Source organism: Lepeophtheirus salmonis, chromosome 6 (genome assembly GCF_016086655.4).
Source record: "Lepeophtheirus salmonis chromosome 6, UVic_Lsal_1.4, whole genome shotgun sequence".
NCBI classification, from domain to species: domain Eukaryota; kingdom Metazoa; phylum Arthropoda; class Copepoda; order Siphonostomatoida; family Caligidae; genus Lepeophtheirus; species Lepeophtheirus salmonis.
The window spans coordinates 55993144-56052879 of NC_052136.2; the positions used below are offsets into that span (position 1 = coordinate 55993144).

Genomic DNA, 59736 nt, shown 5'->3' on the forward strand with positions numbered 1-59736 from the left:
CTTAATGACTTTAAAATCACTTATTTGAGACTAAAGATATGTTTTGTTTTTTTAACTTTTTAAGTATTTACACTTAAAATACAACTCTGAAAAGGTGAAACATTGAGACAGTATTCATTACCGAACAAAATCCTATAAAAATTCTTCAAAAACTCTTTGCCAATGCTTTTTCTCTTCATTAAGTTATTCTCAATGAAATATAAACCCTTATCCAAAATTAACATTAACACCTATCGTGATCATATGAAACACGGCATTTATGTATGTACTTAAATCAATGACAGATAAAATTCATTATCTTAATTTGAAAATAAATATGAAGTACTATCATAGCTAATTTTAGCTATTTTGGTGATGTCATGAAGAGCACTAGTGAAAGACGTATGTGCAATGCGGTGTGACTTATAAGTGGATTCCTTACCGCCTTCTGACATGTTTGCATCCATTCTGAATTCATCACTGAGCCCTGAGTGTTTCAAGCTATGGCGTTTTCTCATAGGAGCGGGTCACGAAGTTCGCATGGCTGGAGGAGCTGTTCGAGACTTTCTAGCTGGTTTGAAACCCTCTGACATAGACTTTGCAAGCACTGCAACTCCTGAAGAAACGATAAAGGTCCTTGAAGAGCACAAAGTGCAAATTATCAATCCGTTTGGGGGAATGAGACATGGCACAGTCACAGCAAGGATAGATTACAAGCAAAAGTTTGAGATTACAACTCTTCGAACAGATACGGACACAGACGGTCGTAGAGCCACGGTTGAGTTTACGAAAGATTGGAAATTAGATGCTTATCGGAGGGACTTGACCATTAATTCCATGTATATTGATATTGATGGAAATCTTTATGACTATTTCAATGGGCAGGAGGATCTTATCCATAAACGAGTTCAATTTGTTGGAGATGCAGGGAAACGTATTCGGGAAGACTATTTACGCATACTTCGTTATTTTCGCATCTACGGCAAAGTAGCATCTAACCCTGAAAGACACGACCAAAAGACAATTAATGAAATAATAAAAAATGCGTCAGGACTTCAACAAATATCAGGAGAAAGGATTTGGATGGAGTGGAAAAAGATTTTATCTGGTTCATTTGGATCTGATTTGACACTTAAAATGATTGAGTGTCAGTTAGGGTCCTATATTGGTCTTCCTCAAAATCCCAATATAAAAGGCTTCCGCTCCGCTTGGAATAACACTGTTAAAGATAATATATCCACTCTTGAACACCCAATATCTCTACTAGCTACACTTTTATATAGTGAGGATGATGTTTTGCATCTTCACTCTCGATTAAAGATGTCAAGAATTGAGAGGGATTTGTGTTTATTCTTCACAAATCATATTTCGAAAATTGATCCTATTTCTCTTTCATCTATTCAATGGCTATATCTTTCTAATCCTATGAAAATCAAGACAGAACAAGTTAAAAGTTATATTAATGCGTATCTTTTAGCACAAGGATTGAAAGATCTCAATGATGAATTTGATAAATGGAAGCCTCCTACTTTTCCAATAAATCGTTATGACTTAATTAGTGCCAAGTGTCCCAAAGGTCAACTCATTAGTATCATAACAGACAAACTAAAAGTTATATGGAGAGACTCTAATTATACCATGGGAAGAAAAGAACTTTTAAATGAAATCCCAAACATACTTGACGTACTCCCTTCTCAATCTCTGCCCAGCAAAACAAAAAACAAAAAGGTTTAGTAAGTCAGTCCTTGTTATTCACCATTTTTTATTAATATAGTTATGTAATTAACTCCAAACTTAATACAACTATCTTAAACTTTATAAATAAATAATGAAATTTGAAGAAAAAAAGTACTAGGATAAGTTATACATCGTCGGATACATACATCGAAGAGGTGGTTACCATCATGTACTATTCTTTATTCTTCCAAGAGTATCTGTGATGAATTTCATCATTTTATAAATAATAGAGTCTTTAGTAGTTAATATCGATTTTTACCTACTAAATCTTTTTTTTTTTCGAAAAATTAAAATGTCTTACTATAGACCAGCGGTTCCCAACCTTTCTGTTGCTGTGACCCCTTGAAAAAATTTGTCAAGTTGTAATGACCCCAATGATGAAAGGTAATTGTGTTGATTCTCCGTCAGTGCATTTTTGGCGATAATGACTCCCATATTTTGCTGTTGGTACTTCTTCCAAGATCAAGCATGTTTTTTTTACACCATAAGCTTTGCAAGGTAAGGAGGTTTAGTGTCAAAATGGCATTTCATTTAGTTGGGTTTAATCGATTTGGATGACATAATTTCGTTGCAAATGACAAATTGTGGCTTTTGCATTCCTGCTGGATTATGAAAGTAAATCCATACTTAAACAATGCCTCTCTGTATTTTTTTTTTTTTTTTTTTTTCATAATACCTTTCTCTCGATAAATCATGGGCAATCGGAAATTTTACAAAATAAATTTAGGTCTAGTTGAGTATTATGATTAGATCTAAATTGATTTTAACACGAGAATTCAAAACGAGAACATTTGGTATCAAGCAAAAAAAATTAAAAGACCTTAGGCCACCCGAGTTTGGGTCGCAGCCCAAAGGTTGGGAACCACTTCTCTAGACTTTATGTTGCATTATTCACAAATCTTGACTAAACTACATAAAAGACATTTGGAATAATCTTCTATTGCATTACTATAATATTGACTTTTTTTTTTTTTTGTTCAGTTGTAGGGTGGGGTCTAATGTGTGTATTTTTGAGTTTGGAGGCTTGTCTCAAGAAATGTGGTGAATGTTTCATGTTTCCACGTTAGTATTTCATGTCTTAGCTATCAATTTCACCAAGGCAGCGTTAATATATATTTAAAAAATAATCTAGAAAATTTCAATTAAAGAAAAAAAGTCAAGTACACTTTTTGCTCTCAATTGTGGGGTCAAATGGGTGTACTTGACTTTTTCGTGCTTAATAAAAAAAAATAGTCATAATAATACACTTTTAAAAAATTTATAATTTATTTTCATCTAAAGACTCTAACCCCTACATTTTGATACGAAAGTTAATTATGTTTAAGCTTATTTTTTTCTTTCTATGGGAGTTAAAAAAAGAAAGCTTTTACAATATGAAGATTTTACATTAAAAAAAATGCTATATCTTTATTCGAAGAAACAAGTAAAATAAGGATGTGTTTGTAATAAGCTGAAAAAGGAAATTGGAAACAATTTTTGAAGCTGATCACATATATTGTTGACATAGACACTTATAAATTCATTTGACTTAAGTTTTAACCCTAATAGGCACTACGTTAGAAAAAGTGGTTATTATTATTTATTTATTTTGGAGGGGAGGGGGGGCTAGCATAATTTAGATTGGAAAAAATCTTTATAGTTCCTGATACTTTATGATTTAATATATTGAATTAGTTTATGTAAAAAATTCTACCTAATTTTGTATTTTTTTTATTTTCAGGAACTTGAAGTTGAGTGATTTTTTTCGTTAATATGTTTAATAGGAGATATTGCTCCAAAAAAACATATAATCAATAATATAAATTGATTAAGCGTATACAGCTTCTTAGTTGTTCATATGGGCTACATATAAGCATTTAAAAAAATTGAAAGTACAAAGTTACGGACCGACAACTAAAATACAGCAATTTGTCAACCCCCCCATTTTATTTTTATTTATACAAAACCATAAATAAAAAGATCAAATTTATATGGCATATCTATGATTCAGTGCCATATTTCGAAATGAAAGAACTATATAGATAAAAATCAAAGCAAATAAAAAATTGATACAAACGTTTCAACATTTGAAAAATTTATTAATTATTATTTTATCTTGATAACATTTTTACTAATATAACCACCAAAAAATAAAATAGAATGAACCATCTTACCAATATCTTTTTTTATTTTTTCTTCAAGTGGTTTATATCACAGCTGAAGATATAAAATAATTCTGAAAAACTTTCTTTTGGTATATTTTTTTATGAATAATGTTCAAGCATCTAAGCAAAAAAGGGCTGGTAAGCATAAATATACTCGTATATATATTTAAAAGCAACATATAGTTTTCAAGAAGAATTTGCACGAAATATGATTAGCAAAAAACATAGAAAGAAATATGGCGTATATTTAATCAAAAATGTTTAGTAATACGTCACTGTATATGACTTTTCTTTTAATCTGATACCCAGAGAAATCTTTTATTAAAATTACCTGTAGAACGGTTGTGTAGTATCTTCAGGGAGACAATGGGTATTCCCGCCCATTTTCAAAGAAGAAAAAAACAATGGATGTACAGTCTTGAATGATTTTAGTTAAAACCAGTTCCCCGTTCGGGAGTTCATATCAAAGGAAATTGGGGAGATTTTGATTTGACTTCATACAAATCTGATTTTGGTACACATTATTTAATTTATTTTTATCAATTTTCGAATATTAATATTTGAACAATGATTGTTTCCCTAACAATTAGATGGAAAGAGCGTTCAAACTGGTAATCGGGTCCCCTTAGGATCCATTTCTGGAGGTGGTTCGTCATTTAACTGGAAGTAAAATTATAGATAGAAAGGTCACATGGATCAGTGATTCCAAACCTTATTATTACTCCGAAGTTTTCTTTGCAGAGTAGGTAGTTTTAGCCAAATATTTGTGTCTGATATTTCTTTTTAATAAAAAAATACCTTTATGACTTTTTTTAGAAAATAAATTTATTGATGACCTTGATAATATCGCATATTTCTTGTACACCACTGAGCCCAGTTTATGAATCACTGAAATATATAGTGATGATCCATTCATTAATGAATTCCTTTTTTACGTATAGCAACTAACTCTGGAGGAGATCCATCACACAACGGTCAACTATTTTTTGGGACTAAGTATCTGGTATATGCATAGAACGTTGGATAACAACAAACAAAAAATATATTTTTAGTTCGATATCTAACAATGGTCATACTTGACAACTAATCGCTGATCATGAATCTGTAATTAGTTTCTTCGTTTGAAGCCTTTGAATGGAGTAAAGGGTACAAAACCCGGTACAAAATTTATTAGGCTCTAGAATCTGACTGGTCATTTTGGAGTTGTAATAATCTAAGAATATGTGCCAAATCATTTTGTTTCAGTCCTTGTTAGTGAATGCTTTACTTGAGGAAAAAGGCTGACATGTGAGAGACATTAAATCCCGAATTAGTAATGTTAGCAAGATCACCGTTTAAAGAGAAAAAAAAAACCGATTTTTATGGAAATCAAACATGACAAGTCTTAATATGAATAAATTTTATCTTGGATTTGTGTGTTGCATTATTTTTAACAAGTACATAAGTCATAACAGATCTATTCATTCATTTATCCATAGAATTCTAGAGACCTGGAATAATCACGCCGAATTTGTATTCCTAGAAAAGGAGTGATTGGTTTGAATAAAGGATAAAAAGAGTCAACCTCATTTTTTACTCTATTCATTCAAGAGGGGAAATAATGAAAAATAAACTCAGCTGCATTGGTGAATATTCCATGTGTCTAGAACTCAATAACATATTATAGTAGACTAGGATCTACCCGTCATATAGATATTATTTCGAATTATTTCATTATGAACATACTAAAACAAGCTCGTTAATCCTCTTCCTAATTCTATTTTTTAATTCATATTTCATGTATATTTGTCCTAGGACAAATAAAGGAGGATAAATAATTCTACTAGTAGAGATTACAATTCTATTCTCTCCTAGGACAATATACAATTTTACTAAGTGAGATAGTAGTATTGAATATTTGAAGAGATTGCGTGTTTTCAGAATATGACGCCAAGTGATGCCCTCTATGGTATTGTATATTGCAATGTTGTACAAAAATTATTCTTTCATTGCCGATGTTTTTTCTTTTTTTTGTGAAAATTATGCTGGGTGTTGGGATTCCTTTAGTGAATCAGTTCACTAAAAAGATTTGTTCACTTCTAAGATACCATTTGTTAGAATGATTCAATCTGATTTAAAAAACCTGTATAAAATCAATGTAATAAAAATTCTATAGATGAATTTGTAACGAAAAAATAGTTAAGTATTAAATATAAATTTAAATATTATTGATTACTACATTAGGTATGTTGGATGAAACTGCATTGAATCCAAATTAGTATTTAGAAATACAAGCTGGCTGACTTTAGTTGGACTTAGTTCAATATTCCTTATATGATATAACATATTTAACTTGCCTTCTAGTTAACCCAATATTAATTTAAGGGTTCATTTTAGTTAATAAATTATCTTTAGTTAAGAAAACGTCCATAACCGGTGGGCCAGGATGCATTTTTGTATATTATATGGGATTTATGATGCTCAAGGAAGCGGCTGTGGAAGAATTTTTTCATTTAATAGTTTGAGTAGACTCAAGTGAACTGCTATCTGAATTTACGAAATACGAATAATCTGTAAAGGATTCAGTTATTTTATTAAATAAGTTATTTTGGTGAATCAGTTCTTTTGTTCAAACAGTTCAGTTGAATGATATATTCTAGAAATCTATTATTATTGTAATAATAATAAAAAAGTCCCAGCATTATCCTATGAATGATGATAATTGTTGTAACTTGTAGGATTCAATCCAAAGTTGAGCTTGAAGCAAGGGAGAATAAAGGGTCCTGGAGAAGGGATTGAGGGACCCGAGCAATTAACTTAAATGTTTACGTAGATTTGAATTGTGGAAAGAGAAAAGAGGATTATTAAATTGATGATTGTCGATGATGAGAAGGAGTAGGAGCGAGTAGTAATACAAATAGACAATGAAGAAGAGCAATAATGACGGGATTTACTTATATTTCGCAAGGTATTAATAGTATCAACGGATTCCATTTCTACTCACTATTAAAGATTTATCATGACGTCATTTCTAATCTATAAGCACCATAAATGATTTTGTATCCGTCTCCCATCCAACACTAATCATCACTCCTCTAAATTGCAGACTGGCCACTCCCAAGCCTCCACCACAGCCCTACACAAAACTACCAACTAGTGTAGAAACATAAATTGTATTATGTCATTAAAAATCCTTCTACAAAGTGGGAATAAAATGTCCGGGAATGAATTTTACGGGAAATGATGCTTTCACTGGGAATGAAATTACAAAGAATGAAAAGAAATGGTATGAATTTACTGGGAATGAAATTACCGGTCACTGTACCATAAACTGTATGACTTGTCGCCATATTTTCGAAAACACGCAACCTCTTCAAATATTCAATCCTACTATCTCCCTCAGTAAAATTGTACTTTGTCCTAGGAGAGAATAGGATTGTAATCTCTAATAGTAGAATTATTTATCTTCCTAGGAAAGGACGGGCATACATCTACTTTAATATTATATTATAGTAGATTATTTATTTATATTATATTAGATATATGTACAACAAACACAGCTCACAAGTATTCACTTCCTGGTAAACATACAAAAAAAAAAAATTGTCCGAGTACATGTTTGAACAAATAAAAGTTTGTGGGTGCAAGAATGATTTTACCATACCGTGAGGTAGCACAAGCGGTTTTAGCATAATTAAAAGACTACCACTCCGAAAATTTGTCTAGACCCGGGCTTCCGCACGATTAGCTATAAGTTGGTTTTTTTGGTGGGGAGGGAGGGGGCTTGGTTTTTGGAATTCTCTTGATAAATAAATATAAAAATGAAATTTTTTGAAAAAAAATTCAAAATCCATAGATATTCAAAGAAAATTAAATTTTTTCGAAAAATCAAAAATGAAATTAGAAATATTAAATTTTTTCAAAAAAAAAATTCAAAAATTTAAAGCTTTTTATAAAAAATTTAATTAAATAGGGGAAAACTTCAAAATCCTATTGACAAAAAATTAGATTTTTGGAAAAAAGTTTCAAATATTAAATTTTTTGCTATGTTGCATAATTTGCCCGAATGACGAAAAAAAATGTAAAGTAAAAAAAAAACCCTTTAGTTAGGGGGAAGGGCTACAGCCCTTCCAACCCACCCCCTGCGGACGTCCCTGAGACGTAGTTTTTACATATTTATTAAAATATAATAAATTTCGGAAGCCTAGTGTTTGATGATTGCATAATATTTTATGGCAAATTCAAAATGATGCCACAAATTAGACTGCTGAGCAAAATCTCAACTTTTTTATCCTTGCATTGAGATGGAATGTTCCTAGGGGAGTTCTAATTTAATTTATGAATTTTTTTTCTGGAATTTTGGAATTTTTCAAAAAACTTTATATTTTAAATTTAATTTTAGAAATTTTTGCGAAAAAATTTTCATTTTTGTGAACAAGTCTTGATTTTTGAAATTTTTTCCCAACATATTACAAATTTTGGGAAAAAGCTATAGATTTTTGGGATTTTCTCCTAAAATTTCATATTTGAAATTTTATTTAAGGAATTTTTTTCTAGATTTTTGAAAATTAAAACAAATAAATTATATCTGAAATTTAATTTTTGAAATTTTTGTTCCAAAAATTTAATTTTTCAATTGTTTTTTTAAAGCAAATTTTAATTTTATCAATTTCTTTTTTTAATCGGGCCAACCCCCAAAAAAAAAATATATTTATATATAATCCTGCGGACGCCCCTGGTCCCTAATGATTTGTACATCGATAAAGATTAAAAAGATTTTTATTACCCAACATTTCTTGTTATGTTGCCTGCAAGTGTTGTTTTTTTTCATCTGTTTTTACAGCCTCCACATGGGTTAGTATTATTTTTATGACCTACAACAATTCTAAACAATGCTATTTTTAAGTTGCCCTTTGCTATAAGATAGAGGATGAGTAGTTGGAGAAGAATGATTTCCAGATTTAAAACCTCCTAAAACAGTTTTAGGGTATGCAAGTTTGACAATTTACCAATCTTGTGATTCAAGTAAAGATTCGAAAAGATAGACAGGACTGCTAGAGTCACATAGGTTCTCAACTTCACCATTACTTTCCTCATCATTAAAATTCTGAATAGCCAAATTCTTATAATAGTTTATCGAGTACAACACATATTAAAATTTTAACAAATATACTATTTTCACGATGTAACTACTATTTAAACAAAAAAGATTATGAATGTTACAAAGTTAATACCCTAATCCTGAAATGCTGTAAGAGGAATGGGGATTATGTTTAAACTTAAATTTCAAGGGATATGCCCGAAATTTGTTGCTAGTGGAATGAAAATCAGATCTGAACATTCGAATTTATGTTTTATGAACCCCCTCATTTTTTGACATTCTCTCAGGTGTGCTTTTAACGCTCACCGCAATTGAGACAATATTAACACCCTTTAATATTATTAATATTTTGGACACGGCATTATCACGATATATCTTCCTTTCAGCTGTTTTCATCAGTTGATTCGTGTAAGATTTAAAGCAGCTGACTCTAAGTATTATAACTTAAAAACAATGTTATAAGAACATTTATAATATTTGTCAAAATTGATATTATGTAAGTACAACTTATCATTCTAATATCCATGTATAAATCTAGGATCTTCGTCTCGATCTCGTGTCATTTCATGCTCAGTCATTGATTCTTTAATTGATAAAAGTATCAATTTAAAGTATATAACAAATTATGTCTAAATAATATTTTAGAGTTGTCATGATGAAAAGTATTGGAGGTAGCCACCATATTATTATTATTTTTCTAAACTTCCTTTCCCCTTTGGACGGTCAAATGCTAGCATAAAAATTTTCTCTCTATTTTATTGCCAGCTATCGATTTTTCTATTTTTCTCTCCCTTATCAGTGTTCTGAACGATGATCGGTTTAATTTGAATTTATTCTTCAGTTGTGAATTATTTAAAAAAAATTAATAACTGGAATAATTAAATAGTTGGGAAGAGTTGGCTAACTACAGGGTCTTTCAGGTAAATCCGGACTACCTTTAAATATATCTTGATCAATAAGAGGAGTAAGTAAAGGTTTAAAATTTTATTTACAAGCTTTAATATCACAAAAGAAAAAACCATTGAATGTTTTTGCCATTTTCGCCAATTATTCGATTGATACAAGGCCTAAAAAATTTGCAGGCCTTGTTCTCGTTCGCGGGAGAGACTTTGTTTTTGTGGTTGATGATAGATGCCTTCAAGGAGTCGATGCTGTTGTGTGAATTACCAGAGATCTTTCTTTTAACTCCACCTAGAAGAAGTAATCCATGGGATTCATATAGGGAGTGAGGGTGTCAAAATGACATCTTCTCTTCTTTAAACAAGTTTTGGGTCATGTAGGCCGTGTAAAAGGAGGCCATTACTTGCTGCAACAGGAAATCGACACAATTAACCTCAGCTTTCATCCAAGGTATCACTTGGTAAGACAGGAGTTCACTAAAGCATTAGCTCCGAGCGTCGCTCAATAAGCTTGAGCGTGAGCTCGCTTATTTTTTTTGAATAACGAGCGAGAGCGCACTCGCCTTTTTAGAAGAGCGAAAAAATCGCTTGAATTTTCTCAGATTTATTTGCAAATTTCTATTATTTCTTCAGTTTTCTACATCTTATGAGATAACAGAGACCTCCTTCGTGTGTATGGAACTTACGTTGGAAGATAAATCTTTCTTTTTTGTAAAACGAAATTTCCCAACTGAAATATGTTTTTTTATGTTGTAAATTGACAAAAGATCTCAAAATCTCACGCAAGTCTTAGTTAAAAACTTGAGCACCCTGTGTTTAATCTCAAACTAATTATCAGGCTTAATTGGAGAAAACTGCACGATACCTCGTAATTACATGTCCCCAAAGACCGTGGTTCCCAAGATTTTGTGTCCAATAAAATGTACAATATAATACGAGTCCAAGTCAAGGCGTGAGTTTTTGGGTAAGTGAGTTAATGAGTTTCAAGTCTGGAATCTTATTAGAATCTGAACCTTGTCGATTTGATGTCGAATTCTAGTCGAGTTATGAGTCTTTCATATTTATTCTTAGTCAAATCTGAAGACCAAATAAATTGAATTATATTTTCTTCACTTCACTTCTAAATCTATGTATTGAATGTAACTAAGGAAAACAGCAAACACTTTCAATAGGTTGCGTGGCCCATTCAAGTTCTGAAGTAAAAGCTCCGCTCATTTTTCATTGAGCAAGAGCGGGAGCAATCTCATTAGTTTTAAAAGGAGCGGGAGCGCGCTCACAAAATTAGTAACTGAGCGGGAGAGCGCTCACAAAATTACTAAATTAGTGGGTGCGCGTTCAGGACTTTTTGAGTGGACTAACGCTCTGGAGTTCACAGTACCTGTCGACATCCACTCTCTCCTTCGGCTCAAAGAAGATGGGGAGGGGGCATGAGATAGCCGTTGCTCCTAATGACCCAAGCGTTATGAGACTGCCTTGAAACTTGGTTTTAACGACGTGGAAGACATTAAGTCTCTCTTTGGCCTACCATCTGTCGTTCTGGGTGTTGTAAGATCTGTCGATAGTCCATTGTTTCTCATCCGAATAAAAGATGATTCTGTTACAATTTTCTTCTGTGGCAGGATGTACTTAAAAATGGTTAGGATTTACCTGAAAACCCCTGCAATAGTGGCTGATTTCGCCTCTTTCTACTGTTTACTATTGGAGCAAGATTTTCTAAATACAATAAAGGTAACAACTTGTAGAAAGTTCGCAAAGGATAAAACAATAATTCATAAGCAACAAAAAAGTGTATTCCCTATCATGTTGTGAGCTGTTGATTTTTCTGAGTCTTTTTTCCTTAGCAGTGCTCCAAACGTTAATTGGTTGAATTCAAATTAGCACTTTTTAAACTTTAAACATTCCTCAGTAAATATTAAATATTAATTACATGGGTGCATTAATTAGCCTCCTTTTCCACTGGTTTCTGATCTTTTCCCTTTTTCTTTTTGGAAGAATGGTTGCGAAATACGATATGGGTTACGACGTATTAATAAATACAAAGTTTGGTGTGTAGATAACTCATTTTTGAGATTGCGCTTTATTTTAGAACTACCTTATCTAAGGAATAACAATGTAGCAACGAGCGTGTGTAGCTAAGCTCAGTTTGTCATAATAAAAAAGAAAACAGGAGTACATATCTATATTGTTAAAGCAATGTTCATTGACACCTAATAACCCTAAGAACTCCCATAGGGGCGTCCACAGGTGGTTGGCTGGGGGGCTGTATTAATGAATTTTTTGCTTTTTAATAAAAAATTTAATATTAGAAATTTTAATTAAAATTTTCTTCTTTTTTTCCAAAAAATTAAAATTTTCATTTTCTGTTATAACTATGGATTTTAAAGTTTGTCTCAAAAATAAATATTTGAATTTTTTTTAAAGTTTTAGATTTGAAACAAAATTTTTGAAAAGAAATTTAATTTTTAGTTAATAGCTATTAATTTTTGAATAGCTGTGGATTTCTGATTTTTTTTCCAAAATTTTAATATTTGAAATTTAATTTTTGATTTTTTTTTTCAAAAAGTTCAATTTTTGAGAATAGTTTGGGATTTTCAAAATTTTGTGTGAATATCTGATATTTTTTTCCAAAAAAATTAATTTTTCGTGAATGTGAATTTTTGAGAATGGCTTTAGATTTCTGATTTTTTTTTTCCCAACAACCAAGCACTCCACAAAAAAAATAAAACTAATCCTTCGGACACCACTGTCCCGGTTGCTCTCGCTAGTATTAAATATTTTTTAAATGTCATTTCATTAACTCTAACAAATGAATTAATGATACAATCAAATTTGAAAGGCCGTCATTACCATAGAGATAAAATATATAAAGTTCTTACGCTGAGTAAAAGCAAGGTAATTTTTTTGAAGCAGAAAGTTAGTTGATCAAAAAAATGAAAAATAGTTATTTTTACATCAATCACTCCAAATCTTTTATAAAATCATCTATTATTTCAATAAAAACTGAAGATTTCCATGAAAAAAAGTATAATCAAATGTAAAATACAACGAGGATATAACATTTGAAGATATTTGAAGCACCCTTCTATGTTGTTAACATAACTAATTATTACTTCTACAATTTAAAAGTTTTGATCAACTATGACGACGTCAACTTATTTTTCACATCATCACTTTATATTTTTTTTATCTCTATTGCCATAGAGATCAAAGATAGCACTACTCTATCTCGGGGAGAGGGGCAATATGTAGAACAACTAGGTCAATAATTGGTATTTGGTGAAATTTAGTGTTTTTGGGGGTTTTATTAAATCTCGAAATGGAGCGTACTTACTCCAAGAGAGCATAAAATGCGCACATAAAAAGATCGAAACTCAAGCTAATACATTGTTAGTAATAATGCTATTGACATCACAAATAAGAAACAGATAATATGTATGAACACTCCTAGGAATGTGGAATGATGTGGTTGGTAATACTCAATTCTGATCCACTGAATATTCTTTTTTCATGTTATTATTCCTGGGAATAACCTGAGTAAAGTCAAAGGAGGATCTTCTTCGATCGTAAAATGTACTAGGAGTTTCTTCAAACATGGATAGAGATCTGTTCAAACTGATTCCGTCTAGATAAGATAATAACGTTATTGATAGGTTCAAAATATTTTATAAATTAATTAAATAGGAACTTACCATTACATACATCCAAAAAGTGATTATCATTGAAGGGTTGATGATGAAAGTTGTCGCTTGTTATATGAATGGTTGGTGGGGGTAGATAGCTGTCTTCGCTTCTCGGAGCTAAAGGAAGTATGGGGATGTTAGATTTCGACTGATGTTTGCTGCTACTCGTCGCTGTCCATACGTTTTGATTTTTGTGTGGATTTGAGTTTTTTGCCCGAGGACTTCAAAAGAATAATTTTTGGGGATGTTATTTGAGAAGCGTTGATAAAGATTATTTAATTATATATTTATAACAATAAAACCCGTACATATTTTTACATTTATTGTAACAATATCTTAATATGGTACATTTAAATTTAAACGCCCATATACATAGGAGAGCGGTGAAATTATTACTTGGCTCTTAAGACATATACGAGTATTTGTACATATTTAATACTCTACACCAAATTTCAAATTTGAAGTTTATAGGTTGAGATTTAGTTTATTGTATTTTTAATTTAATTTAATTTTTTAGGGGGGAACCAGGGCTGCTGGTTTGAGCGTGAACAGGGCTTGCTGGCAAAGATAAATGTGTTATATGAGGGGCACCATTTTTATTTTTTTAAATTTGTATATTCTTCTGCTTCAGAAATAATTACTTATAACTACAAAAAAAAAAGGACAAAAATGACATTTTCTTTGGAAGTCTAATAGATTCCGCATTTAGGATTAGAATGATAAAAATCATAGTTTGCCGTAAAGTGAATCCATCTCTATATAAATTGTTGCTTTTTGTAGGGCACAAAAGCATAAATTTGGGTTATTGAAGTCATTTGTCAAGTTTCTCAAGGTAAAATCAACATTAAAAAAACACCCCTCAATATTTCATCTGCCCCAACCTAACAGACAAATAATTATCATATCTTGAGGAGTAAATAGTTAATGTGTAGAGAGACATGGCTGTCAAATAATATCCACAAAAGATTAGTTATTCTACTTTACATGATGGATTACCCTTGACGGCAGTCCAATGAGTTTGCTGGAATGGAAATGTTTTTCTCTTCCAAGTAGAGCAATCCACTTTCCCTCTTTTGAAAGTATACAATGCAAGTGCAAATTATAAATATCGATAAGAGAATGCCAGTCATAATGACAACAACACAAGCCACTTGAATTAGTACAATAACATCATCCAAGTTGTCTTGATCAAAAGAAGTAAGATCCATAAATCACCACCAGTACTATATATGCAAATATACAAGTTGTGACTGATTTACTCCAACAACTTTTCCTATGAGTCAAGGATACCCTTAGAAAATAATTAGACAGTGACTACCAGCATCTCTTTTGAAACTTTTATTCATAATTATGGAAGGCTTTTATTGATGTAGTATGTAGACAAATAATTAAACAAGACATGAATAGAAACATAAATATAATATTTAGTATAGTCCTATCTGTCCTTATACAAATCTTTCAATTGTTCATAGTAATCAATAATATATTTTGTATCATAGCGTTCTTTTCTATTAGATGAGGTAAAATAACGATGCGCTTGCAAGCACCTTTGACCCAGGTTTAATCTAGCATTCGTCTTTTTAAAAGTATATTGCAAACTAATCAATGATGCACTGGGAAAATGATTCTTCCGGATTTCTCTCCAATTTATATCAGAGATACACGAGTATTTCTTGGGGTTATTCATTATATATTCGATAACTCTAATCCTGTCATGTTCTGTCCAACATATTCCCTTTTCATGATTAACAAGTAGAGTTAAAAGTGATAGCAATTGGTTTCGTAGAGTATGAATCTTAAATCCAGTTTCCTTGGCTATTTGCGGAAAATCAAATTTGGTCTTCTCCGCTTCAATTGCATTTTTGATAGGATAGTTTTTAAAAACATATCGTAATAAAGACAATACATCGCTTGTTGACCACATATAATTTGATTCTTTCACATTTTTGGAGTTCATTAAAGATCTTAATTGACCTCCCGTGATAACATCCTGAAATTTACATATGTCTATGGCCCTTTTATATCTTAGAATCCCTTTCAATTTATTCACGTTTGTTTTTAATAATTCCAATTCCGTTTCAGTAAGACGTTTACTACTTGCAACCGTGAAAGAGGCAATCCATCTAAAAATTTCATAACTGAGTCTCCTGTCAAGAATGCCTTGTCCAGCAAAACAAGCAAGGTAATATCTTGCTTTTACATTCCTAGAATTACCGATCATAAGTTCCTTCATTAACTTTCTAACGTCTTCAGGTGATAATTTCAGATTGATCATAAGTTTTTTGAGATTTTGGCGAACAATAAACATTTCTTCTTTATCAAGTCGACCAGTTCTTAAAAGTGGAAATCTTAAGGTAACAAGTTGCATTGCTTGGGGGGAAAGTCGTAAATTAATAGGACAAAATACATTCAATGGAGATATTCTCAATAGTTTATATTCCTCCAAAATCCAACCAATAACCCTCTTGCTAACATCCATGTCTCCCAAGAATTTTAGCTCCCCATATACTTTGTATAAAGACGAGTTAGAGGAGGGCTCAACAAATGAAAAATTATCATTATTTATTTGACACTCATCATCATTTAGGATATCTTCCCAAAAATCATTTCCAGGAATAGATTTACCTTGAAGTAGAAGTTCCCAGTTTTTTTGACCACCAACATTTAAGTCAATATCATCTTGATTCACACTTGATTCAAATGGAAGGAAATTAGAAACGGTTGCGACCTCTTCTTGAGGAGGAGGAATATGATCAAAATAATGATCAAGGTCCTTTCCGTTATCACATCGAAGAAAAACTGGATTTTTACTACTTTTGACAACTTTTCTAGCCTTTTTACTCACTCCCATTACTAGTTCGCTACATCCTAATGGGTTGTCCTGTGAGTCATCTTGTATCGTTCTATCAGTTTCACTCATTTGATGGACGTTTGAACTATTCAATATATTTAAATTACTAACACTTTTAGATTTGAATGATGACAAATTCATTGATTCAGCATGCGTTCTTAAAATTTCGTTCTGAATTGACTTAGTCCTTTTAAATACTAAATATGGAGTTGAATCAAGTTCCCTTTTTCTTTTTTTAGACTTATGACTTATTATGCCAATAGAGGAAGTTTCCTTTAATACTGGAATATTTTTTCTCGAGCGACACTTACTTTTAGATATTTTCGAGCCCAAATAAATTATTTCCTTCTCAATTTTGGACTTATTCTTCGCAGAAGAAATATTAATGGATGTTTGAGATACTTCTGATTTAGAATTATCAATATCCGAGTTACTAGAATCAGAGGTTGTAATTATGGCTTTAGATATTACTTTAGAAATCGGAACATTGATTTTCTTCTTGCAAGATGAAACAAACCCGTCAATAAATTTTCGCTTCAAAGGATTAAAGATGGGGTTCGAAGTATCCTTTATGTTTTTACAACTCTTTCCCGCAAGCAATAACTTTTCTTTCGACGATGCATCAGATAATTTTAACAATGAATTATTCTTTTTAGTAGACATAGTACGTTTTAGACCACCAGAGCTTGAATAATTCAATTCATTATTACCATTTTTGTTCTTTATGTGAGCACTTATAGAGTTAGAAGGCAATATTTTTTTCTTCTGATTCTTATTTTCAATAAAGCTAATACAATCTGGGCTGTCCGTATCTGATAAACTCGATTCACTAGAACTAATTTGCTTTCTTTCGGATATCTTCTTAGATTTTATTGCTACCACACTCTTCTTTGAAGGCGATATTTGAGTCGCTGATTTATTGCTTTCCGAAGATGCTAAATTATCATTTCTATCTGAATCCGACAAACTCAATTCACTGGAGCTACTTATATATTTTTTTGATTTGTTTTTAGACATCAAAGGTTCTTTTTTGGAAGTTGTTCCCAGCAGAGTAACACTAGGATCTCCTTCACCATCTGAACCAGATGTGCTGAATTCACTAGAACTAATTTGCTTTCGCTCAGATATCTTCAAAGACTTAATTGGTATTACGCTCTTCTTTGAAGAAGATATTTTAATCACTGGACTAATGTGTTGTGAAGATTTTATTCTTTTTTCTCTATCTAAATCCGACAAACTCGATTCACTACTTTGATTTTCTTTAGAACTTTTTGGAGGGTTTGAAGTTAATACTTCTTTTTTCTTTGAAGATTCAAAACCCTTTTTCTGTGAGTTTTTCTGCTGAGCAACACCAATGTTCTCATCTGAACTCAATTCATCAGAACTAATTTGCTTTCTCTCGGATATTTTGTTAGATTTTGAAAGGTGCACATTCTTCTTTGTAGAAGAAGAAGAAGTTTTAGTTCCTGATGCATTGTTTTTTGAAAATGTAAATTCATCTTCACTATCTGAGTCTGATAAACTTGATTCTCCGTAGCGAGTATAATTTTCTTTGGGCTTTTTTTGAGACTTCGAAAGTGATACATTTTTATTAGAAGCAATGGAACATATCTTCTTTCCATTCTTAGACTTAGTAATATTTTCTAAATCCCATAAACTCGATTCATTGGAGCTACATTGCATACTTTGAGATTTATTTTGCGATTTTAATGTTGATTTTTTTCCTTTAAGCTCTTCTTGGTGGCAATGCTAATATACTCCTCATACTCCGAATCTGATGAAATCAAATTTATAAAATTTATTTTATTAATGTCGGATAACTTTTTAGATTTAATAGGTGATATACTCTTCTTCGAAACTAATTTTCTAGTCGCTGAATTCATATGTTTTGAAGGTTTAATAATTTTTTCACTATTCGAATCTGACCAACTTGATTCACTGGAGGAATTTTGAAACTCTCTACAACTTTTTTGAGACTTCAAAGGTAATATTATTTTTTGGGGGGATTTTTTCAGCTGAGCAACGCTAATATCTTCTTCGCCATCTAAACCCGATTCACTAGAACTTATTTTATTTTCCTTGGATAACTCTTTAGATTTCAATGGTGAGGTATTCTTCTTTGAAGATGATATTATAGTAGATGAATTTGTGTCTTTGGAAAGTTTAATAATTTTTTCACTATCCGAATCTGACATACTCGATTCACTGGAGCTAGAATGATCTTCTTTGGGTTTTTCTTGAGACTTTGAAGGTGATAATTTTGAATTTGAAGATGTAGTTACTTTGTTTTTTAAATTTTTCCGCAGAGTAGGACTAATATTTCCTTCATCATCTGAACTCGATTCACTAGAACTAACTTTCTTTCTCTGGGATAATTTTTTAGATTTTGAAGGAGGCAAACTCTTGTTTGAAGAAGAAGAATACATTTTAGTTCCTAATGTATTTTTTTTAGTAAATGTTAATTCATCACGACAATCTGAGTCTGACAAACTTGATTCACTGGAGCTAGAATTATCTTCTTTGGGATTTTTTTTAGGCATTGAAGGTGATACTTTTGAATTTGAAGATGTAATTACTTTGTTTTTTAAATTTTTCCGCAGAGTTGGACTAATATTTCCATCATCATCTGAACTCGATTCACTAGAACTAACTTTCTTTCTCTGGGATAACTTTTTAGATTTTGAAGGAGGCAAACTCTTGTTTGAAGAAGAAGAATACATTTTAGTTCCTAATGTATTTTTTTTTGCAGATGTAAATTCATCACGACAATCTGAGTCTGACAAACTTGATTCACTGGAGCTAGAATTATCTTCTTTGGGTTTTTTTTTTAGGCATTGAAGGTGATACTTTTGAATTTGAAGATGTAATTACTTTGTTTTTTAAATTTTTCCGCAGAGTTGGACTAATATTTCCATCATCATCTGAACTCGATTCACTAGAACTAACTTTCTTTCTCTGGGATAATTTTTTAGATTTTGAAGGAGACACACTCTTGTTTGAAGAAGAAGAATACATTTTAGTTCCTAATGTATTTTTTTTAGCAGATGTAAATTCATCAGGACAATCTGAGTCTGACAAACTTGATTCACTGGAGCTAGAATTATCTTCTTTGGGATTTTTTTTAGGCAATGTAGGTGATACTTTTGAATTTGAAGATGTAATTACTTTGTGTTTTAAATTTTTCCGCAGAGTTGGACTAATATTTCCTTCATCATCTGAACTCAATTCACTAGAACTAACTTTCTTTCTCTGGGATAATTTTTTAGATTTTGAAGGAGACACACTCTTGTTTGAAGAAGAAGAATACATTTTAGTTCCTAATGTATTTTTTTTTGCAGATGTAAATTCATCAGGACAATCTGAGTCTGACAAACTTGATTCACTGGAGCTAGAATTATCTTCTTTGGGATTTTTTCAGGCATTGAAAGTGATACTTTTGAATTTGAAGATTTAATTAATTTGTCTTCTATTTTTTTTTGTAAAGTAAGACTATTATCTTCTTCGCCATCTGAATTCAATGTTATAATGCTACTACGATGTTTTTTGGTTTTATTTTTAGACATTGAAGGGGATACTTTTGAATTTGAAGAACTTATTAATTTATCCTTTATTTTTTTTTGTTGAGTAACACTGATATCTTCTTCGCCATCTGAATTCAATGTTATAATACTACTATTGGATATTTTTTTAGATTTCGAACCGATAAATAAGAGATTCTCAGTTGTAGCTGGTGATATATTTATCTCTAAGGAAGATAAAGAATGTTCCATAACATGTTTGTTTTTAATGCTATCATTACATCTTATATTTGGCTCACAAATTAATATTTTTTTAGAAGTAGGGTTAGATTGAGTCTTGCAATTATTTTTATTTCTTAAAACGTAGTTGCTATCTTGTTCATTTAAATCCTGGTTTTCAATTTCACTAATAAATTTTGATGAATAGATTTCTATGTTACAAGATGGATATCTTTCATTTTTTGAATAAGTAATTGCACTGCAGTCGGTCAATACTTCATCATATTTTCTAGTCTTATAATTTGAATAGGAGTCTTTATTCTTATTTTCCCCAATTTCTTCTTCTTCTTTCTGAAAGGAACATATATTATTAATAGACTCGTATTTCTTGTTGTAATATACATCAATTGTTTTGAAAATATTTTTTTGATGCAAATTAAATATTTTCTTGGCTTTTTCATTTATGAAAATATTTTCAATAAACTTTGAAATATTTTCCATATTGGTTTTGTCTGTCAGTAAGTTTCGACGAATTGAAACTATATATGGAAGTTTAAGTTCAAGATAAGGTGATAGGAGGAATAGAGATGAATATGGTAAACCTACATGACTTCTTAACGATTTTAAAAGTTCATTCGACAAAATACCACATTTGGTCACTCTTTTGGACAATATTATATGAGAAAATGAGTCATTTTCTGTATTTGAAAACCTATCTCCTGATTTATCAACATTACAATAATTATTGTACTTCTGTAAAGATAGTGTATTAATATTCCTTTTTGCAAGTGCATTTTCTTTGGAATTGAATCTTGATTTGACATATAATAAATTACTTTTCGTTCTTTTAAAATCTGATAATTCAACATCATGAGGTACTTTTTCATCACCACAGCTTGACACAGATAGTTGAGAAGTACAGAGGCCTTTGGATCGTTTATGAATTTGCTTAAACTTATTTAAAGTATGCACGTCAAAAATGAAGGAGCTCTTTGATTGAACAGATGTATCGTTAGCTACGACCAAATCTGTTACAGAGTTATTTTGTGTACAATTTGTTTTCGTTTTGATGACTTCAATTGAATTGAGACATGAATTACTGTTTTGAAGTATATTCAATGAATAATTATGATCACTTAATTTATTTTTATATAGAATATCTTGAGCATAATTGTGATCAATTAAGTGAAAGCAAGGGTAGCTGTTTAGACTATATTCTTGTTCTGGATTAGAAATAATAGTTTTATTTTGGGATTGAATTTCTCCAGTGGGATGACTAGAATCATAGATTGGAGGAGAGTAAGAAATACTTTTCGGATGATTGTTTTCATTCATTTGAGTCACATCTTGTAATAAATTGAAGCACTTTTCACGACTAAAAACTTCTCCAATGGCAATACCGGTTTCATTCTTTTTGTTTCTAAGTACTTCTATTTTCTCCATGTGTAATTTAGAATTCAGATGGATGAAAAACGAAATCACAACTAGTTCTTCGTTTTCTATGATGTTAAATACAGTTTTTTGTCTTATTTGAGATTTATACTTTGGTGTCAAAGTCTGAAATAGATCCTCTAGGATCACTGAAGGCATTCCAAACTTGTGGTTCCAAGTAGAATTCAAAATTTTATCTGAATCAGTTTGAGTCTGATTCAATATATATAAATCTTCTGATTTTACAAGGGAGTCGTCGTAAGGGAGTTCTTGAGCTTTTTCTTCATGAGTGGAAGAGTTGCTTCTGCTTTCAAGATTCCATTGTGGCTCAGACGTTTGGGAATCCAACTCCTCTTTAATCATGTCCTCTTCTCCCTCTGCATCCTCTGAAATGTAATCCACCTCAATCTCATATTCTTTGGAAGCCTCTGCATCGCTCCAATTCAAGGAGTTGGAGTTGTGCGACGCTGAGAAGCGAGATCTTAAATTGTAGAGTGTCCTGGAGCGACTTTGTCTCAAAGATGCAGAGCTTTTACGAGGTCGAAGCTCATAAGAGACTACTTCACCACCCATCATCTCTTAGAAACACTTTAGAACACAACATTCGCTATCACTTAGATTAGGAAGTATTCATTCATTCAGGAACGCAAGAACCAATAAACTTGTCATGAGTCATAAATCCATTGGATCCTCCATCTATTTAGATTCAATATAGTCTTCCTCTTATAGATTATACTTGATAGCATTATATTATATTAATATCTATTCAAAAGATTGTTAGAATTTTACGAACCTAGGAGTAAGCCACGGCTGACACTTGTGCTAGAATATGTAATAATAACAGAGACTAAAGTCTAAAATACTTGGCCGGAGCAGATATGCGACATTCAAACTTCTTCCTTGGAGTTACACTTACATCACTCAACAGGGGCATCCCTCCATAATAACTTCATAACCAATCAACTCACAGATTCCGCATTCAAATTTTCACTTTCTTACTGACGTCACAAGGCTCTTCTTCTTATTATGAAAACATTAGATAAATATTCCCTTTAGGTAGGGAAGACCCAAACAATATTCACAAGTTCTATAATTCAGCAAATGGAGCAATTGATAATATGAAGTTATCAATATAACTTAAGCTTAATGTATTTTATGCCTATATAAATATTACAAATATTCATTAAAGATTCCATGCCCCAATCATCCATGAAGGATAAATAATTTGTACTCCTTCATTCATTGTATTGCTTAAATTTTATTAAATCGGCGATTTTATTAATGTATTAATGTCATATTTTATTGAAATCGTAGCTATACATATGTAATTTCGTTCTACGATTACAAATTTTAAAAAAATTCTAAAATAGCTAGGATATAACGGAATTAAAAATGTATAGCTAGGCTGTACATAAAATTTATATTAATGATAAATGGGGATATAAGTCATTCAGCTGCACAAAGCAAATACCTAATGTAAATAAATTATGAAATATTAATGTGGGTAGCTAGTAGCTAAAATATCGGTTTGTTAAGCTTCCACGGTCTTCCCTACACTTATAAAAATTTGGCTATACTTTTTAGCACACCATTTGTCCCCATATCTTGAGTATTATTGTATCATGTAACAATTATTAACAAAAGTGATAATATATAAGGGATCTAAATTTAACAGAGTTGGAATTGCAATTATTCTATTTGTCCAGGAGCTGAATGTTTAAATGGCAGCCATGATCAACTAGGGATTACGCCTATGACGTAAATCCGAAAAACATAACAAAACAATGATCACTAGTGTAGGTGGCAGTACAAGAGAAGAAAAAAGACAAACAAACTTTAAAAAAAAAAGAGGAGGAAAAAAGCTGGCCTGTGAAAACCTAGATGATGAAAAATGGCGTCTTGGGTTTTAGTGAGCCTGCCAAATCAGCCTTTCTCCATTGGAATACAAGATGAAATGAGGAGGAAAAAGAAAATAATGTAAAGCAGGCGGAGAGCTAGAATTGGAAGTAAAAGAAGAAGGAGAGTGAGGACTTACTACTACTGGGCACGGAGCTAGGAAAGAAGGGAGAATTGGAAAGAAGTGGAGTTGAATTGAATTGAAAGAGAGGAGGAAGAAGAAGAAGATGGTGGAAGCTGAAGCCCGCCCCTAGGAAGAGAACCTAAGTAGAAGAAAAGGAAGGAGTGGATCAATTGCGAGTCGGAGGCGAAGAAAGAGGAAAGGAGTGAAGAAGTGATAGAACTCCGGGATCGGCGAGCCGGAGGTGGGGTAATTAGTCATTGGTGGGTGAGCTCTGATTTGCACTTTAGTTTCCGTTGCGAGAGAAGTGGAGCCCCGTGGATCTTAGTCAAGTGTCTTTGGTCGGTCCTAGCGCAGGCAGAAGATGCACGCACGCAAGTTGCCCCGGATCAGTGAGCCCTCCTTCGATAAAGACTATTACGACAAAGGAGGGGGATCCTCCAAGCTCAAATACGGGAGGGAATCTCGGAGAAGCGTCTCTCCCGATTCCAGTCGGAGTAAAAGCTACTCCTCCTCTTCTCGGTCCAGGGACCATCACCACCATCATCATCATCATAGGGATCACAGGAAAATTAATTTTACCGGTTGCACTTTACACTTTTTCCTTGGAATCCAAATTTAAAGCAAATGCCTCAATCTTTTCTTTTTATTTTGTTTGTCTTACATGCTTAAGGCGAGTAAAACGCTTGAAATTTGTTATGTTTTCATGAGTGCTTGGGTAAAATTAATTGTTGTCTGATTGAATAGAGATCACCACCGAGAGCATAGAGACCATCATCGGGATTACTCCTCGTCTTCTCGACGGCATTATCACCATCGAGATTATGAACGGAACGAGAGATATGGCAGCGGCAGCGGTAGCGGTGGGATGAAGCGTTCATCCTCCTCTTGGGGGAATGCAGAGCCTTCTAAAAAAATTGCAAGTGGTAACAGTAGCAATAATCACAGCAATGGCCATGAGGTGTCGAGTGCGACTGGAATGACAAATAATAGCGAAGATGCCTCAAAGTTGAAAATACTTGGAGATTGGTCGGAACATATAAGTTCTTCCAAGCGAAAGTATTATTATAATTGTGTAACTGAAGTATCTCAGTGGGAGAAGCCACGTGAATGGATTGAATATGAACAACAACAACTACAACAGCAGCAGCCAAATTCACGCTCTAGCAGGTCTTCTCGTCTTGTCGATGATGAAAATAGGACTAGTAGTAGTAGTAGTAGCAGTAGTAATAATGGTCACTCCAATAAGCATTCCAATAACAACAACAGCGATCGACGCCATTACCACGAGAATCATCATTCTTCTTCGTCTCACCATCATAGACGAAAGCGTACCAATGACGATCATATGGAGATATCTTCGAGGGATTCAACTCCTGTGTCAGAAGAAGACGAAGGGAGAATGATAGATGACATTCAAACAATCACTCCGTTGTCTGCAGCTTTACCTTCAAGAGTTGCTTCTCATCCTCCCGTTTCTTCAGCACACATCATGGTTAATACATCCAGTCACAATGATACGCATGAAGTTGTCAATAATGTTGTTTCAACGCATGATGCCTTGAAAACAATTCAATCCGCCCTCCTTTTGACCACCACAGCTTCAACTAACTCTATTATCGTCCAAAATAATGATTCCCCTTATACAGGCCCCCCTACCCCAACGCATTCCGAAGAAATGACCTATCCTATTGAAGGCTCTGTTAATTCTATTCCTATGCAGCAAGTTAGCCTGCAGACTGTTACTCCCTCAGCTTTAAGTCAGCAGCAGCCCCCTCCGTTACCAAGCTTATCATCTTTAAAACCTGCTGCACCATCGTTACCTTCTCTTACTCCTACTCTGGCTAAACTCTATAAGGACTCTTTAGTGAGCCACGTATTAGGTTGGCCCGCAGAAGGAATTGAGAAAGTTTGCCAAAGAGTCAACGAAGAGCATACTAATATATCAAATTTGGGTATTACTAAAGTTTCAGCAGATCTTAAAATGGCAAGGTCTCTTGTAAGGTTGGCAGAGATTCAGGCAACACTACAAGAGCAGCGCATTCTGTTTCTACGACAACAAAGTTTGGATTTAGAAAACATGAAATTAAATTCTAATTTGGTTCAGGCTGCCTCGGGGCCGGCCACATTAATAAGTAGTTCCTTGGTTAACGTTTCCTCATCGGAGCTCTCTGAAATACAAACACTCGTGGCATCCTCTGCACCTTAAACTTTAATGCAATGAAATTAATGGTTGCAAATCATTACTTGAATTATTAAGAAACTGTCTAATTTATAATCATAACGTTTTCATTTAAGGTAAATCCCTTGAATTATTTTTACAAATTAGTTACATCTTCTCCTATTTTTTAATCATGCTAATGCTACTGTCCTAGTAGAAGACCGTAAATATACTTGGATATTGATTGTTGAATAGATTTATCTGTTTACTTTCTTTTTTTGTGCCGAACTCTTTATAAATCATCCCTCAAATAGTTATTTAACTTGTACTACGGCAATTTTAAATTAGGGGATATTTCGTGTCTGAATATATTACATATATATCGGAAATAAAGTTCATGTTTACAAAAATAATTAAAAAGTGGCTATTTTATTTTTTGAAATATTTATTGATAGTTAATTGTTGACTACAGTCTAAATAAAGAATAATTCCTCATGTAATCAGGTTAGGATTTAATCTATGAGTTTATAAAATGATAATAAGAATTGTATATTGTAGAGCTTCAATTTTCAATCTAATAACTATATTTTCATATAAAATATATAAGTTGTGTCTAGTTATATTTATTTATAATTTTGAAAGCGATAACTTGTTAGATATGCGTTTTTCACCAAAATATTATATGAATTTAAGATGCACTTTTTCTCATCTACGTACCAAAGATAAAATAAAATCATCTTATCTTTCTATGGGACTTAAAATCCGTTGAAATGACAGAAAATCACAGATTTAATTGTAAAAATGACAAAAGCATTGTTTCGTAATGCTCACTGGCCTCTATGTATCTCAAACTGTGTCTTTCTCCAGGATAAACCTTTCAACAAAAATAAAACATAAAAAAGTAACAAATATATATATTTCTTCAAATATTTCACCTGAATCTGGTGAGGTTTGCCATATTTTACTAATTGAGTAATCAATTGTGCAGTGTGGTGATGAAAATGTACATTTTCATCCATTAAACCATGGACAATCAAAAGTCTGTTGGGCCTGCAAAATAATGAGAAATCAATAACAACAAGTAATACTTCTGAACAAACTTACTCATCTGGAAATCTCTCCACTAGGTTTAAAATGGATCCTTTACGGTATCCAGATGGGTTAAGGGATGGAAGATCCATATATCGTTCGGTATAACCCGTGTCATATTCATTCCAGGAAGTAACTGGTGCACCGGCAATTGCGATTTTAAACAAATCTGGGTATTTTGCTAGACCCATAAGAGATAAGTAACCCCCGTAAGACCAACCAGTAATAGCAATCCTATGTATATCCATCCATTTCTCAGTTTCGTGAAGTTTGTGTATAATTTCTATTTGATCAGCTAGTTCAACCTGCCCCATACGATGATGAATATGAGATTCCATTTTAGTACCACGATTTTTTGACCCCCTGGAATCAATACAGATGACACCATATCCCTGAGATGCCAGGAGGTGATTCCGCAGTTGATACATCCCCTTATACGCATTAGAGACTAGTTGAACTTCAGGACCCCCATATATGTTCAAAACTATTGGATATTGTCTATCATCTTCCAATGTATGAGGCTTAAAGATCATGCCTAAAAGTATGAGAAGTTCAAATAGATTCAATATATAGAAGTAATATGTATTCTTACTATATAATGTGTCACCACTAGATATTTTATGACTAAAGAGCTGAGGTGGATGATAATCTTTCTCAGGAGCTATAATAGATTATGCAAATTACATATTTAATGACACTTAAAATATATATAATTATTACTTTTTGGCTCGAGCAACGTCCCAGACGGAATCATACTTATTCCATCCACTGTTGAGTCCTTCCGAACTAGCCTAAAAATTTGACAACCAGGTACTGAATGAATACTGCTAAAAAGGGTCACACACAGTGAACAATCCTTAAGAAATAACAAATCTTTATATAAGTAAGTTTGTTTTCAATCAAACAACGTCATTTACCTCTCGTATATAAACGTTATGCGAGTAACCAAGAGTGGTTAGTCTTCTAATATGACCAGGCTGAGATAATGATACAACATAGAGATGATTCTCAAGTGGTGTGTCTTTATTGGCCTGAAAAAATACAAGGCCTTTTTCCGAATCCACTGTTATGGCTTTGTTATCTACAGACCATTCTCCAAACGTCAGAGCTACCTTACTTATGATCCTTTGTCGCAAACACACTAATTTATTCAAAATAATCTTGAAGTTGAGAGTTAATTAAATGAATTCATAAACTTACTCTCTTCAAAAATATCAGAATTGGCAGCATCAGATGAATTAGTCAATTGTACAGTGTATAAATATAAATGTCTCCAGCCGGTTTCTTCAGATGCCCAAATAAACTTTAATGTATGATAACGATCGTCTTCAAGGTCCGAAGAAGTTAAAAATGTTAGAATATCATTGACCTTAATCCACGTTTCAGATTGAAGTGAACATAAAATCTAACAATTAAAAAAAAAGTCAATCATTAAGTACAATAATAATAATAATTTCACAAATTACTTGAACTTGTCCTGAAGGAGGATGAGGAGACGCACCATTCGTTAAGGTAACGCATTCCATGTCAATTTGTACAGGAACAAAAAGTTTTTGAGGTAACATGACTAGCTCAATCAAGACTTGTCTTCGATTCAATAGTTGGATCCAGACACTGAAAATGTCAAATACATGTATTATTTTCACCCGTAAAAACATTATCCAACTCATCATTTACTGTTTTCATATGATATATAATAATTATTATTATTGACATTCCTAGCACAATGATGCATTTGATTTCTAAAACAAAAGTGATCATTCAAAGATATTTATAGATGCTAAAATGGTAGTTTCAATCATTTAAATTAAAAAGTTGCTAACATTAAATAGTAAGGAAAATTGTAAATTAAAAGTATACTCCCAAGAATTCATACCTTTTTCCATCTGACATCCAACCTGCGCGAACTAAGTATTCCATCCATGGAAAAAGATTTTCAAGACTATTCTCAAGTCCATAATGTCTAACGTCTACAACTTCTTCATCGTTCTGCAATTTAAATTTAAGTAATTTCAAGTAGGACTTGGCATTGCTTGTCCCAGCACGAGGAAATCGGAGCTCTTCAATGCATTCACCGCTAGAAGAGCGCAGTAGCTCAACATCACTTTCATCTACAACTTCGTATAGTATCTGATAATCTCCATCTAAAAGAAAGAATTACATTTAGTAACGTACATTTCAAGATATATTGAAGGTTTACCTTCACAGACAGGACACCACCAAAAGCCTTCAAATCTTTCAAACTCTTCTTGAGTGACATAAGCAGGAATACCACATGTGAGGGGATCATCTTCTAAAGATTCATTGCCCTTGTGATAAAACGTCACTCTCACTTCGTCACCTAGACGATGATAATAAAAATAGATGAAATTTCAACTGAGAATCTCCAAACGCAGTGAATATACCAGATACTGCATGAATAATCCAAATATCTCCATTTATGACAGAAGCTATCAAATCAGGATTGGCAGGACACATAGATGCATTTAGAATGGCTCCTTGGACTTTTCTTTTTTTAATTTCAAATGGATACAAAGGAGAAACAGGAGGCTTGCCACTATCGACACATCCAAAAAGTGAACCACATGATGGGAAAATAATTTTACCAGATTTAGAGTCCATTTGAAAAGAGTTTATACCCCAAGTGGCACACCTTTTTGTCTCTGACAATAAAAGTTCTTCCTTCGAAAGCTTTCCAGTGCAGGAAGGAAGAGTCTAATAAAGTAATATGAATGTATAAATATTTTGAAGTTAAATATTTTAAATAGGTGAACATATATTCGGAGCATCAGAAGATTTAAATCTCCAAACTTAGATCAGTCTCTACGTTATTGCTTTTTTCCCAAATAAAAAGTAATTTCTTTTAGATTATTTTGGCGATCTATCTATGCCTTTTGATATTAAATTTTACTATGTACTAACATGTCATTATACTAATTGACTGTATATTTATAGTGAGTTGTTCAATTAAGATAAATTACTCCTTGTCTGAAGAATGAAACGTAATATATTTGAAATATAAATGATCGCATCCTTGAAATGAAAGAGCAAAACATATGTGCAACAGTTGCATGATTAAGAATAATGAAAATGGTATCCCATGATTTTTTTTTTGGGATGAAGCAAAAAGAGTGAAGAGGGGGCCATGCTCAAATTGTGATACAGAATATGTATTTGTAAGAAAAGCCTGAAAAGAGAAAGAGCGGACCTGGGAAGAGGCTTCAATGAGAAGACTCCATGGCAATAGCTGGTCCGTCTGTCCCACGTCCACATATCCAATGTTGGGATGTGCCAGGAAATAAAGTCTAGTTTTTTGAGGTTCGAGATCCCGAAAAAGGAAGGAGGAGGGTAGGTTGCCACTTCGGGAACCGGAGGAAAGTCTCTTCCGAGTAGCAACTACGGCCTTTTTCAATTCCTTCCAACTCTTGCTGCTGCTCCTCCTTCTACTCAGGCTCTTCTCTTCAACCTCTTCATCCTGGTGGTCAGCACATGCCTCTTGTCCTAGAGTCTTTTCTTCTTCCTCCTCCTCCTCCTCACCCCCGGACATGGGCTTCTCGTCAGACCAAGGGCTCTTGCAATCCGCACTCATTCTTCTCTCTCCAAAGGAAGATGCACTCACACACACTTGACTCTCACCGGGATGGCTGGATGCTGCTGCTCAAGGAGAGGAGACGTCTGAGTAATCAGCGCAACAAACTCTTTCATTAAAGATCAAACACCTTCTTTTTCTTCTTCATTCTTCTCTCACTTTAATTCTCCCTTCTTTGCAGCAGCTAGCTTCAAAAGGGGTACCACTTGAGTCACTCCTGAGTCTTTCTCCCATACCCATTACCATTATTCTTTCAGTCTTGAGGAGAAAACATCGAAGTATAATGTGTAGCCAAGAGTGTGTGAGCTCATGAATGACGGAGAGTAACGCTCATCATTTCTTTGCTAGAAATAACTAGTCATGAAAATCGTCTGTAGAATGGGCATGCAATAAAACAGAAACCGAAAATTAATACGGTAACAGTGACAATTTGAAGAATGTTTTGGAGGAGATCAGCTGTGACAAGGGAGGAGGGGATCAAGGAAATAAACAAGGACATTGGAACTTGCAATTGTAACTCCGCAACAAATCCTTAACGTTACTCTCCATCTATAATACACACACACAAATTTTCAATCAGGTTTTGAATATAATTGAATCTATTTTGGAAAGGATGTTCCTTACTCAGGAATTAAATAATAATGACAACTCCTGAGGAAAAGAAAATTCATTCTCCAGATTACCAATTCCAAAATAACAGGCCAGCTAAAAAATTCACACGATTAACATCTCAAATTATTATCTTATAATAAGTGTAAATTCATATTGGACTTAGAGTAGAATTGGGGCTTAATATTGGGGTAATTTCGTCCTTCATATTTGTTTAATAAAAAATGGAATTTGTATTTATTTCCTTCATCTCACAGCTAATTTAATGAAATTTTATGATAGCTAAGCTGCTCTCCTCCCAAAACTATAGCTTTACCCAAATCATTCTTCAAATAGTCAAGGTTAAAGCAAAAGCTTTAGTTAGGGTTATTGTACAATTTACAACCCTAGCCACTAATTCAATTTAATCCAGGAATGAGGTGAAGGATGATTAACCCCAATAAACAACCTGTTTAATACCACTATTACGAGTTTATGTATCGTCACTCATCAAAACATAGTTTGGGATTTTTCATGCAAAAAACGCGAATCCATGCTTTTAATGTTCATGTCATTCTATTTATAGCATACGTGATTCTATAATTAGAATCTTTAAGATAAAAATAAGGATTTTAAACAAAAGATGGGTTGTTCCATAAAGGAGTAGCAAATGAGCTCAATAATTTTAAATTACACTGAAGAGTGTATGAGTGGAACTTGGAAAAGTTATATTCATAGTATTTACATATTGCTTAGTCATTAGTAGTTTGAACGTAATAATTAATAACTCGAAAAATGAGTGATTTGAAATTGTACTTGGAGTTGTAGGTTGAGTGAGATAGATGAGGAGGTGAATGAAAGTGAAAGTAGGAGGAGCATTTCTTTGCTCTTTTTCTTTGAGCTATTAAATAGATACATAGATAGGCTCCTTTTGTATAGAGTCTTCCTCTCTCTGTTTGTTACTACTTCTGTGTAAGTCTGTCTGTTGATCTTTCTCTCTCTGTCTCTTTTTCTCTTTTTCAGGTCTTTCCTTTTCTTTGCAGCTCAGCTAGTTTGTGCTCTAAAGATGGAGTTGTGATTGTTGTTGCAAGTTGGATGGAAAGTGGTTGTGGTAATCTAGATTTTGGTGGTTACTCATTTTGAGGATGAAAAGAGATGATGGATGCTTTGTTGAGCGTATCCTTGGAAGGTTTTGGAGGCCTCCTTGTCGTCTTTTCTCTCGTATTTCTATGTCTTAAGATCAAATCTACGAAGAAGAATCCTGAATTTCTTGGAGTAGCAGGAACCCTAGTGCACAAGAACCCGGATGAAGAGCAAGCGGGTCGCAAACTTCCTGATCCTCCTCCTGCTCCCGTGTCTGTAAAGGGGACTCCCCTGGAAGAGGAGGATGCCGAGGATGAGGAGAACAACAATAAGGGTTGGAAGGATGTGTTGGATGGGGGAGGAGAAGAGGAGGAGGAGGATGGCGGAGATGGGGAAAGAGGCGAGTCCAAGAGAGAGGAGCTTGAGAAAAGTCCTTGTTGCATGGTGGATTCTGAGCATCCCTATGCTAAGCTTGGAAATGCTTCCCGGGACGGGAGTGAACATCCCTATGCACGCCTAGAGACTCGCCTCAAGCATGGAGAGCACGAGTATGCCACCCTTCAAGAGTCTTTTGAGTCATCCTCTCCCACTCCTTCCTCTTCTTCTCCTAAAAACCAGGATGTGCTCCACGGACGCCCTACTTATATGACTGTGTCTGAGGCGACCTCAGAGGATACATATGCAGCTATTGAAGATCCTCTTGGAACCTACGCCATCATACTTGATGAAAATCACAAAGGAGAGGATAAACGCCTTCCTGTAGATGAGTCAGGCTATACGCTAGTTAATAAATCCAAAAAAAAAGAAGGTATACACCACAATTCCATAGCGGCCAGCATATATTTTCCCAGTCATGATACTAATAGTCGTCACTTTAATCTCTTTTCAGAAAAACATCAAGAGAATAAACAAGAACTTTACGCTCAAGTAAATAAGCAAACAGGGTCTTCAGTGGATGAATCAGGCTATTCAAGAGTAGAAAAGTTTTCTAAACGACCACAATCTTGCTCATTACTTGAAGATATGTATGCCAAAGTGAATAAGAAGCACGAAATAGATAATGAATCTTCTCCGCCTCCCCCTAGACCTCCTTCTCGTCCAAAGTCTCGCGCTGATCTAAGTAATGAAATTGTGATGAGGACTCAAAGAGTTGGTCCTCGATATGAACCAATGGAAGAGGATGAAAATTCAGACGGTTATGAAATATTGAGAGAGAAGAAAGAAATAGAATTATCTAGAAAAGACTCTGCTAACTACGAAATCCTACCTGATCGTCGATTTAGTGTTAATTTAAGAAGACATGATTCTTCCGTTGGATACGAAACAGTTCCTTTAGAACTACCGAGCAATGATGCTTGGAAGTACGGAGACTATGACAAAATTGGTTATGAAAGTGTAAGTTCCCCATATGAGACTCTAGCACAAAACTATTTTCCATCAGACAATTTAGTTTCTGTTGAGAACGAAATTAGACAAGAACCCTTGGGTAAGAGTGATCCTCCTTATGCTGAATTGATGAAATCAGAAGAAGAGGAGGGATACGAAACTATTCCTCGTATAAATGATATTCAATCTGCGAAGAGCAATATTGAGTATGATCCAGCCTACGAAATAGTTACCAAGGCTTTCTCAGAGCCTGCCTACGAAACCATTGAATCCAAGTCTCAGATCACTCCATTTGAAGATGGAGATAGCTATGAAGGAGAAGAAGAAGGGCCTAGCTCTTTAATTTATATGTCTGTTCAAGAGTCTAATCATTCCTCTCCTGAAAGCAATCGTCGAGCTTCCGTTGTTGTTATTGAGCGTGTTGATGTTACAGAGAACGTCGACAATGAAGATAACAACATCAATGAAATCAACACCCATATTTTTGTTTAAAAACATTCCAACCCAATCAGATTTCAACAGCGATACTCACTGGATATTTCATTTTGAGATGGTTGTGCCTCCTATATTTTTCTTAAAGTTTCTTCTTTCGGACTTGGGCATATAACATTCATAATTATTATCATTATATATATAATTAAAAGATTTCTGGTATTCTAAGAGCACAAAAATCCATACTACATTCTTCCAAATGCTTGCATTTTCTTATTTTTGAAATAAGACTAAAAATCGTGGTGTTATTTTTTTTTTTTTTTATATCTCAGTCCCTTTTTTTTCTCTCTTGTGGCCGCTATTATATTATCTATCTAATTACATATACATTTTTTTTACATATGTACGCAAAAGTCCAACTTATTTAGTTTATGATTTACCAGCTTGATTTTTACAAATCAGTTTTCAAATGCATATTATAATAATTAGCTAATGATTTTATATTTATTATTATAATTATAATTTTTTGAAGAATTATTTATATATATATAGTTAATTGACTACTTCTTCTATTGCTGCTAATATAATAGTTTTGGTATTATTTCAATCATTACCATCATTCCCGTACTCCTGTTTTATATTACTCTCATCATTCTTTTTCAATTGTACTTCGCATTTTTTATTTTCGTTATTTATTATCTATTTATAAATATCATATTGTCAATTCAAAAATCTGTTCAGTTCTTCTTTTCTTTTTTTCGAAGAAGTAATAAATATTAAAGGTTATTTTGTTCGTTTCTTTACGAATTAGAATTCACTACCATTGAAAAGTTATAGTTATTTAGTTTACCCCCAGCGATCAATTATTGATTTATATCTGTACCTACTTAGTTACTTGACAATGAGTTCGTGACCAAACTAATAGCAAGGCTATTCGCAAATTATACATTTATTAATTATAATAAAGGATCAAATGACTTCACAAAATAAAGTAAAAATCATGACCTCTATTCATTACCGATTAGATTGTTGGATGTTTCCTACTTTGAGGCGAACCGGAAAAATTCTAGTCTAAGAGTATTCTGTAATTACAAGATGAAGTTTCGTTGCTAAGTTTTAGCTATGAGGTCCCGGTCACTCGATGAATAAGGGAAATAAACCTGTTGTTGTTTTTCCCCTGAGTGAAAAAAAAAAACAGAATTCTGATATAAAATTTTATTTAGTATTTATATTATTCTTTATTATTTTGACTACTGCGTGCGTATTTCTAGCCCTACAGCTCGCGACTCACTAACGATTCGCAGTTGTACAAAGTTGTACTTGAAAGATATAATATACCTAATTATTAATTCCGAATCCAACTAAATTTAAAATCCCTTCTACTCCAAATGCTAGTAATGTAGAAATGGAAAAATTGTGTATGGAATGGATGATGGTAGTCACGGTGGCGCTGTTGGGGAAGTGTTGTGACTCCAAGGGATTTTACGTTGACAATGGTTTGGCGATTGTTGTTGGAATGTCTGTTGTGTACTGTAAACTCATGAGGATCTCTCCTTATTTCAGGAATGGGACAAAGCATTCCGGAATTCCTCTCCCTGGAGGATCAATCCTTGATGCAAGAGGAGATCCTTACTCTCCTGGGCTTAAGCCATGTTCCGTCTCGTCGTCCTCACCATTCTCATTCTGGACTGAATCACACTGTGTCCTTGTTCATGAGAGATCTCTATGAGAGCATCACTTCCGATAGGCAGGGGGAACTCAAATCAGAGGCCAATTGGACCCCTGTTAATAATAACCGCTTTCAACTCAATCCTCAGCAACTCTCCATCATTCACGAATCCGATGTCATCATGAGTTTTGGAAATCATGGAAGACAAGAGGATCTTCAATGGACGCGTCTTTTTTGGTTTGATACGAATGAACTACCGAGAGATCCCAACTCAGAGGCTATCACGTCCTCTTTACTCCGCCTCTATAAGCAAAAAGGAACACCTCCCACCTCCGACGACGCCATTAAAAGTCATCCAAAACATTATGGTCTCGTTAAAGTCTATCAATTAGTCGAAGGAAGCACAAAAGACGCCAATTTGTTAGACTCGCTCCTCGTCTCATACAATGAACAGCGATGGATCTCTCTTGATGTCACAAATGCACTACACTCATGGCAAAAGGACTATAAGACCAATCAAGGACTTATGGTAGAGATTCGAGATCCTAAAACAGACGAACAAATCCATCCAGATTCCATTGGTATTGTGGGAAGCAGGCATTCACTCCCAGATCGTGAGGGGTTCATGGTTGCTTTCCTCAAACACAATGAGGATCCAATACAAAAGAGCCACAGGGTCAAGCGGTCCTCAAAGTTCGAAATGATTAATGAAGATGATGAGGAGAGAAATCCATATCATCACAAGAAAAAAAATTAAAAAAATCATCGTAAATACTCTTATTTAGAAGATGATTTCATTAGTGATGTATATCGCGATTTCTATGGTGGAGATACGCGGAGTCGAGCTTGTCAAAAACGATCATTGTTCGTCAGTTTCAAAGATCTTGGATGGCAGGTCGTTTGATACTTTGTCAATTAAAATAAAATAATGACTACATTTTATTTTTAGGATTGGATCATCGCCCCTGAGGGCTACGCTGCCTATTATTGTCACGGAGAATGCACTTTTCCACTAAATGTATTTATGAATGCAACTAATCACGCTATCGTTCAAACTCTCGTCAATATTATGCAGACAAACATACCCAGGCCCTGTTGTGCTCCTGTACAGCTATCTGGAATATCTGTACTGTATTTTGATGAAAGTACAAATGTTATTCTCAAGAAATTTAGAAATATGGTTGTTAAAACTTGTGGATGTCATTAATTTTTTATTAAAAATTATTCATCTCGTCAATTTTAGACTCTGACTGAAATAATTGTAGATTAAGGTACACTCATATTATAATACTTTATTAATGCCTCCTTGTTTCTAGAAGGGAAATCTTTGCTTCCCTAATATCTTTGCTTATTTATTTGTGATAATGGAATACATTTTATAACCTAAAATCAAAATTATATACATGCAATATATATTTATTAAAAATGTCTTAGCTTTGTTCTATTTTACACTATAAACTATGTCATTGTAATTTATATTACAAGATTAAACTTTCAAGCTGAAATTGTAAAAAAGTGCTGTGCTCCAGGATGTGAGAGTCAAATTATAAAAAAATCTTTCTCAAAAAATATCATTTTATACATTTCCAACACTTTATAAGATCTTTAGTAATAAGTTTTATTGCTGAAGGTCAATTAAACTTAATTATACACAGAAGAAGAGTTTTGATTTTCACTTCTGTATTTTTTTATATTAATCTTGATAAGATATCTCTACAGAAGGGTTTCGTCAGAGGCTACACTCAAAAGTAGTCCGAGCGGATCTTCGGTGATGGATATTTTTATTAATTCTTTCCGGGATTATATTCTATTTCATTTTTTTAGGGTATTTTCATAAAAGGCTTATGTCTAGAGTAGTGATTATAAGGTTAAGAGCTTGATAAATTCCCTTATTAAACACTATTATTCTGTTAAGTTCAGGGGCTTGAAGCCATCACAGGCTTGTACATAAAAATGCACTTTAAGAGAACAATGGACTCGAAGAATACATTGAGATCGCCTATCTAAAGATTTCGTCGTTTGCTCTATGAATTTTAATGAAGAGGGTTTTACTAAATAAGAGTCAAGATTCTCTTACTGAAAGGAATGGTCAAAAAAATAATTCCGCTATACATATATCTTTGTAAAGAAATGGTCGCTCAACAGTCAGTACTTCTTCATCAAGATATGAATGGAGTCAAAAACTTCAAAATGGAGTAAATCAATAATTTGAAATTTCAATACTTTGGATTAAGCTTTTAAAAAGATATAAAATGTAATCATCCCAGAGGATTCTTATTCCTGAATAAAATATACAATCTCACTTTCCTTTATTTTGATGAGGATCTAGATATCACTGAAATATTATCAAGCTTAATAATTATATCGGATCTTACGCCTTTGAGTGTATAGAAGAAATGTCAATCCCAAAGAAGTCCAACATTTATGTATGTCAAGGAGAAAACATTAATTTTATTTCATTTCTGAAATTATCTACGATTAGTATTTTAAAGCCCGTTTTAAATAAATTATGATATAATATCATCTTTAATGGATTATGAAAAGTTGCAACCTTTAAAATTAAATAAAAATTTTTTAGTTGTCCTTGTACTAGATAAGCAGATGCGTTCATTATTTTAAAAGGTTGTATGGTTTTAGTTATTATTTCCTTGCGATATTTACTTCAACTTCTAACAATCTCATTTCTTTTTATTAAGAAACTGATGATATGTTCAAACAAACAAATTTACTATTAACACGTAAAATTTTCAAATATTTTTTGTCAACTGTTTTACTTTTTTCTTATTGCCTCTGTATAATATCGTAAACCAAATACAAAATATTATGATTCTTCATGTTGGACAAATACTGTAAGGTTAGTATTGACTATTAAATACCTTTTCTAATATCAAAATTCCAAAAATGTAATATACATATCACATTAGTTACTAGCGGTAGTACCTGGAATAACCAGGGGTGTGCGCTGGATGATTATTAGTTGTTGTTTTTTTTTTTTTTTTTTTGGGGGGTTAAGTTGCTTAGTTTCTTGATATTTTCCCAAAATTAAATTTTTTGTGCATAGCTATGGATTTTTGAAATTATTTTAAAATTTAATTTTTGAAATTAATTTTTAATATTTTTTCTTCAAAGAATTTAATTTTTGGATTTGAAAGGGAAAAAAAAACAATAAGCGCCCCCCCCCTCCCCCAAAAAGAAATATATAATCCATAGCTATTCTCAAAAAATTAAATCTTTTCAAAAAAATTCCAAAAATCAACAGCTATTCTCCAAAAATTAAATTATTAATTTTTTTAAATTTTTTTGGAAAATAAGTTCAAAAATCCAAAGCTATTCAGAAAAAAAATTAAAATATTATATTTTTTTTTTTGAAAAAATTTCAAAAATCCATAACTATTCTCAAAAAATTTAAATTCAAAAAAAAATTCAAAAATCACTGTTGCTGGCAATAAATTAAAATTTTATGGAGGCAAATTTCAGAAATCCAGAGCTGTTAACAATATCAAAAATAAAATTTCAGGCATTGAATTTTTCAAAAATTCACAGTTGTTCAAAAAAAATTATAAAAAAAAAAAATTATAAAAAATAAAATTTAAAGTATTAAATTTTTCAAAAAAATTTAAAAATTCAAAGCTGTTGATAAAAAATTTAAAGTATTAAATTTTATAAAAAAAAATCAAAGATTAAATTTTTTGGAGAAAAATTTCAAAAATCCATAGTTATTCACAAAAAATTCCATTTTTTGAAGAAGTAAATTAAATTTTCTTGTAAAAAGAAAAAAAAGTCCTTCATTTGGTGGGAGAGGAGGGCTAGAACCCCTCCCGTCGACCTGAGATGACGTCCCTGGTAACATACATGAATCAGCATTAGAAGATCCCATCAACTCCTGAGTCTTACTCTTCATTTTTCATGAGCTCACTCACATGGTGCTCCTCCATACAAAGATGTTCTCTTCTCAAGAATGATAGAATAATTATAACAGCTTTATAATTTTTTTACATGTTGCAAGAGAGTAATTTGATCTCTAGAGTCATCCCTAGCTGTACTTTAACTACATACGCTCATTGCTAACCATCATTAGATTTATATCCCTTTTATAATATGAGTTCCTTAAAAATGAGTCCTCATCTCACAAACATATCTACAGGGTAGGACAGCAAAACGTAGACTTGAGAGATGTATTTATAAATATACCAATAATATTTTATATTTTCAATATTAAGCAAAAAAAGAATGCTAACAAAACATGTAGACAAGGTTTTGCAAAACTTTTTTCATTATCAATCACAGTATTTACACATCGCCTGAAGGCCATACAGGAGTTGATGACAAACTCCCCTGACAAGTCGACCCATGAAGCTACTATGGAGGACTTAAGTAAATCCACATTTGGGTGTGAGGTCCTGTTGGTTTCCCTCTCCAAAGTGCCCCAAATGAAAAAGTCCAGTGTGTTCAAATCTGGTGAGGAAGGGGGCATATCTTTTTGGACCAGAATCGAGCCATGTTATCTGCGTAGAACTTTTGGCACTTGGCAGACATGTGAGAAGGGGCACTGTTCTGAGTCCACACATAGTTACCCTCTAGGTAGTTGGTCTTCCGCCATTGCAAGATGGTGTACCTAAGCACCTGGCCGATTTTCTGTCCAACCTTGAAAAAAACAAAACTTCTTTCCATCAGAGGCTGCAACGTTGAGGACCATTGTTTGGACCGGATATTTGATGTTTTAAACCCCTTGGACTTTTTCCTTTGTTTCCACAAACCAGCGGTCGTTCCGGTGGTCGTGGAATTGATCAACTGTGAAAATCTTCTTGTCTGATTTTTTTTTCAATATTGACCCATTTGCCTTGATCCATGTGAGGATTTTCTTGCGCCTCTCGAGCCTCCTGGCTTTCATACTCTCTGTCAGAAGGTGGCGTGGGTCTTTGTGAAAGAAACCAATCCCAAGTTGTGCTTTATCGCACAGTTTGATGGTCCTAGGAGCCACAGAAAAGTCGATGGCGATGCGATTCATCGACTTAGTGGAATCCTCCTTTATATTCTTCTCTAATCTTAACAAGAACTTCCTATCCCTCTTTAAAACTATTCCCTCCACTCCTTGACATCCTGAAGAGGTCTTCTTCATTTTTTTAGCAGTGCCAACTTAAAAATCAGGCTCGTAGAGCACTTAACAATGTCAGTAATCTTCATCAAATCAACTCCAGCATCTAGGAGATCTGCGAATGGCTACCCTCTTTCCTTGTTGCTCGCTCATGATGATGAAATGACTAGTAAAGTTTGTTGATGTAAAAAAAAAAAAAAAAAAAACGGCTAAAACAGAATATCACAAAATAATCACTACACCTTTCCATAGTAATGAGTAAATGAATACTAATTAACAGTCCACGTTTTGCAGCCCTACCTTGTATATATGAATAGTGTGTGTAGACTCCCAATGCACCAAATTTTGATAAAATTTGAACTATTGTTAGATATACGGTGGGGGTCTAAAAAGTTTGCAATCTAACAAAGAAACAATACTGATTCGTTTTTGTTGAATTTTTAGTCTATTTTACATAGACTATTTGTAACTCTACACACTTCTCTCGGCCATGCTCCCATTCAAATTGTACTCACCTTTTTTTCCTGCAAAATAATTGTTCACTCTTTATTTGACAAAAATCTGCCTTCAGTTTGTCAAGTAATGATGCGTAGTATGCTCTTGTAATTGTTGTTCCTTGTTGAAGGTAATCTATTAAAATAACTCCTTGACTATCCCAAAAATCAATCACCATCACTTTCCTAGCCAAAAAACCATTTTTGTCAATTTAAAAAAAAACCCACTCACATCGACTCACTCAAACGACTGTTTCATAACAACTAAAAACTTTAGTGAGTAACTGTCAACAGATGATAGATATATGTGACTCGAAGTAGCTGTAGTTAAGTATTGACTAATGGTGTAATTAGCAGGGTTGTACCTTTATTGGTCTAGCAGTTCAAATTCATACGGAGACTGGGACTGAGACTCTCATATATTGCTTCTTTGTCTCGGTTCTTACGATTTTGTTCGTATATAGAATATATAAAGAAAATGCAATAGATATTATAAAAATAAATTAGCTTAAATCAATAAGTCAATTTTCTGAGTTTTTTTTTTTTCCTGAGTTTTTTTTTGTATACAATTGAGGCGTTTTCCAATGAATTTTTTATGTCGGCAGGAGGGTGATACAGTTGTATCTTAGTTCCAAATACCTAAAGTCTTCTTATACTTATGGAAAAGTGGTTTTAGGCACCAGACGGAGTAAATAAAAGAGGAAAGGGTTGGGGTAGGTTTTCCCTAACTTTAATATGCCAAGCTGAGGCCCCTTTTATACTATGTATGTGTAGACTGAAAGGAATCCTCAATTCACCATTTTCCTGCGTCCCTCCCTAGCCTCCTCTCACGGCCCCACTTTGAAAACAATTGTCTTAAGCATCCTTAGTTTTCGGGGCCTCTGTCGGAACTTGGGGCACAACGCACTCTGCATATAAGGTAGCTGGGCCCTGTTTTTGTCTAATATCATTTCTGGGGCCCGAATTTTCTATCGATACCCCTGATTTTAATGCCTGTTACCAAACTGAGCATGTATAAAAAAGAACCGAATCTGTTAAAGTTGAACTGAGACCGAACCGTTGTCAGCTGTTGATTCTCTCGTATCCCTTGATACGTCATGTGTATTTTATAACTTATTTTTCCCTTTTTTTTAAAAAGATAAACAAACGATGTAATAAGTTATTCAATACTTATGTTCTGTTTCATAAAGGACTTGACTACAATTTCTTGTTGATTTAATATTATGAATATACTAGGACGTACCCGTATTATAGGTTTATTTCGAATTATTTTATTAATGACTTAAATAAGTCCAAAATGTAGTAAAGGTTATCGATAGAAAACATTATAATTAGTCATCCTTCAACAATAATGAAGAGACATACTAAGAATAACTTGCTAATTTTCTTATAAAATAAAGGTAACGGCGTGTTTATAATTATGTATTTACGAGTTTCAATGATCACGAAAGTGGGCTGCATGATAAAGTAAGTATGAAAATTTGTACAATAATTCCAAAAGAAATCTTACCTATTTATTTTTTTTTGACTTGATTCCATATTTTGAAGACTTGCTACTCGACTTGAAATCAATATCAAGGACTCGATACTTGACTTGAACTCGATAGCCAAGATTAGCGTCTTTAAAGGTAGTTTATACCATGCACCTTATATTAAAATAATGGACTTGAATTTTTTGAGCAAAGACTAGAGGCTCAATCTTGACTTCCCGTGTAAGGACTTTGTCCATCTTTATTAAGAGCTCTGAATCATCTTTTACTATTGGATGATGAATGACTCAATAGTTTGAGATAAATGCTAGAGTTAAGCATTCTAAGTACTGCCGCTAAGTAAAAAAAACCACACACACACAAAAAAGCGAAAATTGACATGGTAATAAGGAGTGATGTAAATCCAGTAAATTTTTTAGCTGGCCCCTGTTTTTGGAATTGGTAATCTGAAGGAAATAAATTTTCTTTTCCTTTGCAGTTGTCACTATTATTTAATTTTGGAGTAGTGAACTTCCTCGACTAAATAGATTCAATTAATTTCAAAACCTGATTGAACATTTGCGTGTGCTCATAAAAACAGAGTGTAACTCAGAGGATTTTTTGCGGAGTTACAATTGTAATTCCTTTTTACACATAGAGTAGAGTTGAGAATCGACATCGGAATAATCCTTGCCAATATCCTCCTTGTTTATTTCCTTCTCCTCCCTCGTCACAGCTGATTGAAGCTGATCTCCTTCAAAACATTTTTCAAATTGCCGGGGATACCATGTTGATTTCTCTGTTTCTTTTTTTTTTTTAACATGCCTATTATACACAGGATTTAAAAGTATATTTTTGAGGAGAGAAGCTTTGGTCTCATGGTGTTTCATGGGATTAGCTACAAGCAGAAAGTTAAAAAAATACTATTCAGTAGTGTTGGATTGGTCTAAAAAAACTAAATAGACTGCAGTTCGGACCTAATAAATTTTGTCAGTCCTAGAGGACCGATCCTTATCGGTCTTTTATTGAAACTACAACAGCTGAAATGACATAGTTTTCTTTCAAAGAGAAATTATACTTGAATTTCACAGTAGGGAATGTGTGACTAGAACGTATTATTGTTCGGACTCTGAGTACTAGAACTGATTTAAAAAAAGAAAGAAAGAAACCTGAGTGACGTCATCAAGGACCGAACTTTACAGGTTTTAGACTGATATGCAGAGGACTGTAAGCAGTATCACTCAAAAAGCAATCAGTGAAACTTTAAGTTACTGAACAGAAGGACAAAATATTAAAACCATTGAGATTTGATTTACTCATTGTTGAAACATCTTTTTGGGAAGAATCAGTTAATTGAACGAGACGGACATGTAAGGCTCAATAATATTCATACCAAGTGGTCCATTAAAATCAAAACACTTTGAATTTTGAGCTTCTACAAGATGTAATTTATTAATTAACAATAGAGTTTCAACAAAATTAGTACTATTAGTATATGTGTGTCTCTTAATCAGCTTCCCTTAGCGACAATGACGACTTCCAGGTGGCAGTGGAAGGCCTGGCACCCACTGCAGATGTACTCCTCTTTCATAGCGTCCCAGTGCTAGCTGATAGTGGCTTTGAAGAGCTCTGTGTTTGGATGAGGAACATTGCTGGTCTTATTCTTGATTTGTACCCAAAATGTGTAGAAGAGACGGCTCGCATCAGGGCTGTAGGGGGCCAAAAGTGACAATGAATGAGTTCAAAATACTCATTCAAAGGCGTCTTTTTACGAAAAAGATGGGGTTCTTTCTTTGTTGATGTCAAAAGTGGCCTCTGCACCCTCACTAACCTCGTTCCACCCGTTTCTCGTTCCACCCCAGATATTTTGTATTGACCCTAATGGACTTGAGGGGATTGGACTGGGCTGTTTAACTTAAATCCTACAGGTCTAGTGTGATCTTTTTGACAGAGCCCTCCTTCCTTTCTGCTCTGGTTACGCCCAAGTGCTTGGAGTGTGCAAATGCAAATTCGTGGATCAAGCGTCAATTTCTGGACTTGTACGTTAGCGAGAGAACTCAAGTTTTTTTTTATTTTTAACCAACTGTTTAGTCTTTAATATATCGAAATATGAATGTCTTTCAATCACTCAACCTTCAATAGTGTTTGAATGAGTAAGTGTTCAGATTTCAATGGACCACCCGGTACAGTAATATATCTTTGCTTCTCCCAACCTTTCCAACAAAAAAAAACAATGGGGAATCAGTTGTTAGTTATTCAATTCTTCATAGCGAGGGAATTAGTATTCAATAATTTCTGGAAATTGTCCAGAGCACTACAAAAATAGCGAATTCAACCCATGCGCGTTCTGAGCACTAATAGGAATTATAATTAAAAAAGCGTTATTAAAAACTTTCAGATTTACTAATGAATTAAAACCAAGAATAATAATAATAATCATAGACTCGTGATCCCCGACTTCCTTTCCAATTTTGTTTTCTTTCAATCTATGAATAGGGGATTGATTCATTCGAGAGAGAAAGATATATATTTTTGAATCCTAAACGCTTGAAAGTCAATCCTTTTCTTTTTATAAACGTTTGTGTGTATCAAAGGTTTATTTTTGGATAGGACTTCCTTTACAGAAGCATTCAAAGAAAACCCTTAGTTGTTTCATTTCCTTCAATGCAACTCTACTTACTTCGTGTTATAGATATATATAGCACGTCTCCTGGTATATACTATAGAGAGGAGGAGAAACAACGCAGGGCGTGCGGTGTTAAATATGAATTGACCGGGCGACCAATAAAAGAAAGCTTTTCTTTCGTCCAATGGTGTTCGACTTGACTTCTTGCCTTTTTTTCTCCCTCTCTCCCTCTCCATAAACAAACGTTATTCTTTTATCTCTCTCTCTTTCTTTTTTTTCCTCCCGCGGGATCAAGGAAAAAAAATATTTTTTTTATTCCAATACAATTATTATTTGTTTGACAGTGTTAGTGTTTAGTACGTGGGTTGGAGTCAGGTCGAGCAAGGGAATGATGAATGTGGAGAGTTTATATTCTTCCTACCCAGGATTAATGGAGTCAGTATCAGAGCCAAAGGATCTGATGGATGAAAGCCTCGTTGTTGAATGTAAGGATGATGTCAAGAAAGATGGCAAAGAGGATGGGGGTGATCCAATAAAGCCTCCCTATTCCTATATTGCTTTGATCACAATGGCCATTCTCCAGAGTCCGAATAAGCGTCTCACACTTAGTGGTATCTGCGAATTCATACGCTCTCGCTTCGCCTACTACAAGGAAAAGTTCCCCGCCTGGCAAAACTCAATTCGACACAATCTGAGCCTCAATGACTGCTTTGTCAAAATCCCTCGTGAGCCGGGGAATCCGGGAAAGGGTAACTACTGGACCCTAGATCCCATGGCAGAAGACATGTTTGACAATGGAAGTTTTTTGCGGAGAAGGAAACGCTACAAGAGAAGCAATAGTGGGAACTGCTTTCCAGGAGGCCCTTGGAACCAGATCCTTGATCCCTATACACGAAAACTCCTAAGTCAATACACGCTTCAACAGAGTGTGCAACAGCATATGGTGAGTGTTGCTGCTGCAGCGGCGGCAGCAGCTGTCGTAACTGTCCCTCAACCTCCGTATCCTATTCCTCCTCCAGCAACTTCCCAAGGATTTCCCCATAAGGAGGTCTCAAAGTCATCGACTCCTCGTCTCGGATTCACGATCGATAACATTATTGGATCCCGATCTCCCTCACCTGAAGCCAAGGAGAATCTCCCTGCTTGGAGTTTTAGTTCCACGGTGGATAGGTGAGGGGGTTGAGGAGAGGATCTCTTTCTCTCTCTCTGGACTCGCATTCATTGACTTAAGAAACCATTTGTGATATTTCATTCTAACTCTATCTATCTCTAAGGCATAAATAATATTTAACATACACAAATAGTAATAATAATCATCATAATTTATTTAGTTTATCTTTCATTTCTTATCTAATTATCTGAATCTGAATGTATCCCATCAAACCTCTTTGTATTCTAATTATTGTGTGATACGAAATACAGAAAATATACTACAAGTACAGGCTCCTCAATACTTTCTTAAAATTGCAAAAACTGGTATTATTTACTGGCTCAATCAATAATCTTTACAAATTTGGACCTAGTAGAAGCCTTTTGGTGTGCCTCTCGGGGTCACCCAGTACACTCTAGAATGGTTAAAGCCTAACACTTGAGAGATCTCTCATGGTAATTTTGCACGTGCGGATAGCTCCAGAATTACAGCTCTGCATTGCTCCATGATTTTAGTTATCTACTAGACTTAGGATTTTTGAGCGATATTTTCGCCCAAAATGAGCACCCAAGATATAGAAATTGGGTAATTTTTATTTAAAGAAAAATACGGGTTTATAAGAAGAATTTAAAGTAGATTTAGACATGATAATTCATAATTTTGCTATACTATATTGACAAATCAAGATTTTAATAGATTTTCTTTCGTTAATTATTATTATGGATCAGTATTGGTAGTTTTAAAAATTCTAAAAGATACAACAATTTTGAAGGAAATTTGAAGTTGGTGAAATCTTCAGGAATATTGTCAGCTGGAGGCCTCTCATCATCACCACTCCTGATTATATGCCCAACCTTTTACGTAAATGCAAGATCCGGATTGGGACAAAAGTTATTCTCCTTTGTTACAAGATTCAATGGGGATTATTCAACCGTCAATTTTGTGTAAATTTATCATACTCACATCATGTAATCATAACTTTTATTTCATCATATACATATATTACCTTCAAAAAGAGAGTCTAATAAAGGAAGGTTTTGTCTCGTAGATTTTCTCTCAATAAATATCATAAAATAATCATCCAAAACGGTCGTGTATTATAATTAGAACCAAAATTTTATTTTTCTATTTCAAACTAGTTTAGAATAATGACGAAATTTCACATAAACAAAGCAAAATGAGTAATGTTTCCAAAAAAGAAGTTCAAAGTGAGCGATTGAGCAATCTCTTAAAAACCTCAAGTCTAGTTATGACGCTCTTATTTATCGATTAAATTGGCTTATTTTCTCTAAACAACTGTTGACAGTAAGTTATTAGGATTAAACATGGAAATATTACAAATAGAACAAAGGTGCTCCGTTTATAAAGTGTTGCATACGAGACGGAGGGGCCTGTATAGGCCATAATCAATGTATCGAGTATTATGAGCTATATACTCATTATTTCCTCTCTGTCAAAGCTACATTGCGTCAATCCATAGTTGTCATTTCATTTCAGATTTAATCCTCATTGAGATGTCATGAGCCCTTTCTTTATTTCTTATTTCTTCACCACCTGTCCTCACTTCCATCAAATTCAAGGGGGAGAATGAGAATCATCCCTATGCCCCGAAAATGTGTTCAAAACATACCATACAAAAAGGAGAAAGGTTCCATGAGATCCCTTGTATTTATAATTTACAATATGTTAAGATATATATTTTAATAAAACTGCAAATATAATTCATTTTTACGTAGGTACAATAAGCTCAAAGACCGTTAAGTCACAAAATTATTCTAATGAGACTAACAGAAATAACAGATTTGGTTCCTTCAGAGTATGTTCTACTATGTACACATGGGATGGAAAGAACAAAAATAAACGCACACTAAATAAATCATGTAATTTTTTTGAAAATTTGGAAGTTGTCAAAACTTTTCCAGAAATGATATTAACAATAAGTATACATGATTTTTAGTGTTTCACTAGTCCTTATTTAGAACTGGAGTACCGTCTGGTTCAGTCCTACATATCCGGGTTAATAGAAATACAAGGTTATACCTGTACAACTGATGTTTGACTTCCACCATACTTTTAATATTGACGTCATAGTAGATGAGAGGTTACGTGTTTGGTCAAAATCTGTTTTTCTTACACAGCAGTCTGTACGATACATTAAATTGAAAATTCGTGCAATAGTGACTTAATAGACTAGCAAAACCGATTACATAATGGCGTAACCTTGTATTTCTATTAGCCTCGCTACATATCAGTCCTAAAACTTAGAAGTTTGGTCTTTGATGACATCACTAACAGTAGCACTACAGGATTATATTTTGGGAGGGCCCTTGTTTCTTTTTATTTTTCATGTATTACATTTTTTGAAAAAAAAAATCAAAAATCAACAGCTATTCATAAAAAAATAATTTTTTTTGGAAAAAAGTCAAAAATTAACATCTGTTTACATAAGATAAAATTTTTTGGAAAAAAAATTCAAAAATTCAATTTCAAATATTAAGTTTTCTCGAAAATTAATTGAGTGATCCACAGCTATTCACAAAATATTATTATTATTTTTTTTTATTCGCAAAAATTCAGAGATGTTCATAATAAAACTAAATTTTTGGAATAAAATTTCAAATATAAAATTTTTTTGAAAAAAAATTCAAAAATTCAAAGTCATTCACAAAAAATAAATAAAATTTTTTTAAATTTTCCGCAGGAATGGATAGTCACTGGCCCCAAAGGGCCGGTCCTAAGACTGGAATAAAGGTGGATTCGGTCTAGGACCGAGCCCAAGACCCACCTAGCGAATCTCATTTTGTCAAGACCGAAAAGCCTGCGGACCAAACCTTCCAACCCGACATTTTTTTTCTAATGTAAAATAATTCCTTTAAAGCTAATCAATGACTTCATTCTCAATATTATTTTATGAAAAATAAGGTGATGATGACGTTATGGATTATAAATAATTATTAAACTTATAAATTTATGTTATAAGTAATTACATAGATTCATTACTGTTTTTCAGAAATGACGATAAATTATGAAGAAATAAATATGTTTAAAATATATTGGATTACATTTATTGAATAGATTCTCATATTTTAGCCCAAAATCCGACATCTGTTGGCCCAAAGCCCCATATTTCTTTGCCCAATCAACCGCTAGACAGGACTGGACCAAATAAATAAAGAATTACGCAACACTAATGATTTTTTAAACATTAACAAATATAAATCATTTAAAAAAATTGGGAACACAACATTATTAGAAAATATTTCATTTAAAGGCATTAGTATTTAAAAAATATTTATCATATTCCATTCCATTTTGATATTTTCTTATATCAATAGTACAATCTTTTTTATTACATAATCCTTTGTTAAGGAAACTATGAGCAAATCTTAATTTTTCTTTGATGTTTCATTAAATAAGTCTTCTTCTACCTCCATTTGCTGAGTAGTGACAGTCGCAAATAAATTATACACACACTGAAATAAGTTTATCAATATATAAAGCTTCAAAATGAATGCCATTTTATTAAATTGAACGGGATTTGATTTCTGCAGGGGTGCCGGCAGGAAGGGGTTGTCCGCCCCCCCCCAAATGAAGAAATGATTGTTTTGCACTAAAATATTTTTTCATTTGGAAGAAATTTTTAATGAGAAATTAAAAGTTGTTTTTTAGAATTTAAAAAAAACACCTCCAAATATATATAACCCTTAGACGCCCCTGTTCTGTGATATATGACTTCATCAATTAGTTATTACATTCTGATGTTTTGAATATATTTAGTTCTATTATTGAGTATATATTGGAAAACTTGTATGAAAAGATTTCATATTTTGGCCCAAACCCCCTCAAGATGGCACGAAACACAATATTTTCTAGCCCTTATCACCCCTAATAAAAATATTAACTTATTGAAGAGGAAAATAACATGACTGATGACGACTAATGTATAATACCCAGAAAAATATTTACTCTTGTTCTTATCCGATTCCGTATTTATGTATGGACATATATAAAAATCGTTACACTTATTGTATCTCACAACTTGACCTCCAAAAAGAAGGTGGGGGGGGGGAGGTGATGGACGACCCAAAATCAGTTAATAGTAGTCAGACAATTCTTGCCAGCTATGGAGTTATGAGTAAAGATGCTTTTGTAAGAGCACGAGGAGAAGGCAGGTAACCCTAAATTAAGACCCTAGTTCGGCTGCCTATTTATAATTTTAGAGGCCGAAAATGAATGAGGGAAACCTTCTACTCTTAAAATAGAATTAGTGGAGGGAAAATATTATAATTGTATTTCAATTCATATATAATTATTTTATTATCACCAAAGAGAGGCGAGAATTCTTCTTTTAGAGGGAGATGTTACCACACCCGCGACTTATTAAATAATCAACAAAAAAGAATAAAGAGCACCCGTTCAACTGTTTTTCCTTTTATAATTGTAATACTTAGTTTTTTCTTAGTTATTACTCAATAACGGTGAAGAATTGTTTGCAGTTTAACAGGTTGTAATTCAAATTCATACAATCAAAGTTAAGTACAACACTTATAACAGAAAAATAAGTAAAAAAAAAACCAATAGCTGACTATATAATATATTGTAAATAATTATACTTGGCTAAATACTCAGTTACCGTTAGCTATCAATAACCATAATCAGATCCTCAAATAAAAATATTGAAAATATTAAAAAGAATGTATCGAATTTTCTCTCTTTTTACTTCCATTTTGGAACACTGTAATAAACAACTGACTTCACCAAACACAAAACTGTTAAATGAACATTTTTTAATGATAAACTTAATCCTAAAGCATATTTGAAGCTTTTTTTTGATACATTGTATTAATCGTGAGATATAGTTTGCTAAAGACATCTAGCGAAACCCGCTCAGAACTTTTTACTTAGCCTAATATATATAATAAAGCCATTTATATAAATTGATAAAACCGAGCAAGGTCCCTGATACTTGAAGTTAGTTTATGAATAAAATATACTCATGCGGAATTCAGAAACTATCTATGAGAACGACAAATATGTTTAGAATAAATGTAGAAATACTCTAGAAGGATTATATTTTTAATTGACGGATGTAGGATAGTTTTTGAGTTATATATTTAGGTGAGTTAACGGGGTATTGGATATGCCAATGTCAAAGACTGTTAGGCACAAAATCCTCTATGGAAAGACAAACAGAAAAAAACAGATTTGGTTCCTTCTTCCATTATACATTCAAATATCCAAATAGAATATATCCTCACGTGAGTTAATACATGGATAGGCATTGCCAGGAGTTGTCTTGAAAGTATTACGTATACAAATTGATTATTAAGTTAACGCATCATTACGTATCTTGATAAAAATATATTATTTATTAAGTGGGAAAATACAAAATCTCGTAGCTGTAAAATTCCCCAAAAAGAAATATCCCAGATTGACAAATTTATTACCTATATTTATTTATAGTAATAATTCACTCTAATAATTGTTTATTTGTCTAACGCCATGTTTACGAGTCAAAATGGAGAAGAATCAATATTTCTATTGGGGGTATTAGGATGACTACATATGATTGCATTTGTGTGCGTGTATGTTTGTGTGAGAGAGGGGTGAGTCAAAGATTCCCGGGAATGATGAAGGAACAGACTGCGTGGCATTTTATGGAATATGCAGTCACGTGGTATTACTACGTCATCAATCTCCTCCATGTTTGACATGTTTTGCACTATGTGCATACATAGTTCATAAAATATGTTTTTTTCTCTTTTTTGAAAGGAGATATTCTTGAAGAACTTGACCGACATTTTTGTGTGTATGTTTCGACTTTTCTTTCTCTTTTTTTAGTTGTTGTCTTTTTCTTGAAATTAAGCATCTGCACACTAATTTCTCCTTGTTTTCAAATAAAGAAAAAAAAAAAAAAAAAAAAAGGATGAGGTCCGGAAATGAGATCTGGTAGACAGTTTGGCGTTTCCTTAAGGAGGTTACAAGAGCAAAAAATCAAATGAAAAACGATTTTTTTATTTTTTCCCTCTTTTGACTAATTTATGGTACTTTATTGAAAAAAAAAAAAAAATGTGAGAGATATGTGCTAATTAATATGAGATGAGATAAAAATAGATGTTTTACACTAAACATCTTTTGACACCCCTGATTCTAACTTGCCAATAATTTTAGCTTGTTAAATAAGTCATTTACGTTCTTAACTTTGTTGTGATGTATAGGATAGTTGCCCGAGAACATTTTTACGTAAGGATTTTTCGGCCAAATGCACTATTTGCCGAAAAATGATAATTAATAGATTAATATGATATATTAAATTACATATTTGAATTCAATTTATAATGGTAGCATGATAAATGGGCATTGTTCATATAGGTAATTTAATTAGTGTTATTGTACAGAAACATATTTTTTTAATTTATATTCCTTAATGATCACAGTAGTATGTGATTTGAATGTAGGTATTTTAAATTGAATTCAAATATGCAATCGCATACGAGGGTGTTCTGAAAATTTTTCCGATTTAATAAAGATGCAACACATTTCTTCTGATTTTTTATTATTGTTTTTCCAAGATAGTCTCCTTGTAACTCTTACACACTTATCCCAGGTATGCTCCTATACTTACCTTCAAAATAATTATTCAAGAAACACTATTAGTTTTTGGCTCAATATCTCGGAGTTGGATTGACTTAGATACCTCAAATTTTAAGACAAGACTTGATTAGAGGTTGCACTTTCAAAAACCAAATCATAAGAATTCGATTTTGTCAATTTTCACAAAAACACACACATCAACACACTCAAACGACTGTTTCATAACAACTATTCGTACAAAATGGCTAAAATTTTAGGAAGTAACTGTCAACAGACGTTAAATTCCCTTAATTTAGGAGTTCTGCCATATTGACGTTGAGATCGTAACTTTTCAGATCACCCTTATATTTAGGACTTCTGTTTTTTTTTTTTTTTTACAAAACATACCTTCAATACCTTTTTTTAAAATAGGCTTTCCTAAGCCAGATTGGGATTTAGGTCTCTCACATTTGTTTAGCATAGGCCCTTGTAATTTAGCTAAAGGCCCTCTTGCTAAGAGAGTTCATCATTCAGATACCTTATTCTCTGCCTCTCTCTTCTAACTTTTTGCTGGAAAAAAAAAAAAAAAAAATATATAATAAATATTTCGTAATTATACAGGAACATTTTAGAATAAGGATGTTTATTAGATTTTTTAAAGATGTATATTAATTGTATTTAAATAAAAGGACTGAAAAATCATAGTTCCTTTACAAAAAGAGCAAAATTATTTTCTTCCTTTACAAATAATGGAAGTCTTACTTTCTTTATCAAACGGTGCTTGCACAAGCCTTTATTAGCCTTTGAACCAATAGATAGCCCCTTTAAATCTTTTTATATAAAATAACATATGTTAATACATTTATTTATTATTTTCATAATGCTATAAAATAGTTTTAATTCTTACGGAAACCTTAAAGGACAAAATAAGGGGGTCTGGGTGGGGCCCCCTTTGAAATATATTTATCTATGTTCATTTTTATTATCAAGACAAAACTTTTGTAATGGTTTAATCATTGCAAATATATCCCCTAATGTATATACACTATACAGTCAAATTCTGTAATGACGTAGATGAGCTTCTCTTAAACCAATTTTCTAATTATGTAACAATTTTAAATTTGAAAACTGTTAGTGGAGTGAGACGCTTAAAACATTTGGCTACGAGATCAGGTTTGACTGTATTTAGGTGAATAAATACATTGAAAATTTCGCAATGCATTCATATTTATAGAAATATATATTTATGTGTAATGTCGTACATACGAGACAGAGAGACGCCATTCTTTGTTTCACATCCGGCTCTCTCACAAGTGTGAAAATCAATCAGTGGACCAATAATAACAATAAGTGATAAATATATGATCACATATAATTAGCATCATATTTAAGAAAAAAGAAAAAAAATATGAAGGGTAAATAAAATATCAAATAACTTTTTGTCAAAAAGTTACACATTTTATTTATTATTAATAATATCTCTTGTTTATCTTATGTCAGCAATTTTCTTCTTCTTCCTTCTCTTCCCATTCCCCCTCAAAACTCATATATGTACAATATACATACATAAGTATCATATGTTATGTATACAGTATGTTATCAAATTTGCTTCAAGCTTTTGATATTAAAAAAATAAAAATCTGCAAAAACTTTTGAAATAAATAAATAAATGTTTGAAAAGTGATTTCCCCGTGTTTTTTTTTACATTATTCATTTATTTCAGGGATTTTCTACAGACTGTTTCAGATAAATTGTCCACAGAGAATAACTCTTATAATTAAAAAAAAAGTTAGTTATAAAATTTACTATAGAGACGTAGACAATACACTTTTATTCGATATGCCCTACATTTTGGTCAAGGACTCTTTCCACACGACTCTGAAAGAGGACCTTGCCCTAGCTACCTCTGTCAGATGAAGATTCATGGCTGCTGATGTAATGGATCGCTCTAGGGATGTAATATGATTATACCATTGGCTTCTAACCTTCCCTAAAGGTAGAAACCGCAAGGATGTAAATCCAGTGAGTTTGGAAACGATAGTTCACTTACCAAAAGGGACGTAGATTGTTCTTCAAACATACAATTGTTCTCCGGCTTTTGTGTGCTGTTGCAATGTCTTGCTGTAATGTGTAAGGCATCCCATCAGCCACAGTCTTCATCCAGGATACAACAACTGTTTATACGACATCCATGTAAACATCTTGGTTGATTTGAGACCTACACTAAAGAGGAGACGAGGAGATGACGATGCTTTAGGTGACAGAAAATCCGAAACAGCTTGATTGATGGTTGCTTTGCTTTACCGGCGATCTTTTGCCATCTTACTAATTGGAGAATTAGGGTATGCTGTTACCAACCAATTGAGCCAAGCCAAGAATCGTAGGGTGCGTTTCTTAAAAAAAAAAAATTAGATCCAAGAATGAACACAAAGTGAAACTAAGCCTACAACATTTCTTAGTTTTTGATCAGAGTTATAACTAAGATTTTAAATGATGATTCAAGATGAGAACAATTTATTTGAAATGCACTGTATATAGTATTGTAACGACTAGGTTTGACTTGACTTGAGTTGATGATTTGTAGACTCGACTCTATTGGTGAGTCCATTTTCGAATTCGGAGAATACCTGAGTCAGCTTGACTTTTAAATTTAAAACTCTACCACTATTTCCTTTTCTTCGAACGTTACACATTTGAATGACAAATTTAATTTCAGTTTCTTTTTTTATGAGTCTTTAATATGATCTTTTGTATATTGGAGATATTTGACCTCCTATTTTTGAAGGTCAATTTTCATGGGAGAAATTGTGTTCGCTACTGCATAGAAGTCGAGTATGTAAATATATATCTCATAGCTATTTTAGACGTTTTGTTTATAATTTATTATATACAATACATGCAGTTGAACTCCGCAATTCCTGACTGTCAAAACGTCAATTTGTAGATCCTTGTAATCTTTTGCTTTGCTAATAGGAATATTGAGCTTAAGTTATAGCGCTTAGTTATGAGTGGCCCCGGTTACTATATACCACCATTTGTTTTGTTTAGGGTTGGATCCCTTCTTGATTTAGGATTGGGGAAAAGTAATTTTGAATTTTCCGCCCTTTTTTTAAAACTAAGTAAATCAAAATCAATATTGGTCACATCGGATCATATGATGAGATGTTGTAACGGTGTGAGCGTATACTACAAACCCCTTCAGGGAAGTATTGGGCTTGGCAGGTTCAGTCATGAATTATTTTATGTCGAGTATGGAGGTCTCAAAATAAACAATTCCCCATATTAAAAAAATATCATGGACCAAAACAAAATCAATCCATTTCTGAAGGCGATGAAAAATTGACCACTTACTGTCAAGCGACAGAGATCGTATTCAAAACCCAACAAAGCGGCCCAGACCGTGGCGAAGCCTCGGTTGACTTGCAAAAAGCTGATGTTGTGTGTTCTACTGTGAACAACTTGACCGTTTGAAGCTGGCAATTGAACAGAAGCGGCCAACATTGGTGAATAGCAGAGGAATCGTTTTTTATATAGACAACGCCAGAAGCTTTGGGACCTCGGATGGGAAGTTCTTAAGCATCTACCCTACACTTCAGTGTATTTTTTTTTTGCCTATAGGGACCAGAGCTTCTACGAGAAGGGCATTATGAAGTTGAATTCTCGTTGGTAACGAGTTATTGAACATATCGGGGCATACTTGGCTTAAACTTGTTGATTGTAAGATTTTTTATAAAGCATTGAACCAAAGTGAAAATACGAAATTAATTTTTGCCCAACCTATTATTTAGAAAGAATATATGCGTAGAAGCATTTTAAAAGGATCCCGCAAATACTTTTGGTAATAAATTATTCTGTGAAATAAACTTTTGTAACAATATACATTTCTTTAAATTATATCAGTTATATTTTTCAATTGATTCATTGGGAGTCCTGCTATTTAGAGCATTACTACATATATTTGAGCATTGGTAATAAATTCTTTAGCCATTTTCCTATCAAGTCACTATTTAGTCACTAATTATTTTTACAACAAACGGTTCTCCTTCGGAGCAAATTTAGCTAGGGGTTGAGGAAAGACTTGTTCCTCTTTTCCATACTATCCCAGTCTAACACTTCTTTGTCTTAATCAATGGCCATGAATAATATTTGTAAAAAGATAGGAAGAAAGAATTCACTCCAGATTCACTTGTTTAAATTGAAATACCGAATTCAATTTTTTATTAAGTTTTTAATGTGGGGATGACTTATACACCATCAAATTGCACACAAATATACAAGATACGTTATCAAAATATGTAACCTTGTTTCAATATTATTATTTTACCGGAATAAATATACATTTCCGGCACAAGTGTAATTTATTATCCATGAAAATGATCTTGCTAATTTCTTATTAAGTAGAAATTGCTCAAAAAGAAAAAAGTGAAGTTTTCATGTTTTTCTCTTTAAAATTTTAAAGATCTATTAACCATAATGCAATAGTAAAGTGTTGAAATTAATGTTGGTTAAAGTACTCATGAGTCAGTCCAAAATATGATATTTTTTTGATCAAACTCTTATTTTTTCATCCTTGAGGACGGAACGTGTCAAAGGGATTGATAAAAGTATAGAGTAGTTACGTCTTAGCGTACTCATGAAAAACGAAGTGCAAGACTGAGGATTTCTGGAGGAGTTTTCTCCTATGTTATTAAAGCAAAATTTGTATTTTAGTCGACGCCTAATTATTCCGGCAAAAATAAGAAATAAACTTAAATGAATTTATTATTAAAAAAACATTCTAATAAATGGCTTTTTCTATATGTATGTATAGAAAACGTATTCAAAGTAATTTATTTGTTATAAAAAAAGACACTAATTGACCTTTTTTTAAAAAAAAAAAAAAGGTTCTTCAAAAAATATTTAGCATACATTTTTTATAAGTGTCTACGGCCCCAAAGAAACATCTTATATACAGCTCGGAGTGCCTACTTCATATTTTGAAATGGCCGTGGGTTCTACTGGACTTTCTAACTTCCTCAAAAAAAAAGATGTACATATGTTTGTATGGACAAATTCTTTTGACAGGATTATACCCCCCAAAACGAGAGATAGATAGAAAAAGGATTAAACCTTTAGTTTGTATTTGTTCACAAATTGATGATTCCAAATACATAAAAATAAATATTTCCTTGTTGTGAGAGACAACGATAGAAGGAACTTACAAACAATACGTTTAAAGGCTTATACTACTATAGTTACTCTAGACACAGAAATGGATAGATTCTCCACATTCCGTCTCTCTAATGAGATGACGTCAGGACAGATGAACCGTCTTCTTCTTCTCTTAATGGATTCATATTTCTCACGGTCACATTTGTTTTTATATATAAGGATATACATGTTGTTATTCTTATGAGAAGGATTTAACCCCCCCCAACATGGATGATATCACGCCTCAGCGATCCTCTTGATACATTAGATTCCCCAAATTATGTGTTGTTTGTATTAATTAACTAATGTTTATAATATCCAGGCAATAATTAACGTAATTCATTGATTATACTTTGTAGCTAGGGCCGGTTTTAGGGGTACATGTCTCCGAATTTCAATTTAGCAATTTTTTGATAAATTTATAAGATGGACTTCTCATCTAGACACATTTTTTCATGCATATATTTTGGTTTGTTATCTGAAGTTTAAAAGACTTTTTTTTTTCCTTTTTTTAAAATAAATAATGATACCTTTCATATAATATACAGGCGTTGTATTATAATACTCGCCCCTACTGAAGGAGTCTAAATATTAAGAGAAATTAGCGTTGACTATTGTCAATGTGATTTCCACTCATTCCTTGGCCTGAGCAAAGCTAGGTAACCCTTTGATATTCTTTTTATAACTGATAACAGAGAATTAAGTGATTAGCACTTTTTCCTTACGAACTGCTGTCGTGTTTCTTTATTTTCTTTTATCTTAATTCTAGGGATGTACCGATTCCAAAGTTTTAGCCGATTCCGATACGGTCTTTATGAACGATTCCTTATTAATATTATCTATAATGAAATTAACTAAATACATAACAAAACGATTTACTTTTTTTAATGTTGAATATTTTATTAATTAAGGCTTGACCAGAAAATACATCAATCCATCAATCATAATTAGTTGGAAATAATTTTAAATTAAAATTATTTAAAAAGTTAGTTCCTGCCTGTGTACATGAGTCAATATATTCCTGGTTGGCTCTTTTAAATAGTATCTGCACAACGGAATAGACTTCATTTTTCCATGGTTGGACCTGATTTTTGTTTGCCGGTCTATTTTTATTGTCCATATTCTATGTTAAAATAAAAATTAAAAAAACAACATAATTCTACAGGTAAGAACCACTAGTCTTAATCTTAGGTTATTCTACAGGGTTGATCTTATCTAGTACAATTTAACAAGAAGTTTTGTGATGACATTTATTCAACAAAATCACCTGAAAATAGTGATCGGCACCACTTTTATACAATATATGAGGCCTCAACTCTAATAACTGCTTCAATTCGAGGCCTAAATCCCTTGCAGGCCTGGAGTATGTAGTGGGACTCGAGCTTGATTCATCCCTTGTTGGTGGAAGCCTCTCGAGATTGGACACTCCTGTGAGGATTAACACACTTCATTCTTCCAGACGCACCTAGATAGAATAGTTCAAGGGGCTCGCGTCTGGTGGCCACATGTTATTGTCCCAATGATCCGGAAAGTGTTCTCTCAGAAAGGCCTGAGTCTTAGCGGTGCAATGACATGGAGCTCCGTAAC

General features: G+C 33.1%; 8 protein-coding genes and 1 long non-coding RNA gene across 15 annotated transcripts; 6 read left to right on the plus strand and 3 right to left on the minus strand.

The window, feature by feature from the left end:
* Positions 1-344: 344 nt before the first annotated feature.
* Positions 345-3868, plus strand: LOC121120526 (CCA tRNA nucleotidyltransferase 1, mitochondrial). Of its 4 annotated transcripts, none has more exons than XM_040715407.2 (3): positions 345-1712; positions 2698-2778; positions 3437-3868. In XM_040715407.2, the coding sequence occupies exons 1-2, from the start codon at positions 433-435 to the stop codon at positions 2759-2761; spliced, it is 1344 nt and encodes a 447-aa protein (XP_040571341.1). In that variant the 5' UTR covers positions 345-432; the 3' UTR covers positions 2762-2778; positions 3437-3868. The 4 variants fall into 4 exon arrangements, 3 of the variants coding, with proteins under 3 accessions (XP_040571341.1, XP_071745854.1, XP_071745853.1); XR_011781004.1 differs by having other exon boundaries at positions 346-1707; XM_071889753.1 differs by lacking the exon at positions 2698-2778 and having other exon boundaries at positions 346-1712.
* A 186-nt stretch (positions 3869-4054) lies between these two features.
* On the plus strand, positions 4055-5270 carry LOC139905891 (uncharacterized). Its single transcript, XR_011781005.1, has 2 exons — positions 4055-4602; positions 4677-5270. It is a non-coding gene; the product is annotated as an uncharacterized lncRNA (long non-coding RNA).
* A 7858-nt stretch (positions 5271-13128) lies between these two features.
* Positions 13129-14842, minus strand: LOC121119247 (uncharacterized). The gene is made up of 3 exons (XM_040713865.2): positions 14516-14842; positions 13529-13740; positions 13129-13461 (listed from the first exon to the last, which is right to left on the minus strand). Exons 1-3 carry the CDS (start codon positions 14725-14727, stop codon positions 13316-13318), a joined length of 570 nt encoding a protein of 189 aa, XP_040569799.1. The 5' UTR covers positions 14728-14842; the 3' UTR covers positions 13129-13315.
* A 4206-nt stretch (positions 14843-19048) lies between these two features.
* On the minus strand, positions 19049-22668 carry LOC121119245 (uncharacterized). Of its 4 annotated transcripts, none has more exons than XM_040713864.2 (3): positions 22332-22661; positions 20714-22260; positions 19049-20458 (listed from the first exon to the last, which is right to left on the minus strand). In XM_040713864.2, exons 2-3 carry the CDS (start codon positions 22112-22114, stop codon positions 19688-19690), a joined length of 2172 nt encoding a protein of 723 aa, XP_040569798.2. In that variant the 5' UTR covers positions 22115-22260; positions 22332-22661; the 3' UTR covers positions 19049-19687. The 4 variants fall into 4 exon arrangements, with proteins under 4 accessions (XP_040569798.2, XP_071745857.1, XP_071745856.1 ...); XM_071889756.1 differs by having other exon boundaries at positions 20714-22273; XM_071889755.1 differs by having other exon boundaries at positions 19049-22260; positions 22332-22668.
* A 475-nt stretch (positions 22669-23143) lies between these two features.
* On the plus strand, positions 23144-26136 carry wcy (WW domain-containing adapter protein with coiled-coil wacky). Its single transcript, XM_071889757.1, has 2 exons — positions 23144-24139; positions 24303-26136. The coding sequence occupies exon 2, from the start codon at positions 24424-24426 to the stop codon at positions 25762-25764; it is 1341 nt and encodes a 446-aa protein (XP_071745858.1). The 5' UTR covers positions 23144-24139; positions 24303-24423; the 3' UTR covers positions 25765-26136.
* A 7-nt stretch (positions 26137-26143) lies between these two features.
* Positions 26144-30551, minus strand: LOC121119574 (dipeptidyl peptidase 9). The gene is made up of 12 exons (XM_040714275.2): positions 30014-30551; positions 29211-29520; positions 29006-29146; positions 28682-28949; positions 28272-28419; positions 28006-28210; positions 27723-27946; positions 27526-27661; positions 27398-27466; positions 26821-27340; positions 26652-26766; positions 26144-26590 (listed from the first exon to the last, which is right to left on the minus strand). The coding sequence occupies exons 1-12, from the start codon at positions 30392-30394 to the stop codon at positions 26498-26500; spliced, it is 2610 nt and encodes an 869-aa protein (XP_040570209.1). The 5' UTR covers positions 30395-30551; the 3' UTR covers positions 26144-26497.
* A 308-nt stretch (positions 30552-30859) lies between these two features.
* LOC121119576 (uncharacterized) lies at positions 30860-34098 on the plus strand. The gene is made up of 3 exons (XM_040714276.2): positions 30860-30974; positions 32006-32873; positions 32955-34098. Exons 2-3 carry the CDS (start codon positions 32138-32140, stop codon positions 33941-33943), a joined length of 1725 nt encoding a protein of 574 aa, XP_040570210.1. The 5' UTR covers positions 30860-30974; positions 32006-32137; the 3' UTR covers positions 33944-34098.
* Positions 34099-34627: 529 nt separating this feature from the next.
* On the plus strand, positions 34628-36980 carry LOC121119578 (bone morphogenetic protein 7). Its single transcript, XM_040714278.2, is given in 3 exon segments — positions 34628-35379; positions 35447-36447; positions 36502-36980. Coding segments are annotated over 3 exon segments (1350 nt in total). The 5' UTR covers positions 34628-35288; the 3' UTR covers positions 36760-36980.
* A 1592-nt stretch (positions 36981-38572) lies between these two features.
* On the plus strand, positions 38573-47587 carry LOC121119579 (uncharacterized). Its single transcript, XM_040714281.2, has one exon. The coding sequence runs from the start codon at positions 45625-45627 to the stop codon at positions 46408-46410; it is 786 nt and encodes a 261-aa protein (XP_040570215.1). The 5' UTR covers positions 38573-45624; the 3' UTR covers positions 46411-47587.
* The last annotated feature ends 12149 nt before the right edge of the window (positions 47588-59736 follow it).

Excerpts from the sequence above, each read along its gene's own strand:
- LOC121119576 (XM_040714276.2), top strand. The coding sequence starts at position 32,138 with ATGATGGATGCTTTGTTGAGCGTATCCTTGGAAGGTTTTGGAGGCCTC. Across the intron at positions 32,874-32,954 it reads TAAATCCAAAAAAAAAGAAG|AAAAACATCAAGAGAATAAA; the intron begins GTATACACCACA and ends ATCTCTTTTCAG.
- LOC121119245 (XM_071889755.1), bottom strand. The coding sequence starts at position 22,114 with ATGATGGGTGGTGAAGTAGTCTCTTATGAGCTTCGACCTCGTAAAAGC.
- LOC121119247 (XM_040713865.2), bottom strand. The coding sequence starts at position 14,727 with ATGGATCTTACTTCTTTTGATCAAGACAACTTGGATGATGTTATTGTA. Across the intron at positions 13,741-14,515 it reads TCATTGGACTGCCGTCAAGG|TCCTCGGGCAAAAAACTCAA; the intron begins GTAATCCATCAT and ends ATTCTTTTGAAG. Across the intron at positions 13,462-13,528 it reads CTTTTTGGATGTATGTAATG|ACGGAATCAGTTTGAACAGA; the intron begins GTAAGTTCCTAT and ends TATCTTATCTAG.
- wcy (XM_071889757.1), top strand. The coding sequence starts at position 24,424 with ATGAAGCGTTCATCCTCCTCTTGGGGGAATGCAGAGCCTTCTAAAAAA.
- LOC121120526 (XM_040715407.2), top strand. The coding sequence starts at position 433 with ATGTTTGCATCCATTCTGAATTCATCACTGAGCCCTGAGTGTTTCAAG. Across the intron at positions 1,713-2,697 it reads ACAAAAAACAAAAAGGTTTA|TTGTAGGGTGGGGTCTAATG; the intron begins GTAAGTCAGTCC and ends TTTTTTGTTCAG.
- LOC121119574 (XM_040714275.2), bottom strand. The coding sequence starts at position 30,394 with ATGAGTGCGGATTGCAAGAGCCCTTGGTCTGACGAGAAGCCCATGTCC. Across the intron at positions 29,147-29,210 it reads GATTATTCATGCAGTATCTG|GTGACGAAGTGAGAGTGACG; the intron begins GTATATTCACTG and ends ATCATCGTCTAG. Across the intron at positions 28,211-28,271 it reads CTCCTTCAGGACAAGTTCAA|ATTTTATGTTCACTTCAATC; the intron begins GTAATTTGTGAA and ends TTTAATTGTTAG.
- LOC121119579 (XM_040714281.2), top strand. The coding sequence starts at position 45,625 with ATGATGAATGTGGAGAGTTTATATTCTTCCTACCCAGGATTAATGGAG.